The sequence below is a fragment of the Triturus cristatus genome, chromosome 2_2, assembly GCF_964204655.1.
Source record: "Triturus cristatus chromosome 2_2, aTriCri1.1, whole genome shotgun sequence".
NCBI classification, from domain to species: Eukaryota; Metazoa; Chordata; class Amphibia; order Caudata; family Salamandridae; genus Triturus; species Triturus cristatus.
The window spans coordinates 679,030,778-679,102,866 of record NC_140582.1 but is presented as its reverse complement, the minus strand read 5'-3'; positions in this window follow the sequence as shown (position 1 = coordinate 679,102,866).

The window sequence follows — 72,089 nt, the reverse complement described above, 5'->3', positions numbered from 1 at the left end:
TGTATCAAACCCCTGACAGTCACTGAACCTACAATGAGAAATACATTGGATATGAGTATAGACATGGGTACTGTTAACAGTGTTTAGTCTATGGGGAGAGTTTACTCTGTACCACACCATTTGCAGACAGTGAAACACTCAAGGGAAATACACCATAGAGTATTAAAAAGTATCTACTAAGCACAGTTAACACTCTGTGCAAAACTTGTCCAAAGAGGGACTATTCACCTAAAATAATCAAGGCCTGAAGGTGTGTATGATCATACTACCAGTAGCCTTCCTACTGTTGTGAAAACTTTATAGATAGACCATCTTCAGAAGCAAGACAAGCACATGTACATAGTTTAGAACCTGGTGGACATAGTCTTCTATGTTAAGTAGAAATTGTTATGCTGAGACAATTCTGTCTAATAACCCACGGCGACGTACAATACTTAGTATATAATATATAGAATTTTTGTCATGCTGGAAACTTTTTCTGCAGTGCCAAACAACTTGTGTGGAACATAGTGAACACAAGTCAACTTTCACCTGCACAAAGAGGTACTCTTGAATGCAAATAATTATAACATGTTCAATACCTCTGCACACCTATGGTGCATTAGGAGCATATGCATTGTGTAAAGACTTATACCAATTAGCTGGACACAGACTATACAAAATTAGATAGTTCCCCACCACTATGTTAACTATAAAACAAACTAGCACACTCATTGGATGATGTCATAAATGATGTCATGAGTGATGGGATCAATGATGTCATTTGAGATGTCATCAGTGATAACAGAAATAATGTCTTAGAATATGTCATCATGAGTGATGTCATATGTGAGGTCATAAGCGGTGCATGCCTGGGGCACAAGTTGTAGTTGACTCTGCTACCTATTACTGTGCCAATTGTTGTTTCAGATACATTCACCTAATTATAACATTACTTTAACCTTTCAGTCAACTTCTAAAGTTTAAAAAAAGGTATTTTGTTCACAGCTAACTATAACGTCACTTTAAACTATATATATAGCCTACTGGCGATATATAGTTAGGACCAACTTTTCCATAGGAAAAGCATTTTTTGCTTTGCCAATAACTTTGGGGTCTCCTGACAAATCTTCACAAAACTGTCAAGACACTTCCCCTTTTAGGTTCAGCTGCTGTGCTGAAAGTTTCAGGGTGATCCATCAAGTGGGGGCCGTGAAAAAAGGGGGGTCCTAAAACGAGTTTTCCCCATATTATTTATATTGGGATTTTTCATTTTTTGAACACGACTACAGACGAAACCACTGAACGGAATTACACCAAATTTTGCAGAAAGATAAATGTTGGTCCAGAACGTGTGCTTTTAGTGATTTAGTGTAAATACATTCAATAGTTTCAGTGATATTTAAGTTTTAAAAATATAGATATCTGGGGACTCATTTCCTTGCAGTGGACTAGCAGATTCTACTAAAATTTGATTGGCTGCCAACACTTCAACTAGGAAGAGATGGCAGCCGTCTTGGGACTCAGCTTGAAGCTGAATCCCACAAAAAAGTAAAAAATAAAGAAAATGGGGGAGGGTAGGAATACCCTAACCCCCCCAGATAAGATGGGGGTGCTACTGGGACCCCGCTTGGGGTTAAAAGCATTTCTTTAAAAAATGTTTCAATGTATTTGAGGATGGACTTGAGGATCCCAGGGGATCTTTTGTAAGAAGCCCGCAGGTGGTGCCCATGCAGCACCCCACACCCCCGGTGCAAACATAAGTAAAGTGATGCGACGGGGCCTGCACAGCTCCCCCACAGCCTTGTGGACCACCACCACTATTGATGAAAATGAGCAGGGGGAGGCCTGTAAGATACATGTAAGAATACCCCAAAACTCCTTGATTTCAAGATTGAAGGCAGGGAAAACTAGGAGAAAGATCAGTACGTTTTTAAACTGTAATTTAGAATTCACCGTATACTGCCTCGATTGTCGATGCGGCAAGCCGTATGTGGAAAGTACAACACACCCTGCCAAATGAATAGTGCTTAAACGCATGCGAGCCATCATGAATAAGGGGCACTTCGAACAGGAACATAATAGCAATTTCAATTTGATGAAATATTTCTGCATAGATCAAATACCATTTGATGAGAGAGGAAAAATATAGTAAAACGGTTTCAATCATTTAAACCTGGGCTCAACCCCTAGATTTGTTGGTATAGAGCAGACAGGCTTAACTTATGAGAATGTGCAAAATATTTATAATTACCAAAACAGTTAAAGGTCAGAATTTACAGCGGAAGTCCTCTCAAAGCAGGGTAGCTGTTGAAAAATGTTCCAATGAAGAGGTTAGTTTAGGCAGGAGAAGCACCAAGCGTGAGAAATTCAAATTTTACAGCCACTGAAGACCTCGCGTTGAGTGTATGATTTTTGCTCCTTTGCCTGGTCAAGATTTCCACTTTCGGACACAGGGGCATATTTATCATTTTTTTCACACAGCACAATGCAACAAGACTCCTTGCTGCACCGGGTGAAAGGGCAGGAATGAACGATATATATCAAAATATGGTGAATTCCTGCTCTCTCCTTGCACTGGTTCACTTTTGGTTGCATAGCTCCACTGCAGGCACCTTTGCACCATGGTTTAAGATGCAGGCAGGATTTTTGTGTGCAGAAAGGGGCACTTTCCTGCACAAAAACAACCCTGTGAGGCCTTTTTCCTGTTTCGATGTGTGCCGCAGAATGCAGTACAAGTAGAAATAGGAAACAAACAATGAGAAATAAACATATCTCTTCTTGTTACGCCTCCCCTTTGACACATTCCCAGATCTTCCAATCATGGTAAATCTGGTAATGTGCCAAAATCCATGGGTGGATGAATAGGAACACCCACGCCCCATCCATGAAATGCCTTGCACTGCCTTGCAGTGCTCTAGATTTACCAACTTACACAGGGACAAATAATTTGCTTGGCTTGGTCAATCTCATACTAGTTTTTGTGTTGCCCTGTGTCCCCCCGCATGCCTTAAGGGCAATGCAAAACCTCGGATAAATCTGGCCCTTAGTTTTTTTGTGGAGTTCAAAACCTCCAGCAGGGCAACCTTAAGTGATATCTCTTGAAGTCCCCTTGAAATCAGACACCTTTGCCATGAGATCCTGCTGATGTTCCAGAGGTTTCGTAAATCCAAAAACGTTAAAAGTTTCCTGGTGCTGCTCCTCTTAGCCATTTCTAAGCCTCCTATGATCTCAGGGACAGCATTTAGAAGCTAGGATGGGTCTTCTGGGCACCATTAGAAAAATGAATCTTTAAGCTTGCTGTTTTGATGTAGCCACACAGGCGGTCTGTCAACTGATCCATGCAGTTCACTTCTTATTCCTGGGTACCTGTGAGAGTACGTCCATTCAGGTCCCCACATCTATGTTAACATCCAGACTTCTTTCATTCATCCAGAGGTCCAGAGAGTGCATTTATAAAATGTAGGTGAGATGTCACTTTTGTAGGACTTACTAGACAGTGAATGGGGGTGACTTCTGAACACTCCCTTAACAATGAGGAAACAGTACTAAGGGCAACCTACCCATTTTTGCAACACAGCCTGTTTGCCTAATTGCAAACTATACCACAGTGCACTATCCTAGATAAAATCTAGGATGGTGCACCCTTTATATCCTTAGTAGTTGTTTAGGTGCCAGCCAGGTGCTTATTTGGAGGAATGAGCAGTTCACTTTACTCAGCTACATCAATGTGGTTCTGGAACCAGCCTACTCTCCCACTGGCTACAAGACCCCTCAAAACAAAAGGCTTCCTTTCCCTAGGTCTTCCTTTACACTTAACTATGGATGGGCAGGCCTCAACCTGGCCCCTTTCAAGTTAATGAAGTTCCTGAGCCTTCCCCAGCTGCCTGAAGCCATGTTTCTTTTATACTCTAGTGGATAGCACAACATGTGCTGCAGTCCACATGTGACATTTCACTTTCCATGCCATGCAGTCAACATGTGAAATGCAACATATTCCAAGCCATTGGAGTATTTTTTAGCACCATATACTATGGACTTGCTAAAAGATTAAGTAGGGCAATTAGTAGTTTGCCAATTGTACCATGATTTAAAGGTAAAAAACGTATACTGGGACCTGCAATATAGTAATTAAGTTGATATCAGTACAGAACTTAGTACTGTGAACAGTTTTTACTCTTTGTAGAGAGTTCATTTTATACCACATGGTTTGTAAACAGTGAAACTCTCATGAGAAATACACCACAAAATATTCAAAAGAATCTTCTAAGAACAATGTACATTCTGTGCAACAGATGAACAACACTATTTGCTAAAAATAAAAATAATCAAGAACTGAAAGGGCTAAGGATCATACTACCTGCACCCTTCATACTGTGGTGAAAACGTTCAAGATAGCCCTTCTTCTGAAGCAAAGCAAGCACTCATACTTAGATTAGTACTTGGTGCACACACTTTCATGTTAAGTATAAATCATCATGCTGATACAATTCTCTCTATTAACTCAATGATACTTATAATAGTAGCTATTAAGTAGAATCTTTCTGCCGTTGGAAACATTTTCTGCAGAGCCAAAAAGTTGTGTGGAGCATAATGAATACAAGTCAACTGTCACATGCACACGGAGTTAACAAAATTACGTAGAGTTAATATGATAGTTACTTGCCACTATGTAAACTTAAAACAAACTTGCACATTCATTGTATGATGTCTAGGGGTGGGCGTAATTTGCGGAAGCGACTTTCGCAAATTATCGCGAAAATGTTAAAAATCTCCGCAAACAAGCGGAAATATCGCGAAGATGCGGAAGTTTTTTTCCGGCATGTTCGCGAGATTTTCTGCATGGTTGCGGGTCGCCAACTTACCCATGTGGTTGCTTGCGGGCGCGGCCATCTTGTTTGTAGTTGTCTCGCGGTGCATGATCGCGAGAAAAAAGACGTGACCGCGCGACGCATGACGTCACTGCGGACGCGAACTGTCGCGAGACAGCACAAATGGCTAAAACAATACAACATCTCATGGAGAACGCGACCGGATCGGGAAAACTTGTCGGCGAACGCGGGGATTCAGGTAAGGCGATCGCGCGAGAATGTATTATTTTACAGCGCGAGCAAGAACCAAATTATCGCAAAGCTGCGGAATGCGGAAATTTTGACATTTCCGCGCTCTCCGCGGAACGCGGAAATGCCAAATTATCGCAAATTCCGCGAACGGAAATTTTGCCCAGGCCTAATGATGTCATGAGTGATGTCATAATTGATGTCAGAGAACATGTCATGAGTGATGTCAATCAATCCACAAAACTTTATTTGGCTTTTATAAAAAAACTATAAAAGTCGAGGGTACATCACAAAAACACATGATAAAATACAATAAAATCAATTATAAAAGGGTACACTTCCAGTCTTCAACCACCTATGGAGATGTACTGTTGCAGCCACAGGGCAGCATGATCTTGACTTTCTTGCTCCCTTGTGGGTGGGCAAGGAAAAGGTCAAATAAATCAAGGCAAAATATGGTCAATAAAAGCGGTCATGTGAGCTAGGAAGTCCTGGTAGATAGAGTTCGTAGATAATACAGTTTTCAAGGGGATAAATCTACATACACTAGTCTTCCCTAACTCACAAGCTTCCCTATCTGTCACCCGCTGTCTAAAAAAAGACTCCTTTTCCCAAGACAGATCTTTCCTTCTAATTATGTCGATTACAAAAGATATCCGGTCTTCCTGAGTAATGTCATATGTCAGATTATGAGCAGTGCATGGCGGGGGCGCAAGTTTTAGTTAGTGCTGCTGCATTTCCTAACTATAATGTACCTGTAACCTTTGGGTTTTTTTTAGTAAATTTCCATGTTTTTTTAGTAGCATTCATGTTTGCAGGGCCTCCGAACAGCTCTTAGGAATACCGCTGTGTAGGACTTAGAGGATCTACCAAGAGGGCTTCTTGGGTCCCAGGTTTCCTCAGGAGTAAACTGGACTTCATCCCCCAACCAGTAGTGTATCACAAGCTGTGGTTGCAGAGAGGCTGAGAAAGTGTGCGTTGCCTCCAAAGACCTCTTAGCAATTACGCTGTGTGGGGCTTACTAGAGGTAACAGGAGGGGTAGTTGGCCCCAAGGATTTCCTTGGGGGGCAACTACTCCTCCTGTTACCTCCAGCAGGTCCCACACAGTGGGTTTGCTGAGAGGTTTTCAGTGGCCATGCCCCTTTTGCATCCACTCTGCAAACCCTTCTCTTGGTGCACTACTAGTTGGGGGATAAAGTTCATTTAGCTCTTGAAGGTCTTTGGGGGCTTTCTAGCTCTCCTGTTTCCCCCATTAAGACCCATAAAGCTGGATTGCTGAGTGGTCATCAGAGGCCACGCCCCCTTTGTACATCACTCTTTAAACGTGCCTCCTGATGCACTGCTGCTTTGAGGAATGTCTCCTTTGGTCCTGAGGCCCTCAGGAGGCAATGGGACCTCATCCACCAACCAGCAGTGCACCAGGAGGCTAATTTGCTGAGAGGTGGAGAAAGGGGGCGAGGCCTCTGTTGATATGCTGGGCTATTTCTTACTCCAAAGGGAAGGGGAGCTGTGCAGCCCCCTTCCCTGGGCCAATTGCAGCTCTGGGGATGCCATCCCCTGGGTCCAGTCATGTTAAGAATGGGGAGGGGGCCTCCCTGGGCTATTTTTGGCCCTAGGGCCCTCATCCCCTGGAGCCCGGCATTGTTTGCTGGTGTTATGTTTTCGTTTTCCCCTGAGGCCTATCCTTTTTTTAATATCATTTTATAAATATCTCCTGGGCCAGGCCTCAATTTGTTTTTTTTTTTAAATAAGGAGGGGGACCACATGGCCTCCCTCCCTGGGCCGATATTGGCCTCAGGGACCCCATCCTTCAGGGGCCTGGCCACTTCTTTGGGGACCATGGGGGGAGCCTAAAGGCCCCCACCATCCCTGGCAGCTCCTCACCTCCTGCAGGAGCTGGCAATGCTTTGAGAACCAGGGAGCTGCTGACATGCAGCTCCCTGGATCTCAAAGCAATGTGTCTGTTTCCCTGCTCTCTTGACAGCAGGCAGAGAAACAGACATGCTCTGCTTTCCGCGAGCGAGGACATTTTCTGCTCTCGCTTGCTGAAAGCAGAGTCTTTGCTATGGCTTGGTGGGAGCGGTCCTCCCGCCAAGTCATACAAACTGCAATGTTCACCCTGGGACATTGCTGGATCTGGCCCTGGAGATGCGGTCCCCAGGGCCTTGTAGGGCTCCATGAGGGGGGTCATGTGCCCCCTCCTTTATTAATTAAGCCTAAGGGAGTTGGCCTTCCCCGACGGCTGTGGGTGCCACACATCTCCGTAATTTTAATTTAAAGACTTGTCCCAGGGAGGTTGTCACCCTCAGGGCTGTGTGGAGTGCCAGAGTCCCCTATGCATTATTATTTCATTGTAACCCCAGGAAGGTAACAGACCCTGACGCTGCAGGGGGGGCACGTGGCACCCTGCATTTCTGTTATATTTAGCCTCAGGAAAGTGGCGGTCCCCGGGGCAGTGGGAGAGCAGAGAGGCTCTCCCGCATATAATTATGTCACTGCCCCAGAGAGGTGGTGCTCCACAGTGCATTGAATAGCCCAAGAAGAGAATAGATAGACCTCTGAGGCGGAAGCCGGAGGTGTAATTTGCTCGTTTTTATAAAACTTTGTGTGAAACTGTGATTATTTGTATTTTAATTCTCTGCACCTACCTGAGCTAGTTGTAGACATTTCCCGCCAGCAGGCACCTACTAACAGCGGATTCTAGCGCTGTAGAAAGGGTAAACATCGGACGCCATCGCTGGTAACGCGAGGCCACGCCCACTCGCTAGGCCACGCCCCCTCCTACCCTATGAAAGCGCTGATTGGAGAGCGCGACACATTGGAATAGATAGACCTCTGAGGCGGAAGCCGGAGGTGTAATTTGCTCGTTTTTATAAAACTTTGTGTGAAACTGTGATTATTTGTATTTTAATTCTCTGCACCTACCTGAGCTAGTTGTAGACATTTCCCGCCAGCAGGCACCTACTAACAGCGGATTCTAGCGCTGTAGAAAGGGTAAACATCGGACGCCATCGCTGGTAACGCGAGGCCACGCCCACTCGCTAGGCCACGCCCCCTCCTACCCTATGAAAGCGCTGATTGGAGAGCGCGACACATTGGAATAGATAGACCTCTGAGGCGGAAGCCGGAGGTGTAATTTGCTCGTTTTTATAAAACTTTGTGTGAAACTGTGATTATTTGTATTTTAATTCTCTGCACCTACCTGAGCTAGTTGTAGACATTTCCCGCCAGCAGGCACCTACTAACAGCGGATTCTAGCGCTGTAGAAAGGGTAGACATCGGACGCCATCGCTGGTAACGCGAGGCCACGCCCATATCCTCTTTCCATAAATGTGCGTCCCACGTAAGCGCAGCGGAAGAGCGCAGCGGGAGCGCCGTTTGCGCGCCGAAGGCGCGCCTAAGGCAAGCCCGTCTGCGCCCGTCCGCGGCCGGACGGGGCGCGGGGCTTCGGACCCTGTCACCTTCAAGTCCCAAGAGAGGCGGTATGATAGACAGGTATTGCTGGATCTATGCCCTAATACTGCACTCCCCTGCAAACACTCTATGGAGGCTATATCGCTACATGGTTGCAACATATGTCCCTTCACTCCTGATAATAATTGCCTCACCACTTCTAACACGAAAGGGCTGCTAAAAGCGGCATTATTGAATTGCAGATCCCTTAGGAAGCATTGTAATCAAATCTATCATCTCCTTGAGGATGAAGAACTCAATATCTTGTTTCTCACTGAGACCTGGTTAGATGAGCATTCTGACCCTGTCATAATTGAGGCCTTGCCACCGGGATACTCCCTCTCCAGACTTGATAGGAAGGATGGTAGAGGTGGGGGTATCGCTATAGCAACTAGGGCACCTTTAGAATGCTCCCTATCTCCTCTTTCGATAGATCATAGTGAAGCAGGCTCCTTTACCATCTTAATAGGGCCGAAATATTCCCTCTCGGGTATCCTTATATACCGACCCCCAGGAAGACTCTATGACTTTACATCTAGCCTTATGGAGGCTACAACTCACCTAGCACTGAGAAAATCCAGATTGCTAGTGTTGGGAGACATGAATGTCCACTTTGACAACCCCCTTGACAATGAGGCAGCTGACATAAAGTCTGATCTGCTCTCTTTACAGCTAGAGCTTAAAAACCAGGACCCAACTCACCAATTAGGACATTTGCTGGACCCCATTTTTGGGAACTGGACTGGAGTACTCCCTCTGGCCCCTCTACCGATACCCTGGTCTGACCATTTCGTGATTCCGATGCAAATACAGATCCCTGCTACCGAACTCAGCTCTGATACTGCTTATCGCTATCAATGTAGAAAATGGAAAAATTTCTCCCTTGACTCTTTTATTAAGAAATTTGATAACGCTGGACCTCCTGGAGGGTCTGATTGTGAAACAGCTTATAGTCAGCTACAAAAATGCATCACAACTGCTTTAGATAGCACTGCCCCGATTCGTATGCTGACTAACATCAAGAGAGCCAATAAAGCTAATCCGTGGTTCACTCACGAACTACGTCTAGCCAAATCCGCTTGTAAAAAACTTGAGCGGACATGGCGTATCAATTTTTGCCCAAAAACTAAAACCCTTTACAAAGAAGCGCAAAAAAACTATTATAGAATGATCCGAGCCTCCAAAGCATCCCACTATAACATTCGCATTATAGAAGCAGAGAATTCCTCGAAGGAGCTTTTTAAGATCTTTAAAGAAATCTCTGTAACTGCCTCTAATAATATTTCCCTTAATGATTCAGTTGATACTTGCAATAAGATCACTGAGTATTTTTCCGGCAAGATCACTGACATCTATGCCAACTTTTCGGGCAACATAAAACCAGGACATGACTTTGCTGAGAGTGATGATGCCGCTCCCACAGATTTATGCCTGCGTAATTTCAAGGTCCCTTCCCTGGAAATCTTTGTAATAATCTGCCAAAGTATTAAATCTGGTTCCCCTCGGGATCCGGCTCCTCCCAAAATAATAGCTGCTAGTCTGGCTGTTTTGGAGCCCCACCTTAGGCACGTGCTACAAATTTCCTTTTCTACAGCCTGTCTGCCTGAAGACTGGAAAAAAGCAATCGTACTTCCAATAAAGAAAAAGCCCAATGTGAGTCAGGATACCCTAGACAATTTAAGACCTATATCTCTGCTACCTTACCTAGCCAAAGTCGCAGAGAAAATAGCAAATATTCAACTCATGGCCTATCTCGAATCCCAAAATGCTTTACACAGCTCTCAATCTGGTTTTAGATCAGGCTATTCAACAGAGACAGCGCTCCTGAGAGCGACTGAAACTTTACGGGAAGGCGCAGATGAGGGTAAGACCATGGCACTCATTATGCTGGACCTCAGTGCTGCGTTTGCCACTGTAGCACACTTCATCTTGCTACAGTGTCTAAACAAAGCTGGGGTCACCGGGAAGGCACTGGGCTGGCTGAAAGCTTTCCTAACCAACCGGAGCTTTCAGGTTCAGAGAGGCAATTTTCTCTCGGACAGCATAGCGTTAGAACAGGGGGTACCTCAGGGCTCTGCCCTGAGTCCCACCCTGTTCAACCTGTATATGGCCCCACTGGCAGGGGTGGTCCAATCGTACGGCGTAGAGCTAGTCTCTTACGCCGACGATACTCAACTGCTGATCTCCCTGTCCCAAGTTCCCTCCTTGGCTGCTGAAAATTTTAAAACCTGCATGAGCAATCTTGCAGATTGGATGACCCAACATTGCCTCAAACTTAACGGCTCGAAGACTGAGGTGTTGATAATTGGAGGCAAGGACACTAGCTGGACCAAGGAGTGGTGGCCATCCTGTCTGGGGCCTCTGCCTACTCCCGGCAGAGAAGCAAAGAATTTAGGTGTCTGGGTGGATACCAAACTCTCCTTTGACAGCCATGTAAATAAAATTGTAGGGAAGTGCTTTGGGGTCATGAAAACTCTCAACCGTACCCTGGACCTTCTCCCTTTGGAGGCCAGGCGTACCTTGACTCAGGCCCTAGTAACCTCTCGCATGGACTATGGCAATGTACTTCTTCTTGGTACTTCGGAAAAGAACATCAGGAGACTGCAGGTACTACAAAACTCGGCAGCACGGCTAGTATTGAGATTACCCAGAAGAGTTGCTTCTAAATCCACCTTGGCAACCCTTCATTGGCTGCCCATCAGGAAGAGAATTCTTTTTAAAGCCCTTCTTTTATGCTTTAGAATTATCTCTCACAGTGCACCGTCCTATTTGTCTGACCTAGCTGTCCCTTACGAGCCTAACAGAGCACTTCGCTCGATGGGAAAGGGCCTCCTCATGATCCCCCGTATAAAAAAATCCAGAATGGGAGGTCGATCTTTCCGTTCCCTGGCAGCAACCAAATGGAACACCCTTCCCATCAATATTAGGTTAGCAAAAAATGAAGCCACCTTCAGGAAACTTCTAAAAACACACCTATTTGCCCTTTAGGCTCTTCCCCTCCTCTGATCTCTGACTCTATTCCTCAGCGCGGGGATACGCCGGTAGGCGTCACCATGCGCTTTACAAACCCCTTTATTATTATTATTAAGAAGGGGGGCACCATGTGCCCCCTCCAATATTTCCTAAATGCCCCCAGAACCTGACACACCAGGGCTGGTTTCAAAAGAAGCATGGAGTCCGCGCTTAATTCTTTTCTTTTAATGTAGGTGGGAGTCACGGATCCAGCGCAACTCCTGATTCATTTTTATTTAAAAAATAAAAAAGAGGGGGCCCTGGCAGGTACCTGTGGGACCACACCCCCAAAAGGTCTTGGAGGTCAGAGTGTTTCTGCCCTGCCCCCTTTTATTTTGTTTAAATTCTGTTTTCTATGACTCGGTTCTACCGAGTCACAAGATACCTGCCAAGGCTTCCTGGTTTGAAGTGTTGACAGCCAATAGGATCTCAGTACAAGATCGCGAGCGGTCGTTAATCCACCATGTCCCTATATCTACAACTCGGAATTTATTTAGATTTCTCTGCAACTAATAAACGACTTTACACCAAATAATGAAAATGCTTATATATATATATATATATATATATATATATTCACTGAAAAAACCATAGGTTTCACACACGTTATAGTTAGGAATTAGCATTTAAAAAACCTTGCAAATTCACTGAAAAAACCATAGGTTTCACACATGTTATAGTTAGCTGTACATTTCACTCGTAAAAAAACAATGAAATTCCCCCGTTATAGTTAGTGCAGGCAACTATAACTCACGCGACCGTAATCCTCTGCTGATGCTAATACTGTATTTAGACACTTATTTGCCCATGTCTTCTTCCATTAAATTTTATCTATACATATATTACAAATATTTTTTTTTCATAAAGACACATATGTCATCAGCAGAAGATTGCGGTCGCGTGAGTTATAGTTGTCTGCACTAACTATAACGGGGGAATTTCATTGGTTTTTTACGAGTGAAATGTACAGCTAACTATAACATGTGTGAAACCTATGGTTTTTTCAGTGAATTTGCAAGGTTTTTTAAATGGTAATTCCTAACTATAACGTGTGTGAAACCTATGGTTTTTTCAGTGAATTTGTACGTTTTTTTAAATGCTAAGTTACTTTACGCCATTCGTGGCGTGCGCGCCCAATTAACGCAGTTCGTTCCGTGCGCGCACGGTGCGCTTCGCGCACCGTGCGCGCACAGTGAGCACGCGGTGCGCTTTGCGCACCGCGCGCCCACTTTACGCAGTTAGTGCCGTGCACGCACGGTGGTCGCGCGGTGCGCTACGCGCACCGCGTGCCCACGTTATGCGGGATGGGCCATGTACGCACGATGCGCTTCGCGCACCGTGCGCACATGGGGGACATATTATGCGCATCTTTGTGAAATTTATTCTTTGTTTATTTCTTAAATGTAATAAGCCATGCACAAATGGGGCACTTCGGGCACCATTTGCACACGGGGTGGGGAGGGTGTGGATAATTTTTTTGTAAAAATTTTTTTACCGTACGCGTACGGTAAGCGTAATCGGCAATTTTCGGAAAAAAAATAAATAATTTTATTTGGGCTTGGGGGTTGTTTGGGGACCCCTATATCAATGCTGGGTGGTTAGGATCTCAAGAAACTGCCTCTTTAGTCATTTTTTGGCATCGTTTTTGCTGCCCAACTCAGAGAGCGAGAGAGAAAATGGCGGCCGCCGCTTCCTGGTTTCGACCGATTCGAATGTTTACTAAGATCTAACAGCCAATCAAAATCGCGCTCGCGCACGCCACCGTACGCGTACGGTAAGCGCACCGTAAGCGCACCGTACGCTGGCTCTGATATATATATTGATTTAAAGGCTATTTTCTCAGAATCTACTGAACAGATTTACACCAAACCTACAAAAGGCACTTCCTTGACCTGAGGACCACCTCTCTGCCAAATTTCAAGTAATTCTGCTCAGCCGTTCGGGCTGTAGCTGTGTCTAAAGGTCCTATGGAAAAATGCATGGGAAAAACACGTTTTGGGACCCCCCTTTTATCTCAGCCCCCGCTTCACGAATCCCCCCGAGACTTTCAGGGTAGGAGCGGAGCGTAGCGCCCCACCTATTTTGAAAACTTCGCGAGGATTCGTCGACCGGCGCCAAAGTTATTCAAAATAGAATGTTGCGGATTTCCTATGGAAACGTGGTCCTAACTATAACTACCTACTGGCGACCGCCAGTAGGTAATATTTAAATATATATATATATATATTCACTGAAAAAACCATGGGTTTCACACACGTTATAGTTAGGAATTAGCATTTAAAAAACCTTAGAAATTCAATGAAAAAACCAAAGGTTTCACACATGTTATAGTTAGCTGGACATTTCACTCGTAAAAAACCATTGAAATTCCCCCGTTATAGTTAGTTCAGCTAACTATAACTCGCGCGCCCGCAATGCACTACTGATGACGTCACATATTACATCACTCATGACATGGTCACTGACATCACTCATGACATCACTGATGACATCTCAAATGACATCACTGATGACATCATCCAGTGATTGTGTGTTTTTCTGAAAATTAAATATGTTTTATATTTATGTATATCTCAAGGTCAATGGAAGAATAAATGGGTATATAAGTGTCTAAATGGATGCTTCTTTTTAAAAAAAATTTTTGTGTAACTGACTGATTAAGTGTATCATAGTGAATACATGGCTTACTGAGTAATCTTTAAATATGAAAATATCTGTATCAGTTTCTTACTTTGTGTATAAGTGGCTGCATGGGTTGGTGAGTAGCTACATGAGTGTTTATATAGGTTATTAGTTGGTTTTTTATCAGTATGAGTGTCTGAGTTTCTGTATGGTTCGGTGGGGGGTATTACTTAGTGCATAGGTGCATGAATGAGTGACTCACTGTTTGTATGTGTTGAATACAGCATGTGTGCAGGACTGTATGGGTGGATGAGTGTGTGCATGGGTGTGTTAGTGAGTGAATGACTGTCTCTATAGTGTCTTTATGAGTAACTACATATGTTTTAAACTAGTATATGTGACTATTGGTGTATATAAGTGAGTATATGTGAGAGTGAGAGATTGGAAGAGTTCCTGTATGAATAAGTATGTGTTTCTATAAGTTATTGTTTAAAAGAGTAAGTATATGTAAGTTTCTGTAGAAGTAAGTGTGGTGGTGTGTGTATAACTGTATATGCAAGTAAATGGATGTTTGATTCTTTATTAGCATGAGTGACTATGTGTGTGAGTAACTCTATGGATGAGTGGCGTTGTGTAACAGGATGTATAGGTGTATGAATACATATGATGAGTGAGTACATGTATGAGTGACTGTAGAGGACTGTTGGTGAATGACTGTATGTGTATGTGGTTCTTAGAATTACTGATTAGGTTGTTGTAACTGATATTGATATGTTCATTATTTTGAACATTTTAGTTTCTATTTTTGAATGTGTGTTTCAATGGTTATATTAGGGGAAGAGGAGGTCTGCCACTCTATCACAAGGATGATGTCATCAGTGATGTCATCAGAGATGTCATTTGAGATGTCATCAGTGATGTCATGAGTGATGTCAGTGACCATGTCATGAGTGATGTAATATGTGACGTCATCAGTAGTGCATTGCGGGCGCGCGAGTTATAGTTAGCTGAACTAACTATAACGGGGGAATTTCAATGGTTTTTTACGAGTGAAATGTCCAGCTAACTATAACATGTGTGAAACCTTTGGTTTTTTCATTGAATTTCTAAGGTTTTTTAAATGCTAATTCCTAACTATAACGTGTGTGAAACCCATGGTTTTTTCAGTGAATTTGCAAGGTTTTTTAAATGCTAATTTTGTTTTTTTTTCTTCTTTTTTTTTTACATATTTTTATTTTAATTTTCTATCCTTTTTTAAAGACTATGGTTAAATTTTAAAAATTCTACAATATGTTCTTATTTTACATTTTTTTTAAAATAAACAGTTAAAATTTATTAGCAATACATTTTTTTTTTTTTTTTTTTTTACCGTGCGCGTACAGTAAGCGCACGTCTTGCTGTAATTATGTTAGATTTCTACGCTGTTTGCGTTCATTTACGCAATTTGCATAGACGCACGTCACGCGCGCATAGCGTGTAACGCGTACGCTGCACGCTGAAGGGGCGTGCCTGTTTTGCGCATGCGCGCGTGTCTTTTTTACGCGCATGCGTACTTTTGCCGTAAGCGCACCGTAAGCGTACCGTAAGCGTACGGTAGGTCATGTGATCATGAAACACAACTTTTGATTGGTTGAAACTACTTTCAGTTCTAGAACTCTCCTACACCACACCCATTCCCCTCATTTCTGCTTGTGATCCCTTAGGAGAAGGAGCTGGGTTGTCTTTGTGATACGATGGCAGAACAGCAGAGCTCTTCTGAGAGTGAGGCTAGCAGCACTACCTTGAGGCAGAGAGCGAGGAAACAAAAGACCTCTTACGTATGGGAGTATTTTTCTTTTCCAGAAGGCCAGCAAAAGGTAAATGCACCCTTAGTGACTTGTAAGCTGTGTAAGCGTGTACTTTCAAGAGGGAATCCTGACAGGAAGTATTCCTTTGGGAATCACACCATGATGAGACACCTTAAGGATGTACACAAAAGGACACATGCTCGACTTACTGAAGGTAACCCTTCAGTAAATCAACCAAGCACATCCACAGCAGCTCAGCCTGGACCATCATCTGCAGTGCCGAGTCCTTCTTCTGCAGTTCAGGTGAGCCCTTCATCTGTGGGGGGAGCATCTCCTTTTTCTGGTCCTCTGGAAATTAACCCTCGGTTTGCGAGGGTTGAAGTACGGTGCGCCACTTGTCATGATCTAATTAGTTATAGGGAGACCAGTATTTCCCTAGTGAACAATAAAATAGATCAGCACACTTGTCGTACCATCTAATATTCCCAATCTTTCTTTCCTCTGTCCCTGCATGAACACAACGGCTCTTTTAAGAGCCAACCTTACCTTTCATCTATTTTTTATATATGTTTTTAAAAACTTTTTTACATTTTTTTTTTACCGTACGCGTACGGTACGCGTAATTTTTTTTTTTTTTTTTTTAAAACACTAAAAATCAATTATCACATTACAAGGTCCTTGAGAGACTACAATTAAAAACTGAAAATGTGATTGTAGAGAAGTGGAAAAAAGGGACCATGATATTATTGACTTACCATACCCACTCAAAAAAATATTTATTCATTTAAATTTTTTTTTAATTGCTTTAAAAATGGTTCTAGTTTTCGAAAATGTTCTATCTCAATCTGAAAAAAAAGAAAAAAGTATTAATATTTAATAAAACATTTTATAATACAGTACACATATTTCCATATTTTTCAAAAAATATTTTTGCCTTTTTTTGCTGTTTTCAGAATATATTGCATTTCACTATAAATTGTGAAAGCAATTGCATTCATCATTTAACAGCAGGCAACAAAAAAAATTAACAATCTCAAAGATTGTTTTAAAAAAGCCCACAATCTCTTTTGCATAAACATAACTTTATAGAAATGCATAATATTCTTAAAAAATATCATCTAATATCAATACTTATTTCTTTAAAATACCGTCTGATATTTTTGTTTCAGAAGTATAATCACAATAATATATCTCAAATAACTCCACAATACATCGGGTTCCATTTCCTTTAGGCCAAATAGTAATTTTAAAATTCTTTTTTGGTTAAATTTCCAATGGTAATCCAATAAAAATCTAAAGTTTAAATTGTACAGATCTCACCGATTCTCTGTAACATTTTGGTTTCCGAAAGATTTATTAATAATTAAATAAGTCCACAATAGAATTGTTTACCTTTCCGCATGGCCAAATAGTAATTTTAAAAATCTTTTTTGAAAAAATTTCCAATGGCAATCCAATAACATTCCAAAATTTAAATTGTGCAGATGTTACCGATTTTTTCTAAATTTTTGGTTTTCCAAAGTTTCCTTAAAAAATGGAAAAATTCCACATTACAATTGGTTACCTTTCCATTGGGCCAAATGATAATTTGTTAAATCTTTTTATTTGTAAATTCCAAATGGTAATCCAATAAAATGGTAAAATTATTTTGTCCAGATGTTGCCAAATCTCTCTAAAATTTAGGTTTCAGGAAGATTAGATAGGAATTTGCTAAATCAAAAGGCAAACGTTGCTTAAAAATCAATTGGGAATCATTACACAGTGTCCAGCCTTTTTCACATTTAAGATAAACTGTGTAATGACCAGAAGTTACAGTAGGTCCATCATGGAAAATTATTGCAACTGTTACAAAAGTTTTTCCTGAAATTGATAATTGCTGTCCTGTAAACTTCTTTATTAAAGTATCCAATTTTGAACCATCAGCTCTACATCGTTGCATCAATAAAATTACATACTGTCCGTATTCCTTTAAAATTAACGTTGAAAACATGTCAGATTTACACTCACCGCATTGCATGCTATGATTAGCATCTTTAACTAATTTAGCAAAAGTGACTGTTTTACTCTCTGGCAATGTTAAATAAATAAACCTTTCATTATCAACATTAGAGCCACATATATTATAACAGTTTTCACAACTATGTTCCCATTTATAAGAGAGACCAAATACATTTTCAATGGGAACCCCTTCTTCTTCCAGTACCTGAAGAAAATACATCAAGAATTCCTGTGCGTCTTGCTGTACATTTTGAGAAAACTGTGTTCGTCCTGAACATACATCTAAAAGTTTTCTAATTTTAGTAGCACTTTCTATTTGAGTTTTATCATTACTCAGCTTTTCAAAAAGGAGACTCAGCACAGAACAGAATCTTTTTCCCTGATTTACTATTATCTGCTCTTGCAAACTTTCCAGATAAAATGCAACATTCAGCACTACATTAGCGTAGCAGTTGACACCAGAGCTATTTTCAAAATGACATCCTACAACCTGTTCTTCATTTTCCTTATTCTTTTTGCTTGCAATTACATCACTCCTCTTTTTTTTCCTCCTCTCTACATCTTCATTACAGATATTCTCATTTCTCCTTTTACGAGAAACTACACGTTTCTCCAACACAGGTTACTGACCTAAATGAGGAGCATAGCTTCTTCCTAATCTATTATAGTCCTTTACACAATTTGTATCAGCACTAACTTTTGAATCATCAAAGTCTATCATGAATAAACCTGATAATGTTTTCACTCGTGACAAAGCAACATATGCCATACCTTCTTTGAACACAGTTGAACCAATGTTCACAAATGCACAATCTACAGTCAATCCTTGAGACTTGTGAACAGTTACAGCATATGCTAGCGAAAACGGAAACTGCTTCCTACGTACATATAAGTCTTTCACAAGCATGAAACGAACTGAACAACGACAAATGTCTTTAACTTCTTCTATCTGATCAAATTTTATTTTTAAACATTCAATTCCATCTTTTTTCTGATAATTAATAAAACCCACAACTCTTCCCATAGCTCCATTAACTAAACCTTTTTCAACATCCAAATTTCTCCTTAAAAATACTCTACAGTTCATGCAAACATATAGATTTTTTTCTAATCCAGCTGTTTTGGAAATGTTCTTCTCTAGTGAATCCAATTTATTTTTCAGTGTGCCTGTTAATGTGACAGTAATTCTTCCATCCTCAATTTTGTCCACTGCTTCCAATTTCCTGATATCTTCCTTTTCCAATTTCAAAAGCTCCTCACTGAATATTGAGCATTCACGTAGAGTTGGCATTAAGCAGATGACACTTTTGTTTTCTGCAATGTTCTTGTATATCTTCTCTGCAACTATTTCTTCCTTTGGAAATAAATTATGTAGCAGCCGACTCTGTAATGCTTTTTTGCCAGCTTCAGTGAGTAGTCCAATTCTGATATCTTTCAGAATACTTCCATATTCTTCATCGTTTGCTTGCCTCATATTAGTAGTAAGTTCCTTGTACTCAAAGAAGGACCAAATATTTGTATTACCGATGCTTCCCAATGACTTCTTCGTGTCTTCATGTGTCACAGTATTAAACACTGGTTGTCCTTTAACTGGAGTAAGTTGCAAAAGATCTCCAAAAACTATGACGTGTTTTCCTCCAAATAACACGTCATAGTCTGTCTTCAGAATTTGCTGCATTCTTAAATGCACAAAGGCAAGCATTAAGTTTGATACCATGCTCACCTCATCAATAATGAGAACTTGCATCTTCATCAATACTCTTGAAACTTCCAAGCATGCTTCTCCAGTTAGCTTGTTGTATTGTATTTTGTTCTCATGCTCCACTGGTAACATTAGCAAACGATGTAAAGTGATTCCTTTTATGTTATATGCTGCTAACCCAGTTGGAGCAGTAACCACACAAGACAAAGTAGAATCCGTTTTTTGCTGTAGGTAGCTTCTGATGACTTTTATTAGGAAACTTTTTCCAGTTACAGCTTGTCCGCTTACATACATCCTGATTGGATGAAATGATGTGCATGAGCACTCTTTTTTTTCATGTAGAAATCCGGGATCAATTTTGTTTCTGATCTCTTCATAAATTTGTTGCTGCTCTTCGTTCAGTTGTCTTTCCAAATTTTGTAAGTCTATAAATTCTTCTTGAGCTTGATTCATAGCCGTTTCCACTTCATTCATGGCTATTGATGCTTCATTTTCAACGATTGGTTGTCCTGGGGGATCTTGACTGAGTGTTCCTGAACTTTGGCTGTCCTGAGAACTGTCTCTAGCTATTTCTGCTGCAATTGTAGTTTCCTGTTCAATTTCTTCATTTAACATTTGCAGATAAGTTGAGAATGTACTGCATTGTATGCTGTCTTTGCAAGCATTAAAAGAATCTTCATAGCTTTGAAATTCTCCCAGTAGTTCATCCTCTGTACGCCATGGTTTAAACAGCTGTAAAAGAGCCAAGAAGTAAAATTCCTTTTTGTCAGTAGTGTCGCAACTCAGCTTCCTGTGATTTATCAAACTTCCTTTTGTTTGCTTCACCAAACATCCTTCCTCACCAATGACTTTATATTTTCCATTGTTGATGTCTTCTGTGGCTTTCCGTGAATAAATGTAGTTCTGCAGCACTTCATAGAGACACATGTTCTCCAGATGATGACTTCTCTTGGGATAATATGTGTCCAACATGTTTGATTTCAAAATATCTGTACTTTCTGGGTCATTCTCGGCCAAATATTCAATTTCTCCAACAGATTTCAGTACCCGATTTCTCATTGCTGCACGGCCTAAACTTGCCCAAATTATTCTTCTTGATTTCGAGTAGAGACTTGCAGAAGATAACCTATCTGAACATTCGTAGGATCCAATTTCTAGATGCGATAACATCTTCAAACTGAAACTGTACAGCTTCTTACTGACAGTTTTCTCGTGAGAAATCTCTTCCCACATTTCCTTCAATTCTGTTTTTTCTGATTTCGTAATGTAAGACGTTACATATCGAGCAACAGCAATGGAATTGTCAGCTATATACTGTATATCCATGTTAGCGTTCCACATGGATAAAATCACTGGGTTGTAGTCATTTATATTTTTTGATTCTTCTTTTCTTTTAAGGTTGTAGGTATTCTTAGGTGATTTTCTTGTGATAGTATGTCTCACAGATGGCATAAAACTGTTAACTCTTCCATTTGAAAGAATAGGTCTAGGAAATCCAAATCGACATTTAGTGTAGTATTTATCTTTGCTCTTGTATTTCCGTCGACAGTATTTTCCACACTGATGACTTTGGAAACGTAAAACTTGCTCCTTTAACTTTTTCTCTTCTGTGCTTTTTGGTATAGCACATGTTGCATATTCTTCAATGTAAGATAACACTGCTTCATCAGTATCTGTTCCAAACTTTGGGGCATCCTTGATCCACAACAGCATATGAATATGAGGAGCACCTCTTGCCTGGTACTCTTTTCTCCAAAAGAAATCCACTACTTCTCCTAGAGGTGGATTTTTTTTATTGCAGATGAAGGACATCATAGCCTCAAATCTATGATTGAAATATCTGCAAACATTAACCGGATCCAATGAGCACAGTTCTCCTGCTGTCTTGTATTCGATGTTTTTAATGTTTGAATTTGCCTCTCGTAGAAAATCCAGTAAATCATCCCAAGCGTACTCGGCACAGCTTAGGGTAACGAACCATGTTGGTGTTCCTAAATTCCGTAACATGCATTTTAATTCACCATGGCGTCGGTACCAATATTCATTTGTCCCACGCTGACAAGCCATCAGATTGATCAGTTGTGTTTCCAAATGATCATCTCGGTGCTGCACTTTCTCCATAAAATCCTTAGCAGACACATTTTGCAAATGTACTCCACTTTTTAAAATGTGATTTACTGCATAAGACAATGCAGACAAGTCGCTTTCAAATAAAAGATGGAACAAATAAGGAATACTTTGTCGAAATCTGGGATCTTCAGCATATAGTCTTGTAGTCCGATACTCAGAAGCTGGAATCTGTTCCGGACGTTCATCGTATCGTCCTCCTTTTCCTTTAGGAAACAGCTGGGGAAAACATCGAGCTTCCAAGCTCTCCTCCCATACACTCACAGGAGTTCCTTTTGCTTTCTTCATCTGAAATAGATCAATATTGTCTCCCATAACTTCTTTTGAATGAAGAGGATGTATGCTAAAATGTTCATAAATTTCTTCTTCCTTTGACTTGTCCACTTTTTCAATTTGTCCAGTTGGTGTTTCTGTGTCTTCTTGTAAATCTTCTTCTTCTTCTTCTTCTATATAAATTGATTCATACCATTTGTTATTCCTTTTCAAATACAAATTTGTTCTTTGTACTTTCCGTACATCTACCAGCTCCTGCCAAATCTTCTTATTCTTTGTAGGTACACCATTAACCAGAATAATTAATGGTTCAGTTTCCAAAGTATCCGCATCAATAGTTTCCATATTTTTTTTCAAATCCAAGGGCAAATACACCACTCTACCTTTTAAACCTCTCAGTAAATCTGAAGGAGGTAATTTACCAGTTTTGGGCTCCATACGTACTATGGTCTGGAACGGATGAACACATTGAATGAGTATAGACTCATATGTATTTAATTCAGAAAGTTCAGCAGGAATAGCATCCAATTCTAAATTATTATGTACAGCTCTGGTCGGCATTCTATTTTCCTCTAACTTGTTGTAACAGTATTTAGAAATACGCTGATCTTCACCCAATTAAAAAAACAATTTTCAAGAAATATATATGTGGCAAAATCCTTCCACTTATAATTATCTTCATTTTCACTCTTTCTGTAGAGATCAACATTCCTAGTTTGTTTTCTATAATGAGTTCTGCGGCAACAAATACAAGTAATATTTGGTCTTTCATTAGAGATTGTTGCAAATTTTGTTATGTGATCATTAAATGTCTTACCTACAGAGGGTTCTACATTCTCTTCCACTTCTTCCTCATTTACTGTGTCCTTCTCTGCACTGTTTTGTTCAGGACCAAAGTAACAAAACTGAATTTCATCAACAACCTTCTCTACATCTGATACCGTTCCACGGAACAGAGCCCTATTCAATTCATCTAACTTTATTGCTGGACTTTTAGCAAAATACAACCGTCTCACAAACTTTATCATTTCAGTATGATGAACAGCCAGCATCCTAAAATGATGGAAAACACTATTACACACTTTTCTAGATAGACAAGCCAGAGAATGACCCTGCAAACCAGTATTCTCTCTCACTCTGCATGGATCCAGACTTTGAAGCACCTTAATCTTCTGTTTTACACTTTTTTTACTATATTCTCTTAGAAACTCATGAAATTTATCAATAGATTCCTGACGCACAGTGCAAATACTACTACAATTCCAAGTGTACACTGGGGCTTTAGGACGTCTCCCCATAGCCTCATCCGCCATCACTTGTACCTCATCTCTTGGAACCATTATCTCCTTCTCCATTATGCAACCATTTTTCACTTCATAAGCACGACCTCTGGTGTCAACTGCATGCAGCAAACTATTACTTTGAAAATAACTCTCTTCATTAAAAAAAGGTTCACTACTTGAACTATGCATCCATTTTCCTAAAAACACTTTAGAAAAGTTTGTTCTGTTCACTACTCTTTTCCTTTTGCTATGTGATTTCAGTACATTAACCATTTTGTCTAATGTACGCATCCTATTCAAAATTAAAATGAATAGTTTCCTTTTTAATTCTAATGCCTTTGCTGAAATGGCTTCAATTTCTTTTTTTCTCTTATAAAACTTAGCCTTTTGCTTATATTTCTTCACATCCTTTATCAAATTGGACATAACTCTTCTCTGAAACATTTTTCTACGTATCTCTTTAAACGCTGTTTTTCTGTTTAAGTTAATCTTTTTAGTTGCAGAAGGTATATTTGCATTAACTAAATTCTCAATTTTTTCCTGTCCTTTTCGATTAAAATCATTCTTTCCAGTACAGACATTTTGTACATTTTTCCTTTTTTTGAATATGTTCTTTAGAAAAATTTTTGTCTGCTTACCAGAAGATTTTTTCTTTTTCCCAACATGAGCATCTTCAACTAACTTAGGTCCTCCAGTTGTCTTCAAATATAGGTTTTTTTTGTGGTCTTTTTTTACTCTGGATTTTGTAGGCATCTTAAATTTTGTTCACTGCTCTTCAGCAATACCTGAAAAAAACTAAAAAAAAATTCCTTTATTTTATTTAAATATATTACTACATTTGTTTTCACATTAGTCACAAAACGAAATTTCTTTGCCAATTTGAAAGCACACTTACTACTCTTTTTTTTGGCAAGTGATAATCACTTTTACAGACTGACACATTATGAATCCACTTTTCAGATTTTTTAAAAAGCACATGTCCAAACTGCTTTTTCAGACCAGCACCATTTGTAACCTGGGTGACTGCCTACACTCCAGCAAGGGCAACCAGCCTTAGTGATGCTGAATGTATTTGCATTACTGACTGAAACCTCAAACCCCACTCGCTTGTGAATACTGTGCATGATTCCACATGGTAAGCAGCTGGGTGTGTGCTAAGAGTCTGCTTCTGCACCAAAAAATGGCTCCCCCTTTCCTTCTAATGCAACTGTGAAATCACCAGAGCAATACGCAATAAATCTCTGCCTGTAATTTCTCTTTGCACACAGAGTCATGTTTTCACATTAGTCACAAAACGAAATTTCTTTGCCAATTTGAAAGCACACTTACTACTCTTTTTTTTGGCAAGTGATAATCACTTTTACAGACTGACACATTATGAATCCACTTTTCAGATTTTTTAAAAAGCACATGTCCAAACTGCTTTTTCAGACCAGCACCATTTGTAACCTGGGTGACTGCCTACACTCCAGCAAGGGCAACCAGCCTTAGTGATGCTGAATGTATTTGCATTACTGACTGAAACCTCAAACCCCACTCGCTTGTGAATACTGTGCATGATTCCACATGGTAAGCAGCTGGGTGTGTGCTAAGAGTCTGCTTCTGCACCAAAAAATGGCTCCCCCTTTCCTTCTAATGCAACTGTGAAATCACCAGAGCACTACGCAATAAATCTCTGCCTGTAATTTCTCTTTGCACACATAGTCATGTTTTCACATTAGTCACAAAACGAAATTTCTTTGCCAATTTGAAAGCACACTTACTACTCTTTTTTTTGGCAAGTGATAATCACTTTTACAGACTGACACATTATGAATCCACTTTTCAGATTTTTTAAAAAGCACATGTCCAAACTGCTTTTTCAGACCAGCACCATTTGTAACCTGGGTGACTGCCTACACTCCAGCAAGGGCAACCAGCCTTAGTGATGCTGAATGTATTTGCATTACTGACTGAAACCTCAAACCCCACTCGCTTGTGAATACTGTGCATGATTCCACATGGTAAGCAGCTGGGTGTGTGCTAAGAGTCTGCTTCTGCACCAAAAAATGGCTCCCCCTTTCCATCTAATGCAACTGTGAAATCACCAGAGCAATACGCAATAAATCTCTGCCTGTAATTCCTATTTGCACACAGAGTCATGTTTTCACATTAGTCACAAAACGAAATTTCTTTGCCAATTTGAAAGCACACTTACTGCTCTTTTTTTTGGCAAGTGATAAACACTTTTACAGACTGACACATTATGAATCCACTTTTCAGATTTTTTAAAAAGCACATGTCCAAACTGCTTTTTCAGACCAGCACCATTTGTAACCTGGGTGACTGCCTACACTCCAGCAAGGGCAACCAGCCTTAGTGATGCTGAATGTATTTGCATTACTGACTGAAACCTCAAACCCCACTCGCTTGTGAATACTGTGCATGATTCCACATGGTAAGCAGCTGGGTGTGTGCTAAGAGTCTGCTTCTGAACCAAAAAATGGCTCCCCCTTTCCATCTAATGCAACTGTGAAATCACCAGAGCAATACGCAATAAATCTCTGCCTGTAATTCCTATTTGCACACAGAGTCATGTTTTCACATTAGGCCCTTAAACTAAATTTCTTTGCCAATTTGAAAGCACACTTACTACTCTTGTTTTTGGCAAGTGATAATCACTTTTACAGACTGACACATTATGAATCCACTTTTCAGATTTTTTAAAAAGCACATGTCCAAACTGCTTTTTCAGACCAGCACCATTTGTAACCTGGGTGACTGCCTACACTCCAGCAAGGGCAACCAGCCTTAGTGATGCTGAATGTATTTGCATTACTGACTGAAACCTCAAACCCCACTCGCTTGTGAATACTGTGCATGATTCCACATGGTAAGCAGCTGGGTGTGTGCTAAGAGTCTGCTTCTGCACCAAAAAATGGCTCCCCCTTTCCATCTAATGCAACTGTGAAATCACCAGAACAATACGCAATAAATCTCTGCCTGTAATTCCTATTTGCACACAGAGTCATGTTTTCACATTAGGCCCTTAAACGAAATTTCTTTGCCAATTTGAAAGCACACTTGCTACTCTTTTTTTTGGCAAGTGATAAACACTTTTACAGACTGACACATTATGAATCCACTTTTCAGATTTTTTAAAAAGCACATGTCCAAACTGCTTTTTCAGACCAGCACCATTTATAACCTGGGTGACTGCCTACACTCCAGCAAGGGCAACCAGCCTTAGTGATGCTGAATGTATTTGCATTACTGACTGAAACCTCAAACCCCACTCGCTTGTGAATACTGTGCATGATTCCACATGGTAAGCAGCTGGGTGTGTGCTAAGAGTCTGCTTCTGCACCAAAAAATGGCTCCCCCTTTCCATCTAATACAACTGTGAAATCACCAGAGCAATACGCAATAAATCTCTGCCTGTAATTCCTATTTGCACACAGAGTCATGTTTTCACATTAGTCACAAAACGAAATTTCTTTTCCAATTTGAAAGCACACTTACTGCTCTTTTTTTGGCAAGTGATAAACACTTTTACAGACTGACACATTATGAATCCACTTTTCAGATTTTTTAAAAAGCACATGTCCAAACTGCTTTTTCAGACCAGCACCATTTGTAACCTGGGTGACTGCCTACACTCCAGCAAGGGCAACCAGCCTTAGTGATGCTGAATGTATTTGCATTACTGACTGAAACCTCAAACCCCACTCGCTTGTGAATACTGTGCATGATTCCACATGGTAAGCAGCTGGGTGTGTGCTAAGAGTCTGCTTCTGCACCAAAAAATGGCTCCCCCTTTCCATCTAATGCAACTGTGAAATCACCAGAGCAATACGCAATAAATCTCTGTCTATAATTCCTCTTTGCACACAGAGTCATGTTTTCACATTAGTCACAAAACGAAATTTCTTTGCCAATTTGAAAGCGCACTTACTGCTCTTTTTTTTGGCAAGTGATAATCACTTTTACAGACTGACACATTATGAATCCACTTTTCAGATTTTTTAAAAAGCACATGTCCAAACTGCTTTTTCAGACCAGCACCATTTGTAACCTGGGTGACTGCCTACACTCCAGCAAGGGCAACCAGCCTTAGTGATGCTGAATGTATTTGCATTACTGACTGAAACCTCAAACCCCACTCGCTTGTGAATACTGTGCATGATTCCACATGGTAAGCAGCTGGGTGTGTGCTAAGAGTCTGCTTCTGCACCAAAAAATGGCTCCCCCTTTCCATCTAATGCAACTGTGAAATCACCAGAGCAATACGCAATAAATCTTTGCCTGTAATTCCTATTTGCACACAGAGTCATGTTTTCACATTAGGCCCTTAAACGAAATTTCTTTGCCAATTTGAAAGCACACTTACTACTCTTTTTTTTTGGCAAGTGATAATCACTTTTACAGACTGACACATTATGAATCCACTTTTCAGATTTTTTAAAAAGCACATGTCCAAACTGCTTTTTCAGACCAGCACCATTTGTAACCTGGGTGACTGCCTACACTCCAGCAAGGGCAACCAGCCTTAGTGATGCTGAATGTATTTGCATTACTGACTGAAACCTCAAACCCCACTCGCTTGTGAATACTGTGCATGATTCCACATGGTAAGCAGCTGGGTGTGTGCTAAGAGTCTGCTTCTGCACCAAAAAATGGCTCCCCCTTTCCATCTAATGCAACTGTGAAATCACCAGAGCAATACGCAATAAATCTCTGCCTGTAATTCCTATTTGCACACAGAGTCATGTTTTCACATTAGGCCCTTAAACTAAATTTCTTTGCCAATTTGAAAGCACACTTACTACTCTTGTTTTTGGCAAGTGATAATCACTTTTACAGACTGACACATTATGAATCCACTTTTCAGATTTTTTAAAAAGCACATGTCCAAACTGCTTTTTCAGACCAGCACCATTTGTAACCTGGGTGACTGCCTACACTCCAGCAAGGGCAACCAGCCTTAGTGATGCTGAATGTATTTGCATTACTCACTGAAACCTCAAACCCCACTCGCTTGTGAATACTGTGCATGATTCCACATGGTAAGCAGCTGGGTGTGTGCTAAGAGTCTGCTTCTGCACCAAAAAATGGCTCCCCCTTTCCATCTAATGCAACTGTGAAATCACCAGAACAATACGCAATAAATCTCTGCCTGTAATTCCTATTTGCACACAGAGTCATGTTTTCACATTAGGCCCTTAAACGAAATTTCTTTGCCAATTTGAAAGCACACTTGCTACTCTTTTTTTTGGCAAGTGATAAACACTTTTACAGACTGACACATTATGAATCCACTTTTCAGATTTTTTAAAAAGCACATGTCCAAACTGCTTTTTCAGACCAGCACCATTTATAACCTGGGTGACTGCCTACACTCCAGCAAGGGCAACCAGCCTTAGTGATGCTGAATGTATTTGCATTACTGACTGAAACCTCAAACCCCACTCGCTTGTGAATACTGTGCATGATTCCACATGGTAAGCAGCTGGGTGTGTGCTAAGAGTCTGCTTCTGCACCAAAAAATGGCTCCCCCTTTCCATCTAATACAACTGTGAAATCACCAGAGCAATACGCAATAAATCTCTGCCTGTAATTCCTATTTGCACACAGAGTCATGTTTTCACATTAGTCACAAAACGAAATTTCTTTTCCAATTTGAAAGCACACTTACTGCTCTTTTTTTGGCAAGTGATAAACACTTTTACAGACTGACACATTATGAATCCACTTTTCAGATTTTTTAAAAAGCACATGTCCAAACTGCTTTTTCAGACCAGCACCATTTGTAACCTGGGTGACTGCCTACACTCCAGCAAGGGCAACCAGCCTTAGTGATGCTGAATGTATTTGCATTACTGACTGAAACCTCAAACCCCACTCGCTTGTGAATACTGTGCATGATTCCACATGGTAAGCAGCTGGGTGTGTGCTAAGAGTCTGCTTCTGCACCAAAAAATGGCTCCCCCTTTCCATCTAATACAACTGTGAAATCACCAGAGCAATACGCAATAAATCTCTGCCTGTAATTCCTATTTGCACACAGAGTCATGTTTTCACATTAGTCACAAAACGAAATTTCTTTTCCAATTTGAAAGCACACTTACTGCTCTTTTTTTGGCAAGTGATAAACACTTTTACAGACTGACACATTATGAATCCACTTTTCAGATTTTTTAAAAAGCACATGTCCAAACTGCTTTTTCAGACCAGCACCATTTGTAACCTGGGTGACTGCCTACACTCCAGCAAGGGCAACCAGCCTTAGTGATGCTGAATGTATTTGCATTACTGACTGAAACCTCAAACCCCACTCGCTTGTGAATACTGTGCATGATTCCACATGGTAAGCAGCTGGGTGTGTGCTAAGAGTCTGCTTCTGCACCAAAAAATGGCTCCCCCTTTCCATCTAATGCAACTGTGAAATCACCAGAGCAATACGCAATAAATCTTTGCCTGTAATTCCTCTTTGCACACAGAGTCATGTTTTCACATTAGGCCCTTAAACGAAATTTCTTTGCCAATTTGAAAGCACACTTACTACTCTTTTTTTTGGCAAGTGATAATCACTTTTACAGACTGACACATTATGAATCCACTTTTCAGATTTTTTAAAAAGCACATGTCCAAACTGCTTTTTCAGACCAGCACCATTTGTAACCTGGGTGACTGCCTACACTCCAGCAAGGGCAACCAGCCTTAGTGATGCTGAATGTATTTGCATTACTGACTGAAACCTCAAACCCCACTCGCTTGTAAATACTGTGCATGATTCCACATGGTAAGCAGCTGGGTGTGTGCTAAGAGTCTGCTTCTGCACCAAAAAATGGCTCCCCCTTTCCATCTAATGCAACTGTGAAATCACCAGAGCAATACGCAATAAATCTTTGCCTGTAATTCCTATTTGCACACAGAGTCATGTTTTCACATTAGGCCCTTAAACGAAATTTCTTTGCCAATTTGAAAGCACACTTACTACTCTTTTTTTTGGCAAGTGATAATCACTTTTACAGACTGACACATTATGAATCCACTTTTCAGATTTTTTAAAAAGTACATGTCCAAACTGCTTTTTCAGACCAGCACCATTTGTAACCTGGGTGACTGCCTACACTCCAGCAAGGGCAACCAGCCTTAGTGATGCTGAATGTATTTGCATTACTGACTGAAACCTCAAACTCCACTCGCTTGTGAATACTGTGCATGATTCCACATGGTAAGCAGCTGGGTGTGTGCTAAGAGTCTGCTTCTGCACCAAAAAATGGCTCCACCTTTCCATCTAATGCAACTGTGAAATCACCAGAGCAATACGCAATAAATCTCTGCCTGTAATTCCTATTTGCACACAGAGTCATGTTTTCACATTAGTCACAAAACGAAATTTCTTTGCCAATTTGAAAGCACACTTACTGCTCTTTTTTTTGGCAAGTGATAATCACTTTTACAGACTGACACATTATGAATCCACTTTTCAGATTTTTTAAAAAGCACATGTCCAAACTTCTTTTTCAGACCAGCACCATTTGTAACCTGGGTGACTGCCTACACTCCAGCAAGGGCAACCAGCCTTAGTGATGCTGAATGTATTTGCATTACTGAGTCCAACCTCAAACCCTTAAACTATTCTTTTTTTATACCAGTACACCTTAATTTATTGTGAAAACATAGTCCATATTATTTTACATGTTCCTCACATTTAAATTTCTCCCAAAACAGAAAATAATAAACACAACTTCAACAAAAAGAATTGCATTTCTATTATTCATTTCTTAATTTACCATATCCATCCCCTCTCAAACTCTAAACTCACCTTTAAAATTAGTTAGTTGTGAAAGAAATGTGGCACTCAAACAGCAGATTATCAGAGCCAGGATCTCTGTTCTTTACACCTCTCTCCTCTCAGCAGAACCAGATAATGGCAAACTTTCCCTTTCTTTTTCCACATATATACATGTTAATTTCAAATCTCAGTGCTTCCCCCTTTTTTTCAAATGTAATCACACATTTCTATTGGTTGAAAACCAACCCTTTTCCAAAAGTACCCTTCCCCCAACTTGACTTCTGCCTAGTACCCTTCCCCCAACTTGACTTCTGCCTGCTACCATAGCAACAGCTCATGGAACACTGCTGTGTGGAGTTAGGTCAGAAGTTCGCCAAACAATGTTTCAATTCCACAGAGCAAGAGTGCTTGACTTTTCTAACCTAACAGCAAATCCATAGTACTGTTTTTTGGTAACACATTTTTCTGTACCAATACAAAACATGCTTCTATAAATTTACACATACAGCCTAGTTTTTAGTGTAGAATGGTATGAAACAGCCAATCAGTTCTTATTTAAAAAAAAAAATATGTATGCCTCCATTTCCAAACTGTCTTTCATTTCTTTTTACCATTCTACTGAAATACACCTCCTGAGTGCATCCAGATCTCCTTTGAAGATGTTCACAGTGTGGATTGTAGGACACAGCTATGTCTTCTGGAGTGAAAAGTTTGCAGAGAAAACAGGTATGGTGAGAGACCTTGCTTTGCCAAATGAAGACATTAAATGGATTGGTCAGAGAGGGTTAAAGTGGCACCAATTGATGCCATTGGTGAAATCCTTCATGCAAAACCAACACCCTGACCTCATAATAGTGCACTGCGGTGGCAATGACCTAGGCACTTTGACTGGGGTAGGTCTGGAAATGCTTATGAAGGACACCTTTGCACAACTGTTTTCACTTTTCCCTAAAACTGCCTTTGTGTTTTCTAACATATGCCAAAGGCAAAAATGGAACTGGTCCAATCATTTCTGTCCACAGATTGACAAAGCAAGAAAGCACGTCAACAAATCTGTTTCTGCTTTCCTCCGTGACTATGGTATGGGTTCCATTTACCACAACAACTTGCGTTACGACATGCAAGACATTTATAGAGGAGATGGTGTGCACTTCAATGATGAAGGGAACAGAGTCTTCCTCTTGAACCTTAGACTCTGCATCGGTACTTACTTGTAGGTACCACTTAAAAATCACTTCATAAACGCAACGGCTCTTTTTAGAGCCCCCTAATATCTAAACACTTAAATCTGCATTTCATTTCTTTTTTTTTTTTTTTTTTACCGTACGCTTACCGTACGCGTACCCCGCGATTTTTTTTAAAATCAATAAATGTTTTCTTTGTACTTTTCTGTCCTTCTTTGACCCCCTTACAAATGTTAGGGGGTCTGTAACTCTCCTCCTTGCCCCCTTTTCTTGTTATCACTCTTTTTTTTCTGAGTGAAACACACGAAATGGCGGCCGCTGCTTCCTGGTTTCGGCTGATTCGAATGTTTACTAAGATCTAAGAGCCAATCAGAATCGTGCTCGCGCACGCCACCGTACGCGTATGGTAAGCGTACCGTAAGCGCACCGTAAGCTGGCTCAGATATATATATTGATTTAAAGGCTATTTTCTCAGAATCTACTGAACAGATTTACACCAAACCTACAAAAGGCACTTCCTTGACCTGAGGACTACCTCTCCGCCAAATTTCTAGTAATTCTGTTCAGCCGTTCGGGCTGTAGCCCTGTCTAAAGGTCCTATGGAAAAATGCATGGGAAAAACGCGTTTTGGGACCCCCCTTTTATCTCAGCCCCCGCTTGAGGAATCCCCCCGAGACTTTCAGGGAAGGAGCGGAGCGTAGCGCCCCACCTATTTTGAAAACTTCGCGAGGATTCGTCGACCGGCGCCAAAGTTATTCAAAATAGAATGTTGCGGATTTCCTATGGAAACGTGGTCCTAACTATAACTACCTACTGGCGACCGCCAGTAGGTAATATATATATATATATATATATACATATCAGGATACGGTTGCTCTGCAAGCAAGGGCGCACTCGGGACTCAAAATTCTGCAGGGACATCAGCGCACACCTCCACATTGTCAGCCTGAGGCGTTTCGGAAATGATTCCTTTCTCAAAGGCTTCCATCAATAACTCGCTATGCTGCTAGCGTCATCATTTCAACTTCAATGAGCTTTCACGCTGTGTACCAGTGCATACTGGGAAATGAAGTTCGCAGCAACCAACATTTAACCAAATGGCAATTGATGTATTTTATTCAAGAGTTCAAGTTAACCCCCAACTGGGCGAAGTGTCCGTTAGTGTTCCAATCCATGCTTGAATCCTCAAACTACGGTAAATACCGTGTCACGGCCCCTCATTCACATCTCAAGGGTGGTGCGCCCCTCACGCCCGAAGCCGGCGTGTAGACATCAGGATACGGTTGCTCTGCAAGCAAGGGCGCACTCGGGACTCAAAATTCTGCAGGGACATCAGCGCACACCTCCACATTGTCAGCCTGACGCGTTTCGGAAATGATTCCTTTCTCAAAGGCTTCCATCAATAACTCGCTATGTTGCTAGCGTCATCATTTCAACTTCAATGAGCTTTCACGCTGTGTACCAGTGCATACTGAGAAATGAAGTTCGCAGCAACCAACATTTAACCAAATGGCAATTGATGTATTTTATTCAAGAGTTCAAGTTAACCCCCAACTGGGCGAAGTGTCCGTTAGTGTTCCAATCCATGCTTGAATCCCCAAACTACGGTAAATACCGTGTCACGGCCCCTCATTCACATCTCAAGGGTGGTGCGCCCCTCACGCCCGAAGCCGGCGTGTATACATCAGGATACGGTTGCTCTGCAAGCAAGGGCGCACTCGGGACTCAAAATTCTGCAGGGACATCAGCGCACACCTCCACATTGTCAGCCTGACGCGTTTCAGAAATGATTCCTTTCTCAAAGGCTTCCATCAATAACTCGCTATGCTGCTAGCGTCATCATTTCAACTTCAATGAGCTTTCACGCTGTGTACCAGTGCATACTGGGAAATGAAGTTCGCAGTAACCAACATTTAACCAAATGGCAATTGATGTATTTTATTCAAGAGTTCAAGTTAACCCCCAACTGGACGAAGAGTCCGTTAGTGTTCCAATCCATGCTTGAATCCCCAAACTACGGTAAATACCGTGTCACGGCCCCTCATTCACATCTCAAGGGTGGTGCGCCCCTCACGCCCGAAGCCGGCGTGTAGACATCAGGATACGGTTGCTCTGCAAGCAAGGGCGCACTCGGGACTCAAAATTCTGCAGGGACATCAGCGTACACCTCCACATTGTCAGCCTGACGCGTTTCGGAAATGATTCCTTTCTCAAAGGCTTCCATCAAAAACTCGATATGCTGCTAGCATCATCATTTCAACTTCAATGAGCTTTCACGCTGTGTACCAGTGCATACTGGGAAATGAAGTTCGCAGCAACCAACATTTAACCAAATGGCAATTGATGTATTTTATTCAAGAGTTCAAGTTAACCCCCAACTGGGCGAAGTGTCCGTTAGTGTTCCAATCCATGCTTGAATCCCGTGTCACGGCCCCTCATTCACATCTCAAGGGTGGTGCGCCCCTCACGCCCGAAGCCGGCGTGTAGACATCAGGATACGGTTGCTCTGCAAGCAAGGGCGCACTCGGGACTCAAAATTCTGCAGGGACATCAGCGCACACCTCCACATTGTCAGCCTGACGCGTTTCGGAAATGATTCCTTTCTCAAAGGCTTCCATCAATAACTCGTTATGCTGCTAGCGTCATCATTTCAACTTCAATGAGCTTTCACGCTGTGTACCAGGGCATACTGGGAAATGAAGTTCGCAGCAACCAACATTTAACCAAATGGCAATTGATGTATTTTATTCAAGAGTTCAAGTTAACCCCCAACTGGGCGAAGTGTCCGTTAGTGTTCCAATCCATGCTTGAATCCCCAAACTACGGTAAATACCGTGTCACGGCCCCTCATTCACATCTCAAGGGTGGTGCGCCCCTCACGCCCGAAGCCGGCGTGTAGACATCAGGATACGGTTGCTCTGCAAGCAAGGGCTCACTCGGGACTCAAAATTCTGCAGGGACATCAGCGCACACCTCCACATTGTCAGCCTGACGCGTTTCGGAAATGATTCCTTTCTCAAAGGCTTCCATCAATAACTCGCTATGCTGCTAGCGTCATCATTTCAACTTCAATGAGCTTTCACGCTGTGTACCAGTGCATACTGGGAAATGAAGTTCGCAGCAACCAACATTTAACCAAATGGCAATTGATGTATTTTATTCAAGAGTTCAAGTTAACCCCCAACTGGGCGAAGTGTCCGTTAGTGTTCCAATCCATGCTTGAATGCCCAAACTACGGTAAATACCGTGTCACGGCCCCTCATTCACATCTCAAGGGTGGTGCGCCCCTCACGCCCGAAGCCGGCGTGTAGACATCAGGATACGGTTGCTCTGCAAGCAAGGGCGCACTCGGGACTCAAAATTCTGCAGGGACATCAGCGCACTCCTCCACATTGTCAGCCTGACGCGTTTCGGAAATGATTCCTTTCTCAAAGGCTTCCATCAATAACTCGCTATGCTGCTGGCGTCATCATTTCAACTTCAATGAGCTTTCACGCTGTGTACCAGTGCATACTGGGAAATGAAGTTCGCAGCAACCAACATTTAACCAAATGGCAATTGATGTATTTTATTCAAGAGTTCAAGTTAACCCCCAACTGGGCGAAGTGTCCGTTAGTGTTCCAATCCATGCTTGAATCCCCAAATCAGCAGTGGCTCAAATTATCGTGAGTCCTGCCTATGATTAAGGGAACTACCCGAAACGCGTCAGGCATGGCTCGTTTGGTTGAACTGCTACATATTGCCTGCTGGTGAATTACGGTCTCGGAGTGCGCCCTCGTTTGCTGAGCAACTGTGTCCTGATGTATTCGCGCCGGCTTCGGGAGTGGAGGGCGCACCACCCTTGGATTTGCATAGGGGCCACGACGCGCTATCTCAGCGACGTCAGTAGTGGGGAGACTGCTACCATGGATTGCAGACATATGCGGCGCTTCACAGCTTATTCAAAGCTGAAGGAAACTTACCGGATCCCACGGGGGCAAGAGGCAGACTGTTGGACACTACAACTCCCAGCAATCAGTGGGTGTTGTTATCATTGAGCCCATTGGAGGGAAGATGTTTTAAATAAAGTTCAGCAGTGGCGCAAATTATCGTGAGTCCTGCCTATGATTAAGGGAACTACCCGAAACGCGTCAGGCATGGCTCGTTTGGTTGAACTGCTACATATTGCCTGCTGGTGAATTACGGTCTCGGAGTGCGCCCTCGTTTGCTGAGCAACTGTGTCCTGATGTATTCGCGCCGGCTTCGGGCGTGGAGGGCGCACCACCCTTGGATTTGCATAGGGGCCACGACGTGCTATCTCAGCGACGTCAGTAGTGGGGAGACTGCTACCATGGATTGCAGACATATGCGGCGCTTCACAGCTTATTCAAAGCTGAAGGACACTTACCGGATCCCACGGGGGCAAGAGGCAGACTGTTGGACACTACAACTCCCAGCAATCAGTGGGTGTTGTTATCATTGAGCCCATTGGAGGGAAGATGTTTTAAATAAAGTTTAGCAGTGGCGCAAATTATCGTGAGTCCTGCCTATGATTAAGGGAACTACCCGAAACGCGTCAGGCATGGCTCGTTTGGTTGAACTGCTACATATTGCCTGCTGGTGAATTACGGTCTCGGAGTGCGCCCTCGTTTGCTGAGCAACTGTGTCCTGATGTATTCGCGCCGGCTTCGGGCGTGGAGGGCGCACCACCCTTGGATTTGCATAGGGGCCACGACGCGCTATCTCAGCGACGTCAGTAGTGGGGAGACTGCTACCATGGATTGCAGACATATGCGGCGCTTCACAGCTTATTCAAAGCTGAAGGAAACTTACCGGATCCCACGGGGGCAAGAGGCAGACTGTTGGACACTACAACTCCCAGCAATCAGTGGGTATTGTTATCATTGAGCCCATTAGAGGGAAGATGTTTTAAATAAAGTTCAGCAGTGGCGCAAATTATCGTGAGTCCTGCCTATGATTAAGGGAACTACCCGAAACGCGTCAGGCATGGCTCGTTTGGTTGAACTGCTACATATTGCCTGCTGGTGAATTACGGTCTCGGAGTGCGCCCTCGTTTGCTGAGCAACTGTGTCCTGATGTATTCGCGCCGGCTTCGGGTGTGGAGGGCGCACCACCCTTGGATTTGCATAGGGGCCACGACGCGCTATCTCAGCGACGTCAGTAGTGGGGAGACTGCTACCATGGATTGCAGACATATGCGGCGCTTCACAGCTTATTCAAAGCTGAAGGAAACTTACCGGATCCCACGGGGGCAAGAGGCAGACTGTTGGACACTACAACTCCCAGCAATCAGTGGGTGTTGTTATCATTGAGCCCATTGGAGGGAAGATGTTTTAAATAAAGTTCAGCAGTGGCGCAAATTATCGTGAGTCCTGCCTATGATTAAGGGAACTACCCGAAACGCGTCAGGCATGGCTCGTTTGGTTGAACTGCTACATATTTCCTGCTGGTGAATTACGGTCTCGGAGTGCGCTCTCGTTTGCTGAGCAACTGTGTCCTGATATATGTACATATATATATATATATATAATCTACTGGCGGTCGCCAGTAGATAGTTATTGTTAGGACCTAGTTTCCATAGGAAAAGCATTTTTTGTTTTCCCAATAACTTTGGCGCCAGTTGACGAATCTTTTTGAACTTTTAAAAACTCGTGGGGCGCTCCGGTCAGCTCCTGTCTGGAAAGTTTCGGGGTGGTTCGTCAAGTGGGGGCAGAGAAAAAAGGGAGGTCCCAAAACGTTTTTTCTACATGTTATTTTCCATAGGAAATTTTAGACACGGCTACAGCTCGAACTGCTGAACGGAATTACACCAAATTTGGCAAAAAGGTAGCACTTGGTTCAGAAAGAGACCTTTTTGTTAAATGGTGTAAATCCGTTCAGTAGTTCCTGAGAAACTGAAAAAAAAGAGGTCGGAAAATACATTTCCCATAGGAAACTTTAGACACGGCTACAGCTCGAACTGCTGAACGGAACTACACCAAATTTGGCAAAAAGGTAGCTCTTGGATCAGAAAGAGCCAATTTTTTAAATGGTGTAAATCCGTTCAGTAGTTGCTGAGAAAATCAAAAAATCAAAGTTTCGATATATAGAGGCGCGGTTGATCCGCAGACCCTCCCGACCACAAGCTTTATTCTAATTGGCTGTCAACACTCGAAACCAGAAAGTGTTGGCAACCATCGTAGGACTCGGTAGTACCAAGTCACAAGAAAAAACAAAAACATATGCGAAGAGCATGAAAAGGGGGCAGGGTAGAAACACCAGGACCCCCAGGGCCCAAAAAATCTATTTTTTTTTTCAACCGGCAAAAGTCATGGAGGATCCGCGGATCCTGCCATGAAAATAAAAAAACAAAGCGCGGGCTCCCACGCTTCGTTATTATTTAGCCCCCTTGACATTTTGTAATTGCGGTGGGCCAAGCCCCGGGGACCGCCACCCCTGGGGTTTTCCTTAAATATTTGCGAGGGGCACACAGCCCCCCCCCCACAGCCCCGGGGACCGCCACCCCCTGGGGCTTGTTTTGGTTTTAAATAAATAACCTGTGTGGGGGGCTCAAGCCCCCCCCACACACCCCAGGGACCGCCACCTCCCCGGGGCACTAAGATTTTAAATTTGGGGGTCCGGAAGAGCCCCCCGGCCCCGGGGTCCACCACCTCCCTGGGTCTTTGCCAATGTTGGGAGGGGGGCCGTGCGGCCCCCCTCCAGAAGCCCTTGATGGCCCTGGGGACCGCCACCCCCCCAGGACCAGCTCCTGCAGTGTCCCGGGGTGCCCACCCTCGGGACACTGCTGTTTGCAATGACAGGGTGGGAGCCGTGCAGCTCCCGCCCTGTCATTGAAAACTGCTTTGCTTCATTGAAGCGAGAGCAGGGAAACCTGCTCTCACTTCAATGAAGCCAAGCAGAATTGCTTTTCCACGTGGGGGAGCAGCTGCAGCTCTCCCATGTGGAAAAGCAATGCCGGCTCCTGCAGGACACGGGAAGCCGGCGGGACCGTGGGGGACTTGGGGCTCCCCCCACAGTCCCCAAAGGATAGGGTCTGCCCCAGGGGGTGGGGTCCCTGTGGCTAGAAGTGGCCAAGGGGTGGCCATGCGGCCCCCCTCCCCAAAAATAAAAAATAAAAAAAGGCCCGCCCCGGGGGATGGGTTCCCTGGGGCCAATAGAGGCCTCAGGAGGGGGGCCACGCAGCCCCCTCCATTAAAAAAATATATATATGTGGCCATGCCCCGGGGGATGGGGTCCCCGGGGCGGGAATTGGCCACGGGAGGGGGGCCCACGCGGCGCCTATCCAGTTTGTATATTTTTTTTTTAAATGGGGGTCAAGCCCTGGGGGATGGGGTCCCCAGGGCCCAAAAAGGTAAAAAGAAGGGGGGCCACACAGCCCCCCTTCAAAAAAAATAATTTTAAAAAAACGCGATTGTACCGGAGGCCCCGCCCCCTCCCAGCAACACTCTGCAAACACGCCCTGTGACGCGTTAAAAATTGAGGAATTAATTCTCCTTCAATACTGGGGGTCCCTGGGGGCAAACTTGCCCACCAGGTACCTCCAGTAAGCGCCACTGCGCTGCGTTGCAGAGAGATGGCCAAAACCACGCCCATTTTTACCCCTCTCTGCAGTGCAGCTCTGTGGCGCTTACTGGAGGTACCTGGTGGGCTAGTTGGATCCCAGGGACCCTCAGGATTCAAGGGGACTTAATCCCCCAACTTAAAACGCACCACGGGGCGTGTTTGCAGAGTGGTGAAGGGAGGGGGAGGGGGCGGGGCCTGAGGTGACATGTATGCAAACACGCCATGTGGCACGTTTTAAGTTGGGGAATTAATTCCCCTTCAATCCTGAGGGTCCCTGGGGGCCAACTAGCCCACCAGGTACCTCCAGTAAGTGCCACAGTTCTGCGTTGCAGAGAGGTGGTCCAGATCATGCACCTTTAAACACCTCTCTGCAACGCAGCTCTGTGGCGCTTACTGGAGGTACCTGGTTGGCTAGTTGGACCCCAGGGACCATCAGGCTTCAAGGGGACTTAATCCCCCAACTTACAACGCGCCAGGGGGTGCGTTTTCAGAGTGGTGGAGAAAGGGGCATGGCCTTTGTCTACCTCTCACCAATCCCACTGCTTGGGGCTTACTGGAGGTAAAAGATAACCTAGTTGGCCCCTAAAGGACCCCCAGCAGTGAAGGGGACTTCAATCCCCATCCAAGAGCTTGCCAGAGAGCATGTTTGTAGAGTGGTGGGCAAAGTGGGCGTGGCCTGGTACAAGTACTTACCAATGCTGATGTGTGGGACTGACTGGAGGTAATAGTTTGGGAAGTTGGCCCCCAAGGATGTCCTTGGGAGCCAACTACCCCTCTTGTTACCTCCAGTAAGTCCCACACAGTGGGATTGCTAAAACATCTTCAGAGTCCATGGCCCCCTTTCTCTACCACTCTGCAAATGTGCCTCATGGCAGACTATGGGATGGGGGATGGGGGATGAAGTCCAATTTAGTCTTGAGGGAGTTTGGGGGCCAAGAATCCCTCCTGGTACCTCCTGTAAGTCCAACGCAGCGGAATTCCTGAGCGTTGGTTGGACGCCCAGCACCCTTTCTCCACCACTCTGCAAACGCGACTACTAGTTTAAGTAGCATATTTCTGCACCTCTGACTTAGAGGTAGTTTTAATCCCCCTGCACTATTATGAACCGGGGCCTTACAGAGGAGGTCATGCTAATCACAGGGGTACCCCAATGCATAGTGTTCCCTAGTGTATGTAGGTGTTTTCACTGTATTCTTAGTGTCTTTTAGCATACCACTGGCTCTAGGCCTAGTTAGTCAGAGTCAGTTACCACCAGTACCTGTCTGAAAAAGTTGTGGGCAAGTGATGATTTTGCAACAAGGCTTCTTTTTGCTCCTCTGTTGGTACTTTCTGCACATGTCTTGCTTCTTCCTGCTCTTTTCTTCGTTTTTGTGGACTTCTGTTGCTTCTTTCTGTATTTCTTTTGCTTCTTTCTGTGCATTATTTCTTCTTTCTTCACATATCCTAGCTCTGTAGGCATAGTTAGAAACTAACATTTAAAAAACCTTAAAAATTCACTTAAAAAACCATAGGTTTTAGGCACGTTTTAGTTAGAAATTAGCATTTAAAAAACCTTAGAAGTTCTCTGAAAAAACCATAGGTTTCAGGGGCGTTATAGTTAGTTGCACATTTCACTCATGCAAAAACCATAGAAATTCCCCCGTTATAGTTAGTTCAGCTAACTAGAACTCGCGCCCCTGCAATGCACTGCTGATGATGTCGCATATTACATCACTCATGACATGGTCAGTGACATCACTGATGACATCTCAAATGACATCACTGATGACATCATCCATGTGATAATTTCATGCATCTTCTCACACCCTAATATAACTTTTGATACCCCCACTCTAAATTACAGACTGACATTCTCAAAACCATAGACACTCCAATGCTAATAACTACATACCCACTCACTGATTCTTAGGTCTACACACACATCCACTCACTCACCCGTACAGTCACTCATACTTACGGTCACTCAGTACAGGACTATCATATGCACTCATACACCTATATAGACACTCACACACCACCACTCATCCATAGAGGTACTCACACATCTAGTCAGTCATGCAAATAATTAATCACACTCTCATTTACTCACCTATACAATTATACACACACCAGCTCACTTACTCATACAAATGCTAGCACATTCTTACGCTCTTATACAATCACTGATACAAGCACACACTCATCCATACAGCAACTCTCACAATCACACACTCACTTATAGCCATTTATATACTCTAACACACATATATACTGCCTTTCACATATGTAGTTACTCACACATGTACCACTGAGATATACATTCACTCACTAACACACCCATACACACACTCACTCACCCATACAGTCCATCACAGATGCACTCTTGAAACCATGCACTCAGTGAATCACCCACTCCCACATATATGCACCCACCCACACAAACACTCAGGCACCATACAGATACTCAGACAACCAATCAATAACTCATATAGACACTCTTGTAGCTATTCACAAACCCATGCAGCCGCTTACACACCAACAGAAATGTAAGTAATGTTTAATCACTCACTTATAGAGTCAGTCACGCACCAACTAAATCATCCATTCAGACAGTTATACACCCACTCATTCTTCAATACGCCTTTCCCTACATATATTAAAAATATTTAAACTTTACAGAAACACACAGTCAATGGATGATGTCATCAGTGATGTCATTTGAGATGTCATCAGTGATATCATCAGTGATTTCACTGACCATGTCATGAGTGATGTAATATCTGACGTCATCAGCAGTGCATTGCAGGGGCGTAAGTTATAGTTAGCTGAACTAACTATAACCGGGGAATGTCTATGGTTTTGTACGAGTAAAATGTCCAACTAACTATAACGCCCCTGAAACCTATGGTTTTTTCAGTGAATATATATATGTGTATATATATATATATATTCACTTAAAAAACCATAGGTTTCACACATGTTATAGTTAGGTGGATATTTCACTCGTAAAAAACCAATGAAATTCCCCCGTTATAGTTAGTTCAGAGAACTATAACTCGCGTGCCCGCAATCCTCTGCTCATGACGTCACATATTACATCACTCATGACATGGTCAGTGGCATCACTCTTGACATCACTGATGACATCATCCTTGTGATAGAGTGGCGGTCGCGCGACTTATAGTTATCTGAACTAACTATAACGGGGGAATTTCATTGTTTTTTTATGAGTGAAATATCCACCTAACTATAACATGTGTGAAACCTATGGTTTTTTAAGTGAATTTGCAAGGTTTTTTAAATGCTAATTCCTAACTATAACGTGTGTGAAACCTATGGTTTTTTCAGTGAATTTGTACGTTTTTTTAAATGCTAAGTTATGTATGTATTATTTTTTTTTTATATTTATTTGACAATAAACTACGTATTAAATGTTTTTTTTTTGTTTTTATGGTTTTTTACCGTGCGCGCACCCCCGCGATTTAAAAAAAAAAATTATTGTTTTTTTCTCCCTTCGGGGTCCTTCAGGGACCCCCTGACAAAGGCTAGGGGGTCAGGAACTCTCTACCCTGCCCCCTTTTCATGTTCGCCACCTTCATTTTCCACTCTCGCACTGAAAACAAAGAAAATGGCGGCCGACACTTCCTGATTTCGACCGATTCGAACGTTGACTGACAGGTAACCACCAATCAAAATTACGCTCGTGCACGTTAGGGTGCGCGCGCGGTTCGAGCACGGTGCGCGCACGGTGCGCGGCTATAGATATGTATGTGCTTTTAACTGCAATTCTCTCAGAAACTACTGAACAGATTGACTCCATATATGCAAAGGGCACATCCCTGACCTGAGGACTACCTCTCTGCCAAATTTCAAGTAATTCTGTTCAGCCGTTCGGGCTGTACCTTCGACTAAAGGTCCTATGGGAAAATGCATGGGGAAAACGTGTTTTGGGACCCCCCTTTTTTCTCGGCTCCTGCTTGACGAATCCCCCCGAGACTTTCAGGGTAGGAGCTAAGCGGAGCGCCCCATTAGTTTTGAAAATTTCACGAAGATTCGTCAACCGGCGCCAAAGTTATTCAAAATAGAATTTTGAGATTTCCTATGGAAACACGGTCCTAACTATAACTACTTGCGTCCGCCAGTAGATAATATATATATATATATATATATATATATATATATATATATATACACACACACACACACACATATGGAGAGAGAGAGATTGATAGATAGACAGACAGACAAACAGACAGATGGGTAGATTGATCGAACTGTGGTCTGGTAACATAATTCATCTGTATGTCAAAACCCAGCAATAAAATAACAAGTTGGAAGGTCAGCGGTTGAAAACTCTTCCTAGATATCATATAAAATATTTACAGACCATTGTCTATTTGCTGTTTATGCCTGTGCTGAGTTCCTGCACACACACATTCCATCGATAAAAAAAATGCCCTGACGAAAAAACACCAAGAACGCAGAGAAGTTCCATTTAACTTTTTGTGACCATGAGTGTGAGTTTGTCAATAATATGACATTGTCTCCTTCTGCAGTAATTTGATAGATTTTATGAGACATTTGAAGAGCATACTGAACTGTTTAGGCCTTTTATGTAGCCATTCATTAATAGAAGCAGCAATCAAACATTCAGAGCTCCTGGAACACTGTAAATTCATCATCAAAGGAGAAGCTCGGCATCTATAAATAAGATTGTGTCTCCCTTCATTCTTCATACCCTGCAGCATCTATTATTCCTTAGGGACAGGGAGGTAATTGATTGATCACCATTGCTATACCAAGCAACTGCAGCGAGCATTTCTTACTGTAATCAAGATTTTCGCTGCAGCGGTGTCTGTGAATATTCAAATTTCCAATGTAGTACACAATAAATCCCAACTAACCCACTTCACAGGAACTTGTACGTCTCAAAACGAAAAATGATGTCCTGATATGGTTAGAGGTACAGATTAACAAGATCTTTGTATAAAACATGGCTGTCGTAAAAGGCGCTGTAATGATGCACTCTCATCTGCTGTCGGTTACTGGCATTTCAAGTAATTGTACATTAACTTGGTTAAAGGTCTTGAATACATTCTCATTAAGGCATTATTGATAGTAAATTCAGGACTACTTCCAGTATGACATCCCAAGACATATTTATTTATGACTCTTTTCATAGCTGAAATGTAAAAGATCCAACAACAGTCTACTAGCATTCCGGAAATGTCTTCTGTGTACCTGTTTTGACCTTAATAAACACAGTGGGCCATACGCAACATGTACACATATATAACATAACACAATAGCATACACAAAGCAGATAGCAACACAATTAAAACATAACATAGCGCATCACAAAAAAACTGTTAAAATAGAACGCAAAACAGAATGCAACGCAAAAACTCTGGTACAGAAAACAAAATCACATTGCAGTAATGCAGCACAAAAAGACAGTAGCACAAAAACAAAAGAACATATCACCAGCACAACATACTGCCACACAGCAAATGTTCACAGATGTTCTTGTCATACATTGCCACCTCCAGAATCCTCCGTTAATAATACGGCGGTTCAATGGGGCTCATTTATGAGCCCCTGCGTCACTTTTGCGCCACCGGTGCGTCACTTTTTGTGACTCACCAGTGGCGTAAAACATGCGCCATGATGCGCCATATTTACAAAGTGACGCATCTACCTAGATTCGTCACTTTGTAAACCCCTGCGCTACATTATACCTGCGTCAGGTATAATGTATGCAGGGTGGGCGTTCCCACGTAAGTAAGCATCGTAGAAGTGACGCAGTGAAATCTACGAGATGTCACTGCGCCACTTCTAGGGTGCAAATGCGTCAATATCTTACGCCTGCCTCACAGCAGGCGTAAGACTGACGCAGGCCCTTTCACATGGGGCTTGCCCCATGTGAAAGGACACATTGCTGGAGTTGCGTCACTTTTGTGACACACTTCAGCAATGCGTCACTTTTGCGCCTTCAGATACGTCAGAAATACTGACGTATCTGTGACTCCTTGCGACATGATGCGTCATACTGTAAATATGACGCATCATTGGAGTCGCAGGGAGGGCGCAGTGAAAAGTGACGCATCACTGTTTTCACGCAGTGATGCGTCACTTTTCATAAATGAGGCCCAATATGTTTAAAGCAATCACTACCTTAATAGCGCCGATCAAAACGTTTTGTCATCCAGCCCCCTTGAACGTGGGTCGTGAGGCCTATGAGCTGGTCTATCATTGTCCAGAAGCCTAATTTCTGTACCCAAAAAATGAGGCAGGGTGGTATGGAGGATGAGCAAATGGACCTCAGGATACAGACATGGTCACCGTCAACCACCAAATAAGCAGGATTAAGATAGTGTGTGACGACAGCATGAATACAATGATGGTGACAGGCTCCACTTGTTAATATTAACTTTTGAAGCAGATGGGTTCCTCTAGTTTAAATATTGACAAACCAAGGAGAATACGTGCGTATTTGGATGTTCTTTCTTTGAGCAAGTAGATTTTATTTATTCATTCGTTTGTGGGTTTTATACAGCATGAAATTAGACATTAGGGAATCCTGTCGCTAGAACCCGGATGGTGAATAAAGCTGAAATAAAAAGAAAAATCATTGAGTAAGTAAACAAGTTTTAAGTATTTTGCTTCCTGTCCGAAAGATTTTTCATTTTTATCGGTAGAGAGATTCATGTTCCTTCTAACATGAATGCAAATGAACGATCACCCTTGCGAAGCATGTGAAATCAAGGGAGAGTAGGTTTATTTCAGTAAAAAAAGCTGAAAGCCATTAGGGTATATAAGGGATGATCCAGGTTTCAATAACGCTAGTGCTTTTGTCATGAAGAGCTTCATGGCAAAGGCAGAGGCTTAAGAAAACTCATCGTTTGTCAATAGGAAGCCAATCTAGCTGTTTAAAATGAGGAGAAATGGAACTTGGCATGTAAGTCCTAGTAAATGGTTAGCTGCTATGTCTTGCACAAGCTTGCACAAATGTTGGAAGTGGTACTGTGCAAGGCGCATATAAACGGTATTGTAATTCTCTAGGACAGAGCTGATAAAATCCTGAGTGACTAGAGTTCGCCAGAAGACGAGGCAATATATTTCGGGGGTTTTCAGATAGAAAAGGCAGGGTGAACTAACTCTGGTGATTCGAGTGGAACAAATTAACTTCATGTGAATGGGATTGAAACCAGAGCTACCTCCGTCAAGTGTAAAGTTAAAAAACAAGCTTTAGCTTCATTCAAAAGTAAATTAGAATTGATCATTGGAGAATTCTATTTACCTCTTATTCTGTTACCTTACCTGTTAATGAGTGATGTGAAATGGGTCAAACATTAGAAAGCAACATAGGATCCGCATTAGATTTCTGTAATGGAGGACCAATTAAAGACTTGGTTTAGCAATCTTGAAATAGTTCTGAATCAAAGTAAGCATTCATCAGGGAGCAGAAAATTGGGGGTCAGAGTTTCTATTCCTAGGGTTAATGTATGATGAGGGCACCAGAAGATAGGAGACAGATTTGTGAATATGGTGGCTGACATAGTGTCAGCAATAGTAAAATGTGCCAATTCTGTCTAAACGGGGTGAATTTTCTTTATTATAAAAAAAAACCAATGGAAGTGTCAGGTGTGGGTGAAGTAAAGGAATATTGAGAATTTCTATTTTTAGAAGTAATTAGAAGCTAATGCACAGACGGAGGCATGGGCAATTCACTGGCACTCATTTAATACATGAATGAGCAACTTAAAAAATGTCTTTGGTGGAATTACCAATTGTAGGATCACTGAATGACAGAATAATGTAAAAGCTACCAGTTTAACATGTTTCTAGTTCTTAATGGCAGCTAGAGATATCTGTGTTGCCAATGTGGAAAAACCCTTACATCAGATTCTTTCCAAAAACTTACATGCTCTTATAGAATCTCTAGGAAAGTCATCATATCAAGGACAGATGATTTGAACTGTTAGGAAGTCATGATTTTTAGAAAAGTGACATTGTCTTGTGCTTGGTCCACCCAACCACTGGTGTTTGAAGCTGCTATCTCAATGTTACTACCAGTCACTTTTCACATGTAGATGGCTGTTAACCTTTGAAAGTGGAAGGATGAGCGAAGCGCTTCACCGCCACACCAAAAACAATATGAAACACCCTCTTCCTCCAAAAGCCCAAAATAAAATACCTCCACCCTCCAAAAGCCCAAAATGAAACTGCCCCTCACCCCAATAGCGCAAAATAAAACAGCTACACTAACATTTGAAATAAATAAAATACAAAATAAATGGTACTTATCAATGGCCGCGTGTCCTCCTTCGTGTTCTGAATCTGCAGTCTGCGGTGGTGCGAGAGGAAGAACCCCCTAACCAATCCAGATGCAGCTTTCATACTGTTGACCAGCATGAGAAAAGCTCCAGAATTGGTTGGAGAGGGTTGGCTAGACACTCCTTCAAGCCCTGGAGATCTGTGCTTGCTCTCCATCCAGCTATCTAAGACAGTTCAGGGTGAAGAGCTTCAAAGTGTGTATGTCAAGCTGGCTGTTGCAAGACAGCCGGCCACACTGACATGCTCACTTTGAAGTATCTGGCCAGCCCCTGCTTCAGTCCTCCATGCTCTCCATCAGCAGCAGAGGACACGCCCCGCATTTCTCTTGGCACAGGGGAAACTAAGGTAGGCTGTTGGCTGCCGTGTGCGCATCAGTAAAAATACAATGGTAATGAAATAATTTCATTGCCATTTTATTTTTTTACATGTGGCTCAGAATGGGAGGGGGATGCTCCCCTGCCCTCGTGAAAAAACCACCGCTGGTAGATGGAGCTCTCTACCACCGGGGCGGGTGTCTCTCTATAGTAAGGTATAGGGAAAAATAAATAAGTTATTTAATTCTTTAAAAAAATTACAAATATTTTAATGATAAATAGAAATAATCAAAATATACTCATTTAGTTTAAAAATATTTTTGAACATTCAAAAGTTGTTAGTCAATTATTTCTAAAAGTTAATTATTTTCAAAAAAATTATTACTTTTTTTTATTATAAAACATTTCAATTTAATTTAAATTTTATAAAACTTTAATTTAAAAGTCAAAATAATTACATTTATTAATATTATATACTATGAAGTATTATACTAAGCCCCTGCAGTAAATCTTTTCGATGGCAGCGAATTGCAGTACCTGTAAGTGGCCATGGGTGGTGCTGTAATTATGCCAAGGCTAGCCCTGAAATAAATTTATTGCAATGTTTTGTGACCTTTGGGGATGAAGTAACTTCAGAAGTGAAGTTTGTGAATAGCAATGTTCTTGCTCTTTTGTGGGTGGTTATTTGTTTTAACATACGTCCCTCTAAACTCCTCCTTACACCTTCCAAAACCTCTCTTCATTCCCCTAAACATACATTTTTAGCCAGGCCCCTTGTCCCTTACACCTTAATTGTAGCTTATGTGTGTAGAGATTTCTGCCACCTTGCTAAAGTTCTCTGCATATATAGGATGGAAGACAGAATTTCTTCATGCAGGTTTGTGAATAGCGTGTTGAAGTACATGAAATAAATAAATAAATAAATCTGGTATTTGTAAAGCACAAACTACTCCCCCTTACGGGTCTCAAGTCGCTGGGGGCTGTCATGGAAATTAAGTGAGCTATTGCCCAGAGTCACATGGTGCTGAGCTGATCTGCCACCGGCTCAGGGGATTGGCCCGTGAAACCCGTGCTCCGAAGTCAGCTGCCCTGGCCGCTGCACCACACCTTTACAAAATGAGTAGGACTATGTAGTACAACTTCACGAAGTACAAAATGTAGTTTGTGAATAGGCCCGATGGTAGGAGTGCCGAACTGTTGAATCACTTTTAACATGTTGTTATGTACATATTTGACAGTAATGAGTGTTATGTGGTGGAAGAAACAAGCTAGACAAATAATATCAATATTTCACAATTGGATATTTGAGTATGAAGGATTGGAAAGATAACTAAGGGAAGAGAAAGTTATCAATCTAATGTATTAAACAATTTAAAAGTAAATGCATGTTTTAATCAGAAATACATCCCCCAGAGAAAATGTCTATGTTATGTTCAAAGGCATTAAAACAAACATTAATGTAAAAAAAAGTCCCAAAACAATTTATGAAATCTAAGTAGAACAAAATGATACCAAATTAATAAATTGTGCTTGAGGCTATAAGAACCTGCTGGTGTTGCGCTGTTCAGTTTCCCTAGAAAAGTGACACTTATTAACCCTTTATGGACACCAGGTGATGGAGCAAGTGCCAGATAAGTGTGAATGATTCATCCTTGTCACCAGATTCGCTTTTGAACTTAGAATTCTTTTAGTGATCAAAATCCTTCAGTGGGGGGCAAGGCTGGATGCTGCGGTATGGGCAGATGATAACAATTCTGGCCCACTAAGGATTGGTGTTGCTGGCTCCAAGACATATATTTTAACTCTCAAAATAATGTGTTTGTTTGTTTTTAAACATGTCATAATTGTCAAGTAGGTTGTTAAATATTTTATCTGTATATTTTAATCAGCATACATTTTTAAAACAGTTTTTTTCCCTATTTACAGTAGAAAAGTTTGTTTTTAATTATTAAAGTGTTTTTAGAATTATATGTATTTCAAAGATTTTAAGTGGTTTGCAAAAATGTTGTAGCAAGATGCTATTTTTTATGTTTTCCTAACGTATATTTGATGTAGTTCTTGTTATTTGTGATTAGTGTAAAAATATAATATTTGTTTGTTGTACTTTTTGATTTATTGGTTTATTTCACAGTCATTCAGTCAAGTGCTTTGTGTGCAACTTTGGTACAGCACACAGTTATTCCTTAAAAATATGCACAATATTGAGTCTTACTGTTAACAGTATTGTGTCATTTGTATTTAGTTTGCTTTCTTTCTGTTAATACAATCACAGTGATAACCTCAATCTTCTTGTTCTTTCAGGTTCCCAGGGCATGGTACAATGGAGTTCTCAGGGCATGGATCCAACTCTGGAAACAATGCTGCAAACATATAATTACTTAGACAGCTGAACATGGAATTCACAGTTCCTAAATCAACCTCCCAGGCACAAAATGACGTGTGTGTGCTAACATGGGGCAAACAACAGGACACATCTACTCCAATATGCTTCTTGAGGTCAAGTGTGGTCCCGAATATGGCTTAAATATCAGTCATGCCTAAGGTGGCTGACAATGTCTTGCAAGAGTTCTGTGGGTTTTGTTCCTTGCACCTCATTCGTGATTGGTGGAATTCAGGTGAGAGAACAACATGGGCGAACTCTGATGCCACTGCCTGCAGGTGGGTGAGTACTATGTAAACACATGATGGGGACCTAATGGCCACAAGCTGAGCACACAACAGAAATATCAACCTCTGTGCACACAGTAGATACTAGAGTTTTCGTGAAATATCTGAAAGCAGGACACTTTGATGCTGCAATACACTTAGATAACTGTTTATATTTTGAGTCTGAGAAACTGCACCAGCCACAGTTGACATGTATACCAATCTAATTCTGCAGATTTAGTCCTCTTACTCTGTCAGAGTCTCTAGCGACTCAACAATAATTACTGTTACACAAGTGTTCTTCCTAGAATGGAGGTTACCAGCTATAACTCTTCAAAGGCTTCTTAGCGCGAAGGTCTGCTCTCACTTCAGTCTATCAATGTTACAAATTTCCTTTGCCTCCTTTGAAAGAAGTGAGGTTCCCAGATCTATCAGAACCATTTTCAACAGGTGGAAGGAGCATATGTAGGTTTGGAAGAAATTTGGACAGAGAAGAAAAGAAATCCCAGTAGGGCTTAAATATGCCATTGTAGTTTTTATTTTACACAGAGCTCTGGGATACCTTTTACTATAAAGTGTCAAGCTGAAGTGGGGACTGTGTTAAAGAGTAGTACAAACTAAGGGGATCATTATGATGGCAGAAGGACCGCCACCGCTGGGCCGGCGGTGGCGATCGTTCCGCCATCGCCATGAGATTTACCCCCGGCCACATTATGATGGCGGTGGGTAGCGTGGCAGAGGAAAAGTCAAGCCGCCGCTTTTCTGCGGGTAGCAATCGTCACAATTATGGCACTTGCACAATTATGATGCCGGCAGTAGCCAGCCTTTCCGTGGCGGTAAAACCGCCATTGAAAGGCTGGCAAAAAATGTCTACCGGGCCCCGCTACGGGCCCCTGTTGTTTTGGGGGACGGTGTGCGTGCACTGGGGGGGTACCCATGGTACTCCCCAACATTTCACTGCACCAAGTGGCAGGCACAGTGTAGTGCCTGCCACATAGTGCAGTGAAATGTACAAAATGCTCCTTTCAACATCGCGGTGGTGCTGCTGTCAGCAGCCACCGCCGCAATGTTAAAGGTGCGGAGTCCGATCGCAGCGGTGGCGGTCCCATCATAATTGAATAGGCAGGACCACCGCACACATGGCAGTCGGACCCAACCGCCACTACGGTGGCAGGCGGATCAAATCCACCCACCATCGTAATGAGCCACTTAGTGAGGGGAGTGGAAGAAATTCAGTTTGATCTCATGGAAATGTCACCATCCAAAGCTGGGGGACCTTTTTAATAATGCTGTACCGTACCTTTCCAGTTAGACAGTTGTCTGAAAAATAATATAGATGACTGAATAATGTTTGCAGGTTCAATTCCCATCTGTCTGCTGAAGGACTGTGGAGAGGAGTTTCCACCCTCTTGCTCAGTACAACCACTTCAATATGGAACACAGTTTAGTATACAAGTGGGAGGAAGAGGTGAGCAAATCAAAGAAAAGTATGGACTGATGCCTAGCAACTTTCAGTGATGAAACCATATTCTAACTGCCTAAGTCTAGCTTTGAAATCTTATCAGGTGCAACAGGTGATAATAAAATAGGTAAAAAAAAAAGGGCAGAGGTTACACATCCAACCATCACGCTTTACAATGGGTTCTAACACCTAGTCAACCAGCTAAAATATTGGCATTCCTGATATGTATTCTACTACTGCACTTGGAAAAAAGTTATGCGACTTTGAGCCATTCTCCCCAGGAAAAACTTACCTAACTAACTGACTAATTATTTTCTCTCTGAGGAGTTTGCTAGGGATTAGGGGTCTATTTATGTAGCAATGTTCACACGTTTTTGCATTACCTCATGCAGAATGCTGGTGAGAGCCTCAACAAATACACTCTAACTTATGTAGAACAATATTTTAGGACATAGTATATTGTGTATTAAACTACGTAGTGTAACATAGGATTCTACAGACTTGTACATTTTTTAGAGACAGGTTTATATGTCTGGCATGCAGATGTTACATTTTACACACACTCAGGTGTTGGCATACAGAAGTTAAATTATGCAGTTTTTAATGGTCTAATGTCTTGGTAATGTTCATGAGACATTCAAGCAGGCATCACTCTTTTGGAGGTTGTGCAAAACATAGGAGCCAGCTTGGGCCCAATCCTGAGTCTCTAGCTTTCTGGAGAATGATAGGAGCAAGAAGGCACATTGCTAAAGTAGACTCGAAGAAAGATCTGGAGAAGAGAGTGAGATGCAGTCCACATCCTTTAAAAGTGGTAGTAGGAAAGTCGGTGCTTGCCGGCAGGGAGTATAAGTGGCACTATGCAAGAGGTCCCCCAAAAGCACAAGGCCATGCTTGTCATCATCCAAATTGACTAATTGGGCTCTGATGAGTGGGAAGATCCATTGATACTCCACAGAGTAGTCTGTCACCTTCATGTGCTACAGATGCAACCGTAGCTGCTCTCTGCACCTGTCAAAGATGTGATTTCCCCTGCACGCAACTGGGTTTAAATTTTATAGGGATACACACACCTTGCTGCATGGTAAGATGGTAGCAACCCACAAAAACCATACCCACTTGTACCTGTTTGCAAAGCCTTGACCTCCCAGCTGTTCGCTCCAACTATCCTGCATGCTTGACAGTAAAAATCCCTTACTGCTGGCATAACTGTGAATGAAGTGAGTTGGAGGCATCATCGATATCAAAATCTGTTAGTCACCAATTAATTTGCCACTGGCACGGAGCCCGCAGACCAGAAAGGCATCTCCATCAATATAGGACAACCTGCCTGGCCGCCATATTTGAAATTACATTTCCAGAAATAGCATTTTTTGTATTAGAGATCATCTCTTGATCCAGTTGAAGAAACATGCCTAGTCTATATTCTATTTGCACCTTAGACAAATGTTGTCTGAGTGTCATAACTAATTGTTAATATTCATCACTATAGTGGTGACATTTTTCCTTGCTTTGTCACACCGGAGTGACAGATTGGCTAGCAGTGACTTCAACATTGAGCCATGTCCTGTTTTCTGAGACTGATCATTCCTGTCTCAGACACTTGGTGCACAACATATTTTTGATCTTTTTCAATACTAAGGCTCACCTATTTTGGCAAATGTCAAGGGCCAAACACATGCAACAACTCTTGCGTTCAGAACCTTTGGGAAACCCTTGACTCGCAAACACTTTGCCATCAATCACTGCCCCTGACATCACAGACTCAGCCTTAAAAACACTAATGCTCTATACCAACCATAAACATGGCAGTGAACTCAATAACTACAGATATACAATCATTAAAAAGACACATCCCAAAGTTACATACATAATTTGTGATTATGCAAGTATGGCTCTTGGAAGTGCAATCACACCTGAACAAAAAGTCAGAATAGAGCCTAGAGAGAAACCAGAAAGGAGTCTCACGGCCATCCCTAATCTTACTGTGAATTGTCTTGCAGACCTTATGAGGGCAGTAAAATGAGGCTCCCCCTCTTGACCCGGATCCTCTTCACATTCTTTGTCAAGGGTCTGAAAGTATCGCCCCCTCCTTGATGGATTTGCTTAATCTTTCTTTTATCAGTGGATAGGTTCCCCTGCAATAAAAGCCCGCAGTGGTCAAACCACTTTTATAAAAGCCTAGTATTGACCCTTTCTTTCTCAGTTTTGACAGGTTGATCTCCCTGTTATCAGGAGTATCCAAGTACCTGAAAAAAAATGTCAATAAACATTTGCCTGCCATCCTTGAATCCAATTAAGTCCTCCACCCCACTTAAAATGGCTTTAGACCATAGCACAGCACAGAAACAGCTTTGCTGGCAGTGGCTGAGGAACTAAGATGACTCTTTGGAGCAAGGTAGCTCTACAGCCATTATCCTTTTAGACCATAGTGTGGCCTACGATGCGGTAGATCATGCCACCCTTATCTGGAGAGTATCAAATGTGGGTATCGATGGCAGAGCACTAAAATGGCTTACCTCCTTTTTGGAGAATGGAAATTTTCTGGTTTCAGATCAATCCTGTTATCTGACAGTCTTCCTTTGAGTTGTGGGTTACTCCAGGGGTCCTCCCAGAACCCAACTCTTTTTAACTTTTATATGTAGCACTGGCTGAAATTGTACGCTCCTATGGGTTGTGTCTAGTTTCTTATGCTGATGGCACTCAGCTGGTGAAATCAGGTCCCTTGATCCCAGCTCATCACCTCAGTGTGGTCCCATATCTTCAGGAAGTAGCCAGACGGGTGGCTAACTGTATATTTAAACTTATCAAAAGCAAGACAGAGGTCATGCTGCTGGGCAATAATTTTAGCAAAAAGTTCCAGACTCCCAGGCCAATCACCTGGATAGGCTTCCTAGCCCAAAAAGTGCAATAAAGAGTCTAGGGATGTGGCTGGATTCCAGCCTCATGATGGATCACCAAGTAAAAAAACATGCTGCCAACTGTTTTGGTATTCTGAGACTGCTGAGAAAGGTTCTCAATGTTCTCCCCTTTTTACCTAGAAGACTGATCGTCATGCCTGGATTATGGGAATGCCTTATACCTTGGCTCGCCTCAATATGTGATCAAAACGCTGCAGGTTGTCCAGAATGCCACTGCTCAGCCTTTTACAAACATCCCAATATACCAGTCAGGCTGTGATGGATCTACACTGGCTCCCGATGGAGCATCGAGTGCAATTTAGGGCTACATGCATTTTGCACACATCACCTTATGAGAGAAGCCCTCTATTGCTAATAGATCATTATCACTAGGAGGCTCCTTAGATCCTGTTTGGAACATCGGCTAAAGGTTCCTAAGATTCATTGGTGCTGATGGGGAGGCAGATCAACGGCCTACCTGCCCCCAAACTTTGGAACACCCTTCCATTAGAATTACGTCGATTGGATAACAAACTCTCCTTTTGTAAGGCATTAAAACCTGGCTGTTTAGTAACTAAATCCTCTTCTGTGGTGATCTGGTAACTTGTGATGTCTATTGTTATGTTATGTTATGTTATGCACACGTACACCATCAGGTTTCTTGGCGCTGAAGGTCTGAGCAGAAACGTTACAGGCAAGGAAGCATTTTGTTATATGCCAAGGTAAACAGCCATGTTTTAAGCTGGTTCCTAAACCGCATGTAATCTACCTCAAGCTTCAGTGAAATTGGTAATGAGTTCCAGAGCCTCTGACCCAAAAAGGAGAACCGAGTCCCACTTATGCATTTGCGTTTGAATCTGGGAACCACCAAGAGATTCAAATGCATTGATCTCAAGGCACATAGGGGTGAGTACTTACTGATTCGCGAAGAGATGAAATTAGGACCAGTTCCCTGAATAGCTCTAAAGAGAATGCAGCCAGTTTTAAACATAGCTCTCTGTTCCACTGGGAGCCAGTGGAGATCTTTTAACAATGGGCTAATATGACATCGTCTATCCTTAAAATAGATGATTCTCGCTGCTTGATTTTGAATCATCTGTAGATGATGTTTCTGCTTTTGCGGGAGGTCAAGATAGAGCGCATTACCATAGTCAATTTTAGATAGGATAAGTGCAATCACAATTTGAGTGCAGGCCTCTTTGCTAAAGAAGCGTCTAATCTTGCGCAATTTACGGAGTTGAACAAAGCAGGAAGAAGTAACGGACCCAATATGGGCACTCATAGAGAGACCTGAATCAATGTGAAATCCCAGAATCTTTATCACTGGTTTAGGGAGTGGGATCGCACCTAGCTCCGTAGGCCAATGAGAGGGTGTCCAGTAGATGAGTTTATTGCTGGGTATGATTATCTCAGTCTTGTCTGAGTTTAATTTTAATTGGTTGTTGTCCATCCAGTTTTTTACATTCATCATGGAATTAATAACAAAGTCTTTGGATTCATCTGAGTTCTCCAGGGAGAAGATTAACTGCATGTCATCAGCATAATTAAAAATCTTTATCCCCATCTGCCGAAGGCTGGAGATCAAAGGCCGTATATATTTGTTAAAAAGGATTGGTGAGAGAGAGGAGCCCTGCGGGACACCACAACTCATTACTACAGTGTTAGATTTAAATGGGGAGAGCCACACAGATTGTTTGCAATCCTCTAAAAAGGATTTAAACCAATCCAAGGCTGTTCCCCGAGACCCGCTGCGGCTATACGATTCAACAGAATTTTGTGGTTCACAGTGTCAAATGCCGCAGATAGGTTGAGTAGGACCAAAGCCTGAGTACAATCAATGTCCACACTAGTAGGTCTTCAGGCAAGCCATGCTCTTTATAAGAACCTTAGAACAGAATAGAAGAAATGTAACTCTTGCATGAGAAGACTATTGGCTTGGAGGACCACAGTTGGAGGGACAATTTAAAGATAATGTGAATATGTGAACAAGCTAAGAAGGATTATGTATTTGCTTTCCTAGGTACCTTGCTTCTAGTGCTGCTGAAACGTTACCTTTCCTCAGTCACTGGATTTTCAGAAAGCACATGAAGTCTGCACCTGCCTGCACTGAACACCTACAACATATTGTGGCCGGCTGCATGCAACATCAAGGCAGATGAAAAACACAGTCCGTATCAATATCGGAACAACCAAGTTAGTATGAAAGCAAATTATTCGGGGGCCTTAAATTAAAAGGAGACAATGTATGGCACTACAGCTTTGGCTGCGAAAGCAAGGCATTAATTATTGCCTTCTAGAGCCTGTTACTATGATTTTCACGTTCCAAGGCCACACAATAGAACATATAAATCCAGGACTGATGGAACCATTTTTAGACGAGCTGGAAGATGCTAACGTTGACACTGTATATGAAAGGACTAATGTCCTGACTAAGCAGCCTGAGCAAGAGGAACTTTGACCTGGGTGCTGGTGATGCAGAAGTGTTTCCAAGTTGAGACAATGGAAGTCCACAATGACAAGGGACAACTCGAGATCCCTGCTCAAAAACTGAATGGGATCCCTGTTGCAACTGACCCTGATCTTCTGTAAAGTATGCTCATTGAACCCCAATTTCATTTTCAGGTCCAACAAACATTACTTGGGGGCTCAAAGGATGACAGGTTGGGGGCGCATTAATTGATGAAGATCATAATTGAAAGCTGGGTATGCTCTCACCCCTAGCATAGACTTTAATAAACAAATGGCATATTCATTAGAACAACCTCTCTTTCCTCTCCTCCCCTCGTTAATAATTGTTGTCCTACAACCATTGCACCAGTTACTGTTAAGAAAGTTTCTTATGGTCCTATTATCACAGGTGACAGCACCACCACTTTCCTCTAGGACAAAGACAGATTTCAGCTATATGGTATGACCTGCGCTTGCTGCTGGCGGTGAGGACTAGACAACCTCGTACCATCCCCACCTCTGTAGCTGGTTCCTTACTTCATCTCACCAAGTTTTTTAGTGACTATTAACCATCACCCTTTCTCAGCCTTTATTGATTGACATGTTATTGTTAATGCTAGAATTCCCCAGTTCCCAACCCATCGCAATTGGATTGCCAGTGCCCTTCATGTGGGGCCTACAACATGCCTCAAGAATACATGCAACTGGAGGTGGAGGGACCGCTAAAGGTAAATTCCCTCAAAGTCAATGGGTTAACACACTTTATTAAACACAATAGAAGTACCTACATATCTCAGTCATTAGAAATCCAATATGGCTCTTAAACAAGAGCCCCACCTTACCCCTGAGGAAAGCAAAAAACGTACAAGGAATTGAGCCATACACCCAAGAAAATGTACCAGTTGAAGAGACCCCACAACCTAAGAAACAAGGTGCTACAATTTTGCTACACAATAATATTCCTTTTTAAGCACTTCATACATGGGTAGACATATTTTCTAAACTCAAAATTCAAAGTACCAATGTTATTCTGGCTCTGTACATGATGCACTAGCAGATAAGTCTGCATTCTAATGGGGGGATTGCAATGTTATAATGGATGCCATCAGAGGCAGATCAGGCAATCCCAACTTATGTCATGACAGAGAGTCAAGCCCTTTGCTAGATATTTTTCAGGATTACGTACTACAAGAACCCTGGAGGTTACTACATCCACGTGAGTAAGACTACAGTTTCACCTCTTGCCCCATGATACATAAAGAAGGATTGACTATTTTCTCTCACGCCCACCCTGCTCCAGCAATTGATTAGTACAAAGATGGTCCAATGCGGAGTGTCTGATCAAGGCCTCATAGATTTGGATTCAAGGAAACTTCCAAAGACTCCCTGGTGACTAAATCTCTTTAACTATAAAGAACTTTATGACAAACGGCACCTGTACTTGCAAGTGGAATAGTCCCTTTAAGGACACTGAGAACCAGTCGCATCCATTCAGACACTGTGTGGGTGGTAAAAGCCACTGTGAGAGGCATGTTGAGGGGCGATGCAGAAATGGACAAGACACAAACCGCCTGGACTAGGCCAAGATTCAGAATCTGACTGCTATCTACATTCACTCACAACTTATGACTACCAAACTTCATTTAAACACATTGTACATGACAAAAGGGGAAACATGTTCCTTTTGCATATGACATAGGCATTATGAATGGACAAGAAAGTAGATTGCTTCATGGCCTCCAAACTTCAACAATTACAATTGTCCAGAACGGTTCCAGTCTTCTGCAGCTTAGAAGGGAACCTTCTTATACTCTCAATAGAGATACAAGCAGAATTTCAGAAGTTTTAAAAGACATTACCTCCAACATCTCTTCAGGACTTATTGAAGTGATTTACTTCTTTGATCACCTACAATTGGGTAAAATCACCCAGGAACAGTAAAAGGAGTTGGAAGGTGATGTTACGGTAGAGGAAGTCATGGAAGCGATTCATGATATTGTCACTGGTAAGGCACCCAGAGAGGATGGCTTCTCAGCAGAATTCTCCAAGATAACTAAAGCACTGACCAAATGCCAACCTGATTTGTGTGTACAATTAAGCGCCTTTTAAATGGGCAACCTGACTGAAGACTTTCTCACAGCTAAGATTTCAGCACTCACTAAACTGGGTAAGGACCCACTCGACTGTTCCCAGTATATGCCTATATCACTTATAAATTGTGATGTAAAAATTTAAACTAAGGTTTTAGTGAATTGCATGGACAAAGTAATCACCTTAATAATTCATCACTCACAAATGGGTTTTGTGCCAGGGCACTCTTCAACTAATCTCCTATGCACCCTCTACCACATACTTTAGCAGGTGAGGGACGATGTAGATGAGAAAGTCCTTATTTCCCTTGATGCTGAAAAGGCTTTTTATTGGGTGGGATAAGGCTATTTATTTCAGATGATGTAAAGGATGAGCAATGGATAAAGTTCTCTCACAATGATTAAGGGTATGCACTTTAACGTCACTGTGTAGGTTAATTGCACTAGCTTTAGGCCCACATACTGTCAGATACATTGTGGTACTAGACAAGGCTGTCCCCTATCACCTTTATTGTTCCTATTAGCCCTGGATCTCTTGGAAATTGACATCAGGGAAAACTACTGCATTAAAGATGACTGCAGGTGAGATTAAGTCATTTTATTCGACAGATGATATTCTTTGACTCAGTCCCACCCATTGAACGCAGCCTGCTCAATGGTGAGTCAAAAACAAGTTTCCTCCAAATTCTCAGGCTACAAAATAATTGATCCAAATGCAAAGCTTTACTATTAAATCTTACCATAACAAAAGCCTCCCTTGGGGATTTACAATTTAAATGGCTGAATCATTTAAGAATTTATATCATCAGGGTTTGCGGGATGTGTGTGGGATAACATCTCACCAAACATTGATAAGATGAAACGAGAGTCAAGATTTTCAAAATGAACACAACACCTACGTTTAATGACGTCTTTGGCATGATACCCCTTGTAAAACCTCATTCCCTTTTCAAGGATAAAACGCACAACATCTCCCAATTTATAAGGGGGACAAACCAGGGTTACAGGGTGCCAAACTATATGCATCTAATGAGTAACAAGGCCACAACTGATCCCACTTAGAAAGCCACTGGTTGGCACAACAGTTGGCATTTCCAAGCTGCATGATGAAAACTCATAGAGCGACACATTACTGGGATATAACTGAGCGACACATCCTAAACACAGGAAGATGAAAACGCAGTCTATTATACAACACAACCTCAAATCACTGCATTTACCAGCCATATTACAAATTCCTCTCAATATGCTTTGAAGCGAGCCTACAAGCTCCTGTAAACTGACCATCTGCATTCCAAAGTGCTGATATGGTGAAATGTTAATATCACAATTGGAGGATAGGAAATTAATCCATCCTTTCGTAAAACATGCAAGATATGACATACATTATAACATTCTCTCTCACAGCACTCTGAAAACACTCCCTGATCTTTAACATGAATATGGTAATAAGGTACTCTTGCCACACAGGCACCTTCAGTTGACATGCACGCTATCAAGAAAACCGTGGAGGACTCCAATTATATTATATCCCTCCTACATTGCCTTTTACATACATACTTAAAAAGACAAAGGATGAGTCATATCAGGGTTATACCCAATCAGGATTATAAATATCAGTGCTTCTCTACTGGCACATCGTCCTCATTGCACACATGGTGGGAAACATGATTTAACATGTAATACCAAAGCTGAAATTGAAACAGAACTTTAGCTAATTACAAACAAGGGCTTTAGGACTCCTGTCTGAAATATAGTTTCTTCAAAATTCTCTATCACTGGCAGTGGTTGCCAGTGAGGATACACAAGGTCAAGCTCAGTAATGACTCACAATGAAGGAGATGCAGAGAACATGAACGTGTTCTTGTATGTTTTGTGACAATATGGAATGCTCAATGTCTATTGGTGACAGATTTGGAACTACTTGAAAACAATTCTCCAAATGTCCGCTCCTCTGCATGCCCCTTTAGCCCTCCTGCATGATATTTAAGATGTATCAATCCACACAACAACTGTAAAATAGATAGTTGGGTATTGTATTAGACATCGCCAAAATGGGTATCCTATGCCATTGGAAAACAAATAAAATCCCAATATTTCAAACATGGTTGGAAAACAGTTATGGGTGGGAGACATTTGAAAGACTATTTACAAACTTAATGATGAGCTACAGATATTTGAGGACCAATGGGTAATCTTTATCAATGACTGATTCTGAAACAGGTAGTTTATGTTTACAGAAAAAACTCTGGGGGATATTCACGAAGTCTTATCTCCGATTTGTCTCCACCTTAACGCATCAAAAGTGGAGATAGACCTAACACCCCATTCACAAGCTGGTGCAAACTGTATACATTGCTAGTATTCCCACAATAACTGCCCCAAAATGTATCTACATGGCGGACACCACCAACTAGCCCTCATGAGATGCAGAGTAGGCGTTCCCGTGCAAAAACACACGAGAAAACCACAACACCACTTTCACAACGAACTGCCACATCTGCAAAGCGAACCAAAAACAGACAGTAAGCTGCGGTAGCCGCAGGTATTTAACACCTGCCTCAAGCTGTAAAGACGTACGACTACCTGCATTAGGCAACGGAGCCCCGCACACAGCCACACCTGACGAACAAACGACGCCATGGAGCAACTCATCATGTAGCTCGGAGCGCCAACAGGGCCACAACACTCACCACCAACACCCCCAGGACCACCACCACTCCCAGGAGCATGACCCACCCCCCCGGACCACTACAGAGGCAGCGCAGAGTAAGACAGAAGACCTACCAAAAATGCACCACTCTCACAGACCTAACATCCGAGGAAGTCATTGCCCACTAAAGGTTCAAAAGGGCAACCATCCTCCACATCATGACCCACATTGCCCACAGGCTGAGAGTCCCAACACAGCGGAGAATCAACATCCCTCTGCAGACAAAGCAGCTGGCTGTGCTGCACCTGTTGGCCTCTGGTACCTTCCAACCAACAACTGCCAGAGTCGGAGGGGTCTCACAGCCAGCCCTATCAAAGTTCCTCACACCTGCCCTGGTTGCCATGCTCAGCTTCATACCCCAGAACCTTCACTTCCTCAACACTGCACAGGAACAGCTGGAGACAAAACAAGGCTTCTACGCCATAGCCAGATTCCCGGCCGTATTGGGGGCAATCGACTGCACACATGTCCCACTTGTGCCCCCTGCGGATACTGCACACCACTACCGCAACAGAAAGCATAAGCATTCCATCAATGTGCAGGCAATAGTGGGCCACCGGGGAATGTTCACCAATGTTGTCGCCAACTACCCAGGCACGGTGCATGATTCCTTCATCTTCCGACAGTCCATCATCAACCAGCGCTTCCAGGATGGCACATATGGAACGTGACTGCTCGTTGGTAAGTGCCAAATCAACACATCACACACCCCAAAGCTACCAACACACAATGCACAACTGTGGGAATGCACATGTGACCAAACCACATACAACATGTTAAACTACACGACCACCTACCAGACACGACTACACCACTCCATGGTCATCCTGGGATACCCCTGCACCCAATACAGGCATTTCATGGAACCACAGCCACACAACAACTGAACGTGTGGAGATGCGGAATGCAGCCATGTGCAAGGATGCAAGTGACCCGTGAGTGGGAATGTACACAACGAGAAGTGAGGCGTGGATGTGCAGGACAGACTGGGAATGCAAACAACTGATATGTCCATGCAGACCACAACTGCTGGTGACTGGAGAGTAGTGAGCAGTGGACGCAACCATGTCACCCCAGGCCGTGGGACAGATAGTAGAAGTGTTGCACGCTGCATTCCCCCCTGTGTGTGTGAGCATAGTGAGCTGGCCCTGAGTGCGCGAGAGATGTGCAGGGCTGTGGTGACAAACCCCGTTGTGCAGGGTGTCCCGGGAAGGCCAACATCACTGACAGTGTGGTGCCATGTGGGCTGCCACGAGGCCAACGCCGTGAGCAGAGGGGCCTGCCACCCTGTGCGCTTGCTGCACCCCAGGACGCTTATGCACAGACCAGGCCTGCCCGCTCCAGCGCACCAGGGCCGCACTGCTCACCTGCCGACACCGTCATGTATCAAAGAGGACCCAACACGTGCTGGTGCAAGCACCAGCCCCAGTCCCACAACCTCTGCAGCCTCCGCAAACCATCACTGGCCCCCCGACGCTGGTCCACATCACTCCTTACTAATTTACATGCTCCACCGGTGTCCTCTTCGGCCCAGTAGGTCCCACATGTGGAACAGTGTCCTGAGTCCTGAATGGCAATGACCCCAAATCCATGGCAGCGGCCACAGCACAAGACTCCCTTCGATCAGTGAGGCATGATTCCATATCGCAGGCCTGCGACACGTGGTGCCACTAACCCGGTTCAACGCAAGCCGGTGACACGTGGTGCCACTAACCCTGTGCACCATGAGTGACCGTCATCCTCCAGCGCAACATCATTGGTGTCTGAGCCTGTGGCCTGGGGGTTGTCATCAGCAACGGGCAAGTACGGACTTGGTGTCTGGCCTGGATCTGTGACATTCACATCCGCCATGTTGCCTGACACAGCTGGCATGTGCCCTCTGCATCATGCCCTGGGGGTAGGCAGCCCATTCTCCCCATGACACTCCGCAGAAGACACCACATGTGAGGCCCTGTTCTGCCCTCATGACCCTCTCCCGCAGGTCAGCGTCCTATGGCGGTGGGCCCGTGTTGGCTGCTGTGCACCTGGGGCCACTGGCCCTGTGCGACTCGAGTCATTCCCCCATGTTGTACTGACATTGCATTTCTGAGTGCCTGATGACTGTTGGAGTTGTTGGCAGCACCAGCTACTCCCTGAGTTCTGGCTTACACTCACCCCACACACAGCCAGCACAGGCGTCACTGGATTTGTGGGCCTGCCATCACATCCTGCCAAACCAATTATTGACTCTTTTCTCCCTGCACTGTCACAGGTGATCAAGGATATGCACTCTGCCCTTGGATGATGACACCCCTCCGGGACCCGGAACCACCCGCCCTGAGGCAGTACAATGTGACCCACATACGCACCAGGGGCATCGTTGAACGCACATTTGGCGTGTTGAAGTCACGTTTCAGGTGCCTGGACGGCACAGGTGGAAAGCTCCTGTACAGCCCGGACATCGTGTGCAAGATGATCGTTGGATGTTGTGGTGTACATGTTGTCCTCTGCAGTCGGTCAGGGTGCATCTATGGTACTCCATATGTTGATTTATTTATTGCTGTGGCATTTTCCGTATGCTGTTCTTGTGCTTTTTTTTTGCATTACACAAGAGTATTGCTGCCCTCGCGCTGGTTGTCACTGTTTTCTTATGCCGCATTGGCCCATCGCAGGTTTTTTGGCGTTGGTGTTTGTGTTTTTATCTCCATCGAGGTAGTTGTATTGCGGGCATTGGCCGCGGTTTCGGCAGACTATCCCAAAGCCACCAACACACAATGCACAACTGTGGGAATGCACATGTGACCAAACAACATACAACATGTTAAACTACACGACCACCTTCCAGACACGACTACACCACTCCATGGTCATCCTGGGCTACCCCTGCACCCAATACAGGCATTTCATGGCACCACAGCCACACAACAACTGAACGTGTGGAGATGCGGAATGCAGCCATGTGCAAGGATGCAAGTGACCCGTGAGTGGGAATGTACACAACAAGAAGTGAGGCGTGGATGTGCAGGACAGACTGGGAGTGCAAACAACTGATATGTCCATGCAGACCACAACTGCTGGTGACTGGAGAGTAGTGAGCAGTGGACGCAACCATGTCACCCCAGGCCGTGGGACAGATAGCAGAAGTGTTGCACGCTGCATCCCCCCCTGTGTGTGTGAGCATAGTGAACTGGCCCTGAGTACTCGAGGGATGTGCAGGGGTGTGGTGACAAACCCCGTTGTGCAGGGTGTGGTCCACTCCCGGGAAGGCCAACATCACTGACAGTGTGGTGCCGTGTGGCCTGCCACGAGGCGGACGCCGTGAGCAGAGGGACCTGCCACCCTGTGCGCCTGCTGCACCCCAGGACGCTTATGCACAGACCAGGCCTGCCCGCCCCAGCGCACCAGGGCCGCACTGCTCACCTGCCGACACCGTCATGTATCAAAGAGGGCCCTACACGTGCTGGTGCAAGCACCAGCCCCAGTCCCACGACCTCTGCAGCCTCCGCAAACCATCACTGGCCCCCCGACGCTGGTCTACATCAATTCTTACTAATATACATGCTCCACCGGTGTCCTCTTCGGCCCAGTAGGTCCGACATGTGGAACAATGTCCTGAGTCCTGAATGGCAATGACCCCAAATCCATGGCAGCGGCCACAGCACAAGACTCCCTTTGATCAGTGAGGCATGATTCCATATCGCAGGCCTGCGACACGTGGTGCCACTAACCCGGTTCAACGCAAGCCGGTGACACGTGGTGCCACTAACTCTGTGCACCATGAGTGATCGTCATCCTCCAGCGCAACATCATTGGTGTCTGAGCCTGTGGCCTGGGGGTTGTCATCAGCAACGGAAAAGTACGGACTTGGTGTCTGGCCTGGATCGGTGACATTCACATCCGCCATGTTGCCTGACACAGCTGGCATGTGCCCTCTGCATCATGCCCTGGGGGTAGGCCTCCCATTCTCCCCATGACACTCCGCAGAAGACACCACATGTGAGGCCCTGTTCTGCCCTCATGACCCTCTCCCGCAGGTCAGCGTCCTGTGGCGGTGGGCCCGTGTTGGCTGCTGTGCACCTGGGGCCACTGGCCCTGTGCGACTCGAGTCATTCCCCCATGTTGTACTGACATTGCATTTCTGAGTGCCTGATGACTGTTGGAGTTGTTGGCAGCACCAGCTACTCCCTGAGTGCTGGCTTACACTCACCCCACACACAGCCAGCACAGGCGTCACTGGATTTGTGGGCCTGCCATCACATCCTGCCAAACCAATTATTGACTCTTTTCTCCCTGCACTGTCACAGGTGATCAAGGATATGCACTCTGCCCTTGGATGATGACACCCCTCCGGGACCCGGAACCACCCGCCCTGAGGCAGTACAATGTGACCCACATACGCAGCAGGGGCATCGTTGAACGCACATTTGGTGTGTTGAAGTCACGTTTCAGGTGCCTGGACGGCACAGGTGGAAAGCTCCTGTACAGCCCGGACATCGTGTGCAAGATGATCGTTGGATGTTGTGGTGTACATGTTGTCCTCTGCAGTCGGTCAGGGTGCATCTATGGTACTCCATATGTTGATTTATTTATTGCTGTGGCATTTTCCGTATGCTGTTCTTGTGCTTTTTTTTTGCATTACACAAGAGTATTGCTGCCCTCGCGCTGGTTGTCACTGTTTTCTTATGCCGCATTGGCCCATCGCAGGTTTTTTGGCGTTGGTGTTTGTGTTTTTATCTCCATCGAGGTAGTTGTATTGCGGGCATTGGCCGCGGTTTCGGCAGACTATCCCAAAGCCACCAACACACAATGCACAACTGTGGGAATGCACATGTGACCAAACAACATACAACATGTTAAACTACACGACCACCTACCAGACACGACTACACCACTCCATGGTCATCCTGGGCTACCCCTGCACCCAATACAGGCATTTCATGGCACCACAGCCACACAACAACTGAACGTGTGGAGATGCGGAATGCAGCCATGTGCAAGGATGCAAGTGACCCGTGAGTTGGAATGTACACAACAAGAAGTGAGGCGTGGATGTGCAGGACAGACTGGGAGTGCAAACAACTGATATGTCCATGCAGACCACAACTGCTGGTGACTGGAGAGTAGTGAGCAGTGGACGCAACCATGTCACCCCAGGCCGTGGGACAGATAGCAGAAGTGTTGCACGCTGCATCCCCCCCTGTGTGTGTGAGCATAGTGAACTGGCCCTGAGTACTCGAGGGATGTGCAGGGGTGTGGTGACAAACCCCGTTGTGCAGGGTGTGGTCCACTCCCGGGAAGGCCAACATCACTGACAGTGTGGTGCCGTGTGGCCTGCCACGAGGCGGACGCCGTGAGCAGAGGGACCTGCCACCCTGTGCGCCTGCTGCACCCCAGGACGCTTATGCACAGACCAGGCCTGCCCGCCCCAGCGCACCAGGGCCGCACTGCTCACCTGCCGACACCGTCATGTATCAAAGAGGGCCCTACACGTGCTGGTGCAAGCACCAGCCCCAGTCCCACGACCTCTGCAGCCTCCGCAAACCATCACTGGCCCCCCGACGCTGATCTACATCAATTCTTACTAATATACATGCTCCACCGGTGTCCTCTTCGGCCCAGTAGGTCCGACATGTGGAACAATGTCCTGAGTCCTGAATGGCAATGACCCCAAATCCATGGCAGCGGCCACAGCACAAGACTCCCTTTGATCAGTGAGGCATGATTCCATATCGCAGGCCTGCGACACGTGGTGCCACTAACCCGGTTCAACGCAAGCCGGTGACACGTGGTGCCACTAACCCTGTGCACCATGAGTGACCGTCATCCTCCAGCGCAACATCATTGGTGTCTGAGCCTGTGGCCTGGGGGTTGTCATCAGCAACGGAAAAGTACGGACTTGGTGTCTGGCCTGGATCTGTGACATTCACATCCGCCATGTTGCCTGACACAGCTGGCATGTGCCCTCTGCATCATGCCCTGGGGGTAGGCCTCCCATTCTCCCCATGACACTCCGCAGAAGACACCACATGTGAGGCCCTGTTCTGCCCTCATGACCCTCTCCCGCAGGTCAGCGTCCTGTGGCGGTGGGCCCGTGTTGGCTGCTGTGCACCTGGGGCCACTGGCCCTGTGCGACTCGAGTCATTCCCCCATGTTGTACTGACATTGCATTTCTGAGTGCCTGATGACTGTTGGAGTTGTTGGTAGCACCAGCTACTCCCTGAGTGCTGGCTTACACTCACCCCACACACAGCCAGCACAGGCGTCACTGGATTTGTGGGCCTGCCATCACATCCTGCCAAACCAATTATTGACTCTTTTCTCCCTGCACTGTCACAGGTGATCAAGGATATGCACTCTGCCCTTGGATGATGACACCCCTCTGGGACCCGGCACCACCCGCCCTGAGGCAGTACAATGTGACCCACATACGCAGCAGGGGCATCGTTGAACGCACATTTGGCGTGTTGAAGTCACGTTTCAGGTGCCTGGACGGCACAGGTGGAAAGCTCCTGTACAGCCCGGACATCGTGTGCAAGATGATCGTTGTGCGTTGCACCAACATCTGTGTTTGCACCAATGCCCCATGGATCCCAGTTCCAGAGGTACCGGACGATGATGGTGACGATGGGGCAGGTGGCCCACATCCCACTGCAGTTGCGGCAGGAATGGCCTGTAGGAACACCATCATTGACACTTACTTTTAATGAGCACGTCACATTGTGGCCGTCCATGGCAATCATGGGACAATAGAAGATGTCCAATTGCACTGCATATGTGATTCAAACATATTTGCAGGTTACGGGTTGTACTTGTGCATTGTCATGTTACATTTTCCTGCGGTTTCAGATGTGATTTGCCATGTTGTGCCAATTTGCGGAACCAGTTGTATCCTGGGTTCAGTTGTGGAGGGGTTGCTGTTTGTACTGGAATGTTGTCAATGTTGATGTGCATTTCTGCTTATGTGTGTATGGTGCACGGTGGGTGAGTCGCTCCTGCGGCTCTGATTTGTCTGCCACTGGTCTCTTTCATGCAGTGTGCCTGTTGGTTCTGTTCTTCCATGGTGCTTGGTGCTTGGATGTTGTGGTGAGCATGTCCTCTGCAGTCGGTCAGGGTGCATCTATGGTACTCCATATGTTGATTTCTTTTTTTCTGTGGCGTTTTCCGTATGCTGTTCTTGTGCTTTTTTCTCGCATTACACAAGAGTATTGCTGCCCTCGCGCTGTTTGTCACTGTTTTCTTATGCCGCTTTGGCCCATCGCAGGTTTTTTGGCATTGGTGTTTGTGTTTTTATCTCCATCGAGGTAGTTGGATTGCGGGCATTGGCCGCGGTTTTGGCAGACTATCGCATGTGGCCGCCTTGTTGTGAATTCCATGTTGACATGGGGTAATTTTCTGGCGAGAGGCTGCAATGTTGAGAGTTGCGTTAAGCTACTCTTGTGGTAGTTATCACACGTTCTTGTGAATATACCCCTACGTTTACTGGTTTGACCTCTTTTCTTTCTTACTCTTTTTTCATTTCTTGTTATTTATTCTCTTCATGTTATAATCTTAGTAGATCGTTATACCCATCTGACTGATTGCTCCCATCAGGTACCGTACCACTCATTTGCCACCAATTTCAGGGGGGCGGGAACTGGGTTGTTGCAATAATGGCCTAATATTGTCAAGTATTTATTACTCATGGTTGTATCAGGTTGCTGATGGGTGTATGACACAATACTGATTTTCAATCATGAATTTATTCAATGTTATTTTACTTGAAATTCCAATAAAGAATTGAGATCCAAAAAAGTGATAGTGGACAGCCACAGCTGAGTGGGTGGGAGCAGCTTAAATGATAAAGCCAGGCTCAGTGTAAGAGTAATTTTTCTAGTTGTCATGTATTCCTGCAAGACTTGACTTTCTTAAAATTTTAAGGAGGACACTATTTAATGAGTTCATGACGCAGATACAAGGCAGAGTAAGAGTTGTAGACTTTGGGTGCACAGACAAAGGAAAATTGATTTAAGGTAGTTTAATTTATTGAAGTCAAGGTGTCGTAAAGATCTCAAAGCCAGACTCAATATTGAGCATGTTAATTTAGTCTGTCTACCTTTGGCCAATATACCACATGTCATTATCTTTTGCGGAGTTTATGAAAGTGCCATATCATCCAAACAATGACTTAGCCAACACCTAATTAAACACAGTTCTGCTACAGTTCTACATTTCAAAGTTTGATGGTGAATGTGCAAAGTAAACATATAGTTCAAGTTGACATATTTTCAGTATGCTGGTTCATACCTGTTATGTCTTTACCTAAATGGAAATTCCCCCAATGTATGATACAATTCAGTGGTCAACCCTGTAAAAACCCTATGCATTGATCACAGATTCAGAGAGGTCTTCACCCCAGGTTATCACAAGAGGTGCTGCCAGTCTGCCATACAATTGTGGCATCCATTTTCATGCTACGAATGAATACAAAGTCGGTATAGAGAGGAAAGGTGCTGAGCCCAGCTGATGATTGTTTTCCTTTCAAGGTAACACTCTCTCCTTGCTGAAGTCTAATAACCACAGCTTCTCTGTTGTGGCTATGTATGAAGTGTGCTGATTCCCAAGAAAATGTATCAAGTTTGCTACTCTATGCTCTCAAAGTGTAGCTCACAGAAGCAGTCTTTAGGGTCTTGGGTTGCCAGGAACATTCTTATTATGTTAGAAATGTTGAAATGTTAGTGACATGCATTAGTGCTGGCTATGAGTGTTTTACTCATGTACAAACCAACACGATGAGACTGTTGAAATGAACACTTTTGACAATATATATAGTGTGTTTTCTTAGCCACCACACCGACAAGTATGATACGTGGGGTTGTGTGGGGCTACAACAACCTGGCTTTTATGCTTAACTGTTGGTTCACTGGACTACATTTAGTCATGCATGGATGGGGAAATCACATCATGAAGAACTAGGCTACAACCCTAGTATACACGACAAGGGGTTTTACTTAAAAGAGTGTCAGAACAGAAAAGTTGGTCTGAACCTTTTGCGTTTTCAGCTTCTTCTACAGGTAACAAGAGTGATCAGAATGTGTGGGTTTGTTTGCTGAGCAAGTTTGTAGGTAGGCCTGCCATCAATAGGAAGTCAATTCAAGGTGTCCAATTCAGGAGAAATAAGATCAAAAAGGTGTATTCCAGTTATAAGATGGGCAACAGCATGAATAGTTTCTTTGAGAGAGGGAAGGTGATTTTTCAGAATACCAGACAGAATGGAAATTCTGCAGTATAATCTGGTAAGGACACAGGTTGAAATACCTATTTGCAATCTTGCTAGGGTAAAAACTAATTTTATACCACAAATATGTTTGAAGAGGACATCTTTGCTGAGACAGAGAATTCTACAAATGGACTTAAACATGGA